Here is a 72,089-nt window from a genome sequence, read left to right on the forward strand (position 1 = left end):
AGTGGATCTAACATAATAGTGTGAGAGTCCAGTCCATAGTGGATCTCATAACCTCCCTGCTTGGCACTCAGCAACAAAGGGTTGGAGTTGGGGGTTAAATCACCAAAATGATTCCCGGGCGCGGCGCCGCTGCTGCCCACTGCTCCCCAAGGGGATGGGACAAATGCAGAGGACAAATTTCACCACATCTAGTGTGTGTGTGACAATCATTGGTACTTTAATCTTTAATCTTCTTAATCTAACATAATAGTGTGAGAGTCCAGTCCATAGTGGATCTAGTTAATAGTGTGAGAGTCCAGTCCATAGTGGATCTAACATAATAGTGTGAGAGTCCAGTCCATAGTGGATCTAGTTAATAGTGTGAGAGTCCAGTCCATAGTGGATCTAACATAATAGTGTGAGAGTCCAGTCCATAGTGGATCTAACATAATAGTGAGAGTCCAGTACATAGTGGATCTAACATAATAGTGTGAGAGTCCAGTCCATGGTGGATCTAACATAATAGTGTGAGAGTCCAGTCCATAGTGGATCTAGTTAATAGTGTGAGAGTCCAGTACATAGTGGATCTAACATAATAGTGTGAGAGTCCAGTCCATAGTGGATCTAACATAATAGTGTGAGAGTCCAGTCCATGGTGGATCTAACATAATAGTGTGAGAGTCCAGTCCATAGTGAATCTAACATAATAGTGTGAGAGTCCAGTCCATGGTGGATCTAACATAATAGTGTGAGAGTCCAGTCCATAGTGGATCTAGTTAATAGTGTGAGAGTCCAGTACATAGTGGATCTAACATAATAGTGTGAGAGTCCAGTCCATAGTGGGGCCAGCAGAAGATCATCTAGAGAGGAGACAGGTCAGCAGCGCAGAGACGTCCCGAACTGATGCACAGATGAGTGGTCCACCCTGGGTCCCGACTTTGGACAGCTAGTGCCTCATCTCTGCCCCTAGGGGGGCAGAGCAGAAAAGAAACGGCAGATCAACTGGTCTAAAAGGGGGGTCTATTTAAAAGCTAGAGTATACAAATGAGTTTTAAGATGGGACTTAAATGCTTCTACTGAGGTAGCATCTCTAACTGTTACCGGGAGGGCATTCCAGAGTACTGGAGCTCGAATATAAAACGTTCTATAGCCCGCAGACTTTATTTTGGGCTCTGGGAATCACTAACAAACACATGTTGAACATAATACGAGTTAATTTATTCACTTCACCATGAAGCAATTCAGTCCATCAAAGGTGATGATCGGCTACTGAGGCAACCGGTCGCCATAATCACGGGGCCCCCTTTAGCCGTCGTGGCCCTAAACAACTGCAGAGACTGTTTATGCCAGAGTAGACTGAAATCACGGTCTTGTCCTCCCACTCATTCCTGTTTTGCATGCGGTGATTTAATATTTAGGCCATTTGTACGGAGCGCATTTAAACCTGGATGCTTTTTTCTCACAACCACTTACTGCCACAATTAACCCAGCGCTGTAAATAATGCATAATCCCTTATCTTAATAGTGTGGGTGTGTATGTTTTACATTCTAAATTGAGTCACTGCGGCCGGGAACAGGGTGCGTAATGAAACCCACAGGGTCTAGTTTACAAGGAATAAATGCTATTTCTAAACAGAATTATCTATGCAGCTGAGGAGCATCTAAATACAGAGCCTCTGAGACACCAACTTGAGATTTTTTTATTTTTGGACAGACCTTGTTGGTATCGGTGAAGCCATGGAGTTATTTGCAGCTACACAGATCTGCCTCTGCAGCCCTGCAAGGGATAAGACACCACTGACATCACTTTGTGTGGTTCTGCAGCTTCTACTGTTTATCAACTGGCACACTTGTTTGTTCCGCTTTTAGACCAGTGGGTTGCTTGAAGCGTAACTTCAAGATGTATCCACGCTATCTGTCCGTATCGCCGCCATGCTTGTGTCTGCTTCTATTTTTAAGCCCCATCCCTGTCTTAAGTTGTTCTTGCTAACGCTTTGTCTCAACTCCTATTAGGGTTGTACGGTATACCAGTATTAGTATAGTACCGTGATATTAATGAATCATACTGCCTCTGGAAAGTACTGCGCCCCCGTCGTCTTCACGTCGTTTAATTGCTGGTTTACGAGCATAGGAGCATCTTCGGCAGCGCACAATCACAGACTACTTACGAGCAGACACAGTGTGTAGACAGAAAAGGGAGAACAGATGCATTTTGGCTTAAAAAGTAAAGATAAAGGTGACGTTATAACACAGAAATGCCCTCAGGAAGAGGTGCTTTTGTTACATACTGGGAGGGAGTTGACGGCACAGACACAAGGGGGCAGTAAAGCTCTATGATTTATTATATATATTACAATATATATATATATATATATATATATATATATATATATATATATATATATATATATATATATATATATATATAATAATCAAACAACAATATACTTAACTAGAGAATGAAGTGTGACAAAAATCCAAGGTGTGTGTGTGTGAGACTATGTGTGCCTTAACTGTTGTGTGGTACCGTAATATTGAACGAGAGGAGGGACAAGGCAAGAAGGCAGTCCGTGGGCAGGCAGATAGTCAGGGGCTAAGCGGGGCGTAGAAGGTCCGTGTCCAAGCGGGATGTCGAGAATCCAAAAGGGCAGTCCGGGAAGCAACAAGAAATGAAGAGACGCACAACTCGCCAACACCGGAACAAAGGTAGACCGCTGGAAGGACAAGGAAGACACGGGACCAAATCAAACACGACGGGAGAGAAAGACAGAGAGAGAGAGCAAGATTGCATAAAGCACGATGGTAGCTTACTGTACGACAACAGAAGTTTACGTTCCGGCGCGGCATTGCAGGTTGAGCAGGCTTATAAAGGAAGATCGCTCATCACGGGCAGTCGGCAGTGTTTTAGCTACTTCTAAATCACTAATCCTCGTCTCCATGGCGACAAATAAAGTACGTTTCTTACAAGTATCATGCCTGCAGGACGAGGAATACACTACACACCGTAGCTCACCGGCGTCACAATGTAAACAAATGCCATGGGTGGATCTACACCTAAAATCCACAGTCATGATACCAAGTACAGTAGCGTATCTAGTCGATACTACAATGATTATGTTGATATTTTTTGGCATCACAACATCTTCCTTTGTTTTTAAAACATGTATATTATGTTTATAAACTCAGGAAATACAACATCTTCCTTTGTTTTTAAAACATTTATATTATGTTTATAAACTCAGGAAATATGTCCCTGGACACATGAGGACTTTGAATATGACAAATGTATGATCCTGTAACTACCTGGTATCGGATCGATACTGTTACAGGGGAAGAAGACGGCACAGACAACAGGGACATAGTCAACTCTATGTTTATTATATATATATATATATATATATATATATATATATATATATATATATATATATATATATATATATATATATATATATATATATATATGTATATGTATATATATATATATATATATATATATATATATATATATATATATATATATATATATATATATATATATATATATATATATATATATATACATATATATATATATATATATATATATATATATATATATATATATATATATATATATATATATATATATATATATATATATAAGAACATACTAAAATACACAAGGGAATGGAGTGTGACGAATCCAAAAGTGTATGGTGTGCGACTATGCGTGTGAATTAACTGTTGTGTGTTACCGGGAGTGTTGAGCGGGAGGCGGAAGTCCCGAAGGGGAAAGGCAGGCTCGAAGGTCCGTGAGACAGGCAGGCAGTCGGGGGCAATAGCGAGGCGTCAGAGTCCGTGTCCAGGCGGGAGGTCAAGATCCAAGAAGCAGCCAGAGAACCAGAGGGAATACGGGGGAGACGAGACGCACAGCTTGTGACGCGGGAAGGGAGGAATTGCCGCTGGATGACGACAAGGAAAACACGAGACAAGTGAAACACGGCGGGGGAGAAAAGACAGAGAGAGCGTAGAGCTAGATAGGTTTGGCTTACTGTACATGACAGGTCGCTATGTTCTGGCACAGGATAGCAGGTTGTGCTCGCTTAAGAAGGCGGGTCTTCTCATCAGTGACAGGTACGTTGATTGCTGGCGATTGATGCACAGAAACCTGAATTTGTGGTATCATCCAAAACTAATGTAAAGTATCAACAAAAGAAGAATAAGTGATTATTACATTTTAACAGAAGTGTGAATAGAACATGTCTCTGTCTTGCCTCTGGTGAGGGCGGTCGCATTTTTCTCCGCTCCCTCCTTCCCTGCTTGCTCTCTTTGTTTTTGTCTTGTCTGAACTATTTTGAAGCCTCTTTTCTTGAGCTGTCCTCAAATCTAAACATCAAAATGAATTTGATCAACTGGACTCTCGACGCAATTGACACAGTCTTTTCGACAAGGAAAAGAGGTTCGGGGGAGCCTGGCTGCCCTGATGGAACCATTGCTGCGGGGTACGTGAGAGATTCCTGGAATACTTGGAGAATCATGTGCCTCTCAGTCCTTTCCATCGAGGACGTGGAAGACATCTACCTATTTGGAGCTGTGATCGCAGGGCATTTGCTGATTGGGCTGGGCATTGCTCTGGTGTATCGTCAAATTCGGAAGACGATGGCAGCCACTCAAGGGGCCAACAGGCTGTTCAACGCAATGGAAGGATTGGGTCGTGCTGTGGGATCACAGACTGGAGCGATTGCTGATTTGAATCGCAAGGTAGATTCCATCTTGATGAAGTTAGAGAAAGAATAAATTGGAATTGTCAGAGCCAGCATATAGAGCAGGAATGTCATTGTTTTGACTGCTCGAAGAAAAAACAACATCTTAATCTACGATTTGACTCCCTCGAATGGCCTTGAGGAACAGGCTGTTTGAAAACACTCCCCTGAGGACTCCTCAAAGATGGACGCTTTTGACCTTTCCCTTTTTTTCAAAAGCACCTGGGTCGGACTCTTGAACTCTTGAACTCTTGGGGCCGGCCTCGGCCCATAAAGACAATTCCAACATCTCACCCAAGTTAATTGGGCATACATGCACGCACACACCCCTCCCCAAATCAACGCCTTCACCACTGCTTAATTCCTCCGGGGTTGTGGGGGCTGAGCAGCGCTCAACAGCAGCTGCCGGCCTCCAAAGTCCTGTTGGATGACTCTGTTGCGAGTTGTTGTGTTACATGTACCATGTTTATGTGTGCCATGCTATGTGAGGTTTTTTTCCTCGGACTCAGTCTGGACCACTCCTGAGGGTCCAGCCTCAGACTGATATATTTTTTTTTTACTTCCCCCCCTTCCCCAATGTCACCTTTTTCCCACCTTTTTAAGGAGCGCCTAAGTGAGGCTGATCCGTTGGCGGTCCCGTCTTGTCTCCCTGTAACGTATGTCTGCTCTTAGCGGGATTGTGCCGAAAATGTAATTTCAGTTCTTATGTGTCTTGTACATGTAAGAATGGACAAATAAAGCTGATTGATTGATTGATTGATTGATGTTAAAAGAGAAAGTAAGCAGATATTAACAGTAAATGAAAAAGAAGATTAATAATTCATTTTCTACCACTCGTCCCTAATAATGTTGACAAAATAATAGAATGATAAATGACACAATATGTTACTGCATATGTCGGCAGACTAATTATGAGCCTTTGTTTGTTTACTTACTACTAAAAGACAAGTTGTCCTGTATGTTCACTATTTTATTTAAGGACAAACTTGCAATAAGAAACATATGATTAATGTACCCCAAGATTTTTTTGTTAAAATAAAGCCAATAATGCAATTTTTTGTGGTCCCCTTTATTTAGAAAAGTACCGAAAAGTAACGAAATAATCAAAATATTTTGTACCAAAATATTGGTATTACACAGGCTGCATGTTGTTGTCATGATGTGACATCATCTTATAAGACTGTGCACCTTTTGTTCAAAAAGGGTCAGCAGAGACCCGAAAGCGAGAAGGCGACCACGTCTGGTCATTGTCCCTAGGATAGGCATCATTTGGCGGCCCCTAACCATCCCCCCCCGACGTCCCCAGATGTTACCGGACCTCATGGGGCCGGAGGAAGAATACGACAGGCCCGTCATAGCGTGATTAATCATCACACATGCTGTCGCTGGCCTCCTGCCGATTAAATGTCTCTGCGAAACATGCCATTGAGCAAAGAAAAATGCATTATAGAGTATACAGTATACTGTTACATGAAGATTGATGATGCTAGCATGAAGAATGTGGGATTAAAATATTTAAAGAAGTAAAAACATGATGCGTTTTGGTTACATTTTTTATCTCAGTACCTTGACATATAGAATGTCTATGAAACAAAATGTTGAAAGAGCCATATTGGACCAAAAATACAACAACAAAAAATCTGTCTGGAGCTGCAAAATAATTAAAAGCCCTATATAAGTGTTATAATGAAGGCAACACATGATGTAAGTGTCTATATTAGCTATAATAGCCTACTATCAAAATGACTTTAAAAGTCTTATATAAGTGTTATAATGAAGGCAACACATGATGCAAGTGTCTATATTAGCTATAATAGCCTACTATCAAAATGACATTAAAAGTCTTATAAAATTGTTATAATGAAGGCAACACATGATGTAAGTGTCTATATTAGCTATAATAGCTTACTATAAAATTACTTTAAAAGCCCTATATAAGTGTTATAATGAAGGCAACACATGATGTAAGTGTCTATATTAGCTACATTAGCCTACTATCAAAATGACTTTAAAAGTCTTATATAAGTGTTATAATGAAGGCAACACATGATGCAAGTGTCTATATTAGCTATAATAGCCTACTATCAAAATGACATTAAAAGTCTTATAAAATTGTTATAATGAAGGCAAGGCATGATGTAAGTTTCTATATTAGCTATAATAGCCTACTATCAAAATTACTTTAAAAGTCTTATATAAGTGTTATAATGAAGGCAAGGCATGATGTAAGTTTCTATATTAGCTATAATAGCCTACTATCAAAATTACTTTAAAAGTCTTATATAAGTGTTATAATGAAGGCAAGGCATGATGTAAGTTTCTATATTAGCTATGTTAGCCTACTATCAAAATTACTTTAAAAGTGTTATATAAGTGTTATAATGAAGGCAACACATGATGTAAGTGTCTTTATTAGCTATGTTAGCCTACTATCAAAATGACTTTAAAAGTCTTATATAAATGTTATAATGAAGGCAACACATGATGCAAGTGTCTATATTAGCTATAATAGCCTACTATCAAAATGACATTAAAAGTCTTATATAAGTGTTATAATGAAGGCAAGGCATGATGCAAGTGTCTATATTAGCTATAATAGCCTACTATCAAAATGACTTTAAAAGTCTTATATAAATGTTATAATGAAGGCAACGCATGATGTAAGTGTCTATATTAGCTATAATAGCCTACCATCAAAATGACTTTAAAAGTCTTATATAAGTGTTATAATGAAGGAAACACATGATTTAAGTGTCTATATTAGCTGTATTAGCCTACTATCAAAATGACTTTAAAAGTCTTATATAAGTGTTATAATAAAGACAACACATGATGTAAGTGTCTATATTAGCTATAATAGCCTACTATCAAAATTACTTTAAAAGTCTTATATAAGTGTTATAATGAAGGCAACACATGATGTAAGTGTCTATATTAGCTATGTTAGCCTACTATCAAAATGACTTTAAAAGTCTTATATAAGTGTTATAATGAAGGCAAGGCATGATGTAAGTTTCTATATTAGCTATAATAGCCTACTATCAACATTACTTTAAAAGTCTTGTATAAGTGTTATAATGAAGGCAACACATGATGTAAGTGTATATATTAGCTATATTAGCCTACTATCAAAATGACTTTAAAAGTCTTATATAAGTGTTACAATGAAGGCAACACATGATGTAAGTGTCTATATTAGCTATAATAGACTACTATTAAAATGACTTTAAAAGTCTTATATAAATGTTATAATGAAGGCAACGCATGATGTAAGTGTCTATATTAGCTATAATAGCCTACCATCAAAATGTCTTTAAAAGTCTTATATAAGTGTTATAATGAAGGCAACACATGATGTAAGTGTCTATATTAGCTGTATTAGCCTACTATCAAAATGACTTTAAAAGTCTTATATAAGTGTTATAATGAAGGCAAGGCATGATGTAAGTTTCTATATTAGCTATAATAGCCTACTATCAACATTACTTTAAAAGTCTTGTATAAGTGTTATAATGAAGGCAACACATGATGTAAGTGTATATATTAGCTATATTAGCCTACTATCAAAATGACTTTAAAAGTCTTATATAAGTGTTACAATGAAGGCAACACATGATGTAAGTGTCTATATTAGCTATAATAGACTACTATTAAAATGACTTTAAAAGTCTTATATAAATGTTATAATGAAGGCAACGCATGATGTAAGTGTCTATATTAGCTATAATAGCCTACCATCAAAATGTCTTTAAAAGTCTTATATAAGTGTTATAATGAAGGAAACACATGATGTAAGTGTCTATATTAGCTGTATTAGCCTACTATCAACATGACTTTAAAAGTCTTATATAAGTGTTATAATGAAGGCAACACATGATGCAAGTGTCTATATTAGCTATAATAGCCTACTATCAAAATGACTTTAAAAGTCTCATATAAGTGTTATAATGAAGGCAACACATGATGCAAGTGTCTATATTAGCCATAATAGCCTACTATCAAAATGACTTTAAAAGTCTTATATAAGTGTTATAATGAAGGCAACACATGATGTAAGTGTCTATATTAGCTATATTAGCCTACTATCAAAATGACTTTAAAAGTCTTATATAAGTGTTATAATGAAGGCAACGCATGATGTAAATGTCTATATTAGCTGTAACAGCCTACTATCAAAATGACTTTAAGTCTTATATAAGTGTTATAATGAAGGCAACACATGATGCAAGTGTATATATTAGCTATAATAGCCTACTATCAAAATGACTTTAAAAGTCTTATATAAATGTTATAATGAAGGCAACGCATGATGTAAGTGTCTATATTAGCTATAATAGCCTACTAAAAAATGACTTTAAAAGTCTTATATAAGTGTTATAATGACGGCAATGCATGATGTAAGTGTCTATATTAGCTATAACAGCCTACTATCAAAATGACTTTAAGTCTTATATAAGTGTTATAATGAAGGCAACACATGATGCAAGTGTATATATTAGCTATAATAGCCTACTATCAAAATTACTTTAAAAGTCTTATATAAATGTTATAATGAAGGCAACGCATGATGTAAGTGTCTATATTAGCTATAATAGCCTACTAAAAAATGACTTTAAAAGTCTTATGTAAGTGTTATGATGAAGGAAACACATGATGTAAGTGTCTATATTAGCTATAATAGCCTACTATCAAAATGACTTTAAAAGTCTTATATAAGTGTTATAATGAAGGCAACACATGATGTAAGTGTCTATATTAGCTATAAGAGCCTACTATCAAAATGACTTTAAAAGTCTTATATAAGTGTTATAATGAAGGCAACACATGATGTAAGTGTCTATATTAGCTATAATAGCCTACTATCAAAATTACTTTAAAAGTCTTATATAAGTGTTATAATGAAGCCAACGCATGATGTACGTGTCTATATTAGCTATAATAGCCAACTATAAAATTACTTTAAAAGTCTTATATACGTGTTATAATGAAGGCAACACATGATGTAAGTGTCTATATTAGCTATAATAGCCTACTATCAAAATGACTTCAAAAGTCTTGCATAAGTGTTATAATGAAGGCAACACATGATGCAAGTGTCTATATTAGCTATATTAGCCTACTATCAAAATGACTTTAAAAGTCTTATATAAGTGTTACAATGAAGGCAACACATGATGTAAGTGTCTATATTAGCTATAATAGACTACTATTAAAATGACTTTAAAAGTCTTATATAAATGTTATAATGAAGGCAACGCATGATGTAAGTGTCTATATTAGCTATAATAGCCTACCATCAAAATGTCTTTAAAAGTCTTATATAAGTGTTATAATGAAGGCAACACATGATGTAAGTGTCTATATTAGCTGTATTAGCCTACTATCAAAATGACTTTAAAAGTCTTATATAAGTGTTATAATGAAGGCAAGGCATGATGTAAGTTTCTATATTAGCTATAATAGCCTACTATCAACATTACTTTAAAAGTCTTGTATAAGTGTTATAATGAAGGCAACACATGATGTAAGTGTATATATTAGCTATATTAGCCTACTATCAAAATGACTTTAAAAGTCTTATATAAGTGTTACAATGAAGGCAACACATGATGTAAGTGTCTATATTAGCTATAATAGACTACTATTAAAATGACTTTAAAAGTCTTATATAAATGTTATAATGAAGGCAACACATGATGTAAGTGTCTATATTAGCTATAATAGCCTACCATCAAAATGTCTTTAAAAGTCTTATATAAGTGTTATAATGAAGGAAACACATGATGTAAGTGTCTATATTAGCTGTATTAGCCTACTATCAACATGACTTTAAAAGTCTTATATAAGTGTTATAATGAAGGCAACACATGATGCAAGTGTCTATATTAGCTATAATAGCCTACTATCAAAATGACTTTAAAAGTCTCATATAAGTGTTATAATGAAGGCAACACATGATGCAAGTGTCTATATTAGCCATAATAGCCTACTATCAAAATGACTTTAAAAGTCTTATATAAGTGTTATAATGAAGGCAACACATGATGTAAGTGTCTATATTAGCTATATTAGCCTACTATCAAAATGACTTTAAAAGTCTTATATAAGTGTTATAATGAAGGCAACGCATGATGTAAATGTCTATATTAGCTGTAACAGCCTACCATCAAAATGACTTTAAGTCTTATATAAGTGTTATAATGAAGGCAACACATGATGCAAGTGTATATATTAGCTATAATAGCCTACTATCAAAATGACTTTAAAAGTCTTATATAAATGTTATAATGAAGGCAACGCATGATGTAAGTGTCTATATTAGCTATAATAGCCTACTAAAAAATGACTTTAAAAGTCTTATATAAGTGTTATAATGACGGCAATGCATGATGTAAGTGTCTATATTAGCTATAACAGCCTACTATCAAAATGACTTTAAGTCTTATATAAGTGTTATAATGAAGGCAACACATGATGCAAGTGTATATATTAGCTATAATAGCCTACTATCAAAATTACTTTAAAAGTCTTATATAAATGTTATAATGAAGGCAACGCATGATGTAAGTGTCTATATTAGCTATAATAGCCTACTAAAAAATGACTTTAAAAGTCTTATGTAAGTGTTATGATGAAGGAAACACATGATGTAAGTGTCTATATTAGCTATAATAGCCTACTATCAAAATGACTTTAAAAGTCTTATATAAGTGTTATAATGAAGGCAACACATGATGTAAGTGTCTATATTAGCTATAAGAGCCTACTATCAAAATGACTTTAAAAGTCTTATATAAGTGTTATAATGAAGGCAACACATGATGTAAGTGTCTATATTAGCTATAATAGCCTACTATCAAAATTACTTTAAAAGTCTTATATAAGTGTTATAATGAAGCCAACGCATGATGTACGTGTCTATATTAGCTATAATAGCCAACTATAAAATTACTTTAAAAGTCTTATATACGTGTTATAATGAAGGCAACACATGATGTAAGTGTCTATATTAGCTATAATAGCCTACTATCAAAATGACTTCAAAAGTCTTGCATAAGTGTTATAATGAAGGCAACACATGATGCAAGTGTCTATATTAGCTATAATAGCCTACTATCAAAATGACTTTAAAAGTCTTATATAAGTGTTATAATGAAGGCAACGCATGATGTAAGTGTCTATATTAGCTATAATAGCCTACTATCAAAATGACTTTAAAAGTCTTGTATAAGTGTTATAATGAAGGCAACACATGATGTAAGTGTCTATATTAGCTATAATAGCCTACTATCAAAATGACTTTAAAAGTCTTATATAAGTGTTATAATGAAGGCAACACATGATGTAAGTGTCTATATTAGCTGTATTAGCCTACTATCAAAATGACTTTAAAAGTCGTATATAAGTGTTATAATGAAGGCAACGCATGATGTAAGTGTCTATATTAACTATGTTAGCCTACTATCAAAATGACTTTAAAAGTCTTGTATAAGTGTTATAATGAAGGCAACGCATGATGTAAATGTCTATATTAGCTATATTAACCTACTATCAAAATGACTTTAAAAGTCTTATATACGTGTTATAATGAAGGCAACACATGATGCAAGTGTCTATATTAGCTATAATAGCCTACTATCAAAATTACTTTAAAAGTCTTATATAAGTGTTATAATGAAGGCAACACATGATGTAAGTGTCTATATTAGCTATATTAACCTACTATCAAAATGACTTTCAAAGTCTTATATAAGTGTTATAATGAAGGCAACACATGATGTAAGTGTCTATATTAGCTATATTAGCCTACGATCAAAATTACTTTAAGTCTTATATAAGTGTTATAATGAAGGCAACACATGATGTAAGTGTCTATATTAGCTATAATAGCCTACTATCAACATTACTTTAAAAGTCTTATATAAGTGTTATAATGAAGGCAACACATGATGTAAGTTTCTATCTTAGCTATGTTAGCCTACTATCAAAATGACTTTAAAAGTCTTATATAAGTGTTATAATGAAGGCAACACATGATGTAAGTGTCTATATTAGCTATAAGAGCCTACTATCACAGGCTGATGCACATCTTCGTTGACAAAAATGTTGTATCTAAATTTTTATTCTACACATTTTTGCAACATTAGTAACATGGAGGCTTCTCACAGGATGAGATAACTCCTAGAAATGACTGGCTCAGAATGGCCAAAGGTATAAATGTGTGGGTCCAAGTTAAAGGAAATGGCGGGCTGTCTTCTTTTAATAGATTTATATTCATATTGTATCACCTTACAATGTTATTTTACCGAAATAGTGAATTAAGTGAAGTGATTTATATTTATATAGCGCTTTTTCTCTAGTGACACAAAGCGCTTTTACATAGTGAAACCCAATATCTAAGTTACATTTAAACCAGTGTGGGTGGCACTGGGAGCTGGTGGGTAAAGCGTCTTGCCCAAGGACACAACGGCAGTGACCAGGATGGCGGAAGCGGGGATCGAACCTGGAACCTGGAGCTACAGCTGTATTTATAATTCTGTTACATCCCTAAAAAAATGTGTTTTTAGATCATGACCTGCATGCTTAGTCATTTCCAAAGACCTATACTTCCTACTTTAAATGTAGGCAAAGTCCATACATCATTCAAAAGTTCAGATCCAGTGGAAAAAAAAACGTGTGTGGTTTTGCAAAGATGGACGCCATCAGTGCAGAAAGTGATGAAGATGGCAGGGTCAGAGCGAGGGTAAGCACTTTTGCCCCAATGTCCCAGGAGAGCACCTGTCACAGGTCTTCTGGACATACTTGAGTAGTGTTTGTTCGGTAAAGGAGGCAAAATGCCTGTTTGAAAATACATATTTACTTCAGGAACAACGATTACAAACTAAGGGCCTGATCTACAAAACCCAAAACCAGTGAAGTTGGCACATAATTTAAATGGTAAATAAAAACAGAATGCAATGATTTGCAAATCCTGTTTAACTTATTTTCAATTGAATAGACTGCAAAGACAAGATATTTCATGTTGGAACTCAGAAACTTACTTTTTTGTTTGCTAATAATCATTAACTTAGAATTTAATGGCAGCAACACATTCTTAAAAAGTTGGCGCAGGGGCATTTTTACCACTGTATTACATGGCCTTTCCTTTTTTAACAACACTCAGTAAACATTTGGGAACTGAGGAGGCCACATTTTGGAATTCTTTCCCATTGTTGCTTGATGTACAGCTTAAGTCGTACATCAGCTGTAAAATTAGTAGCTGTAATATTAGTGCAGTCCGAACCGCCCATGTAGCGTACATTAATGCAAATGAATTAATTTTGTGAGCGTTTAATTGACCCCACAAATGTGATGCTCCAGAAACTCAATCTGCTCAAAGGAAGGTTTAGTTTTGTAGCTTCTGTAACGAGCTAAACTGTTTTCAGATGTGTGAACATGATTGCACAAGGGTTTTCTAATCATCAATTAGCCTTCTGAGCCAATGAGCAAACACATTGTACCATTAGAACACTGGAGTGATAGTTGCTGGAAATGGGCCTCTATACACCTATGTAGATATTGCACCAAAAACCAGACATTTGCAGCTAGAATAGTCATTTACCACATTAGCAATGTATAGAGTGTATTTCTTTAAAGTTAAGACTAGTTTGAAGTTTTCTTCATTGAAAAGTACAGTGCTTTTCCTTCAAAAATAAGGACATTTCAATGTGACCCCAAACTTTTGAACGGTAGTGTATGTATACACTACCGTTCAAAAGTGTATATATACAGTGAAAAGTTTCATTTCAATCAATCAATCAATCAATCAATGTTTATTTATATAGCCCTAAATCACAAGTGTCTCAAAGGGCTGCAATGTGACCCCAAACTTTTGAACGGTAGTGTATATATACACTACCGTTCAAAAGTTTGGGGTCACATTGAAATGTCCTTATTTTTGAAGGAAAAGCACTGTACTTTTCAATGAAGATAACTTTAAACTAGTCTTAACTTTAAAGAAATACACTCTATACATTGCTAATGTGGTAAATGACTATTCTAGCTGCAAATGTCTGTTTTTTGGTGCAATATCTACACATAGGTGTATAGAGGCCCATTTCCAGCAACTATCACTCCAGTGTTCTAATGGTACAATGTGTTTGCTCATTGGCTCAGAAGGCTAATTGATGATTACAAAACCCTTGTGCAATCATGTTCACACATCTGAAAACAGTTTAGCTCCTTACAGAAGCTACAAAACTGACCTTCCTTTGAGCAGATTGAGTTTCTGGAGCATCACATTTGTGGGGTCAATTAAACGCTCAAAATGGCCTGAAAAAGAGAACTTTCATCTGAAACTCGACAGTCTATTCTTGTTCTTCGAAATGAAGGCTATTCCACAAAATTGTTTGGGTGACCCCAAACTTTTGAACGGTAGTGTATATATCATGCTCGTCCTTCGTTTTCGAAGATGACCAGGTAACTTCACGTTGATTTGTGTGTGCGAAGATGGCTGATGAGGCCAATCCTTGCGCGGAATGACCGGCTGCAGTGAGGGCAGGTTATGGCTGGGGGGCGGCTGGCAGAGAGGGAGGAAGTGTCTCTGGTCTTGCGGAGCTGTCGCTTCTGTTCGGCTTCATGGATGCGTTTTTCCTCGAAGTCTGCTACACCATGCCAGACTGCAGAGCGCCAGTTTGAACGGGGTTAGGCATCGGCTTCCCATGTCTCTGGGTCCAGACCACAGCCCTTGAGACTGGCCTTTTAGGTGTCCTTAAAGCGTTTCCGCTGTCCGCCGCGTGAGCGCTTTCCATGGTGCAGTTCACCGTACAGGAGCAATTTTGGTAGGCGTTCATCTGACATACGGCAGACATGGCCAGCCCATCTCAGCTGGGAACGCTTGAGGATGGCATACCGTAATTTCCGGACTATAAGCCGCTACTTTTTCCCCTCGTTCTGGTCCCTGCGGCTTATACAAGGGTGCGGCTTATTTACGGCCTGTTCTTCTCCGACACCGACGAAGAGGATTTCGGTGGTTTTAGTACGCAGGAGGAAGACGATGACACAATGATTAAAGACTGACTTTTCATATACCGGTAGGCTGGTTATTTTGATAACGTACAGGCGAGCACTTTGTATTACTTTTCACCGTTGTATTATTTGTACTCTGCACGAATGCTGTTCGCCATGTCAAAGATGTGAAAGTTTGATTGAATGATTGAAAGATTTATTGTTAATAAATAGGACGCTTTGCGTTCCCAAACAGTCATCTCTGTCCCGACAATCCCCTCCGTGGTAGCAGGAACCCCTGTATACTACGCTAATTACACATCAAGACCCTGCGGCTTATAGTCGGGTGCGGCTTATATATGGAGCAATCTGTATTTTCCCCTAAATTTAGCTAGTGCGGCTTATAGTCAGGTGCGGCTTATAGTCCGAAAATTACGGTAGATGCTATCCATCTCAGCCCTGTGGAGGACCTCAGTGTCTGGGATCTTGTTCTGCCACCTGATGTTGACCAGCCTCCTGTAGTGTTGTGTCGTTCGCGAATGATTCGTTCGAAAGAACAAATCTTTTGAGTGAACGTACTGAACCGAATCACTTCATGAACTGATTCGTTCCTTTCTCAGTTCAGTTGAGCTCCGTCGCGACCATGCCGGTATGAGTGGAACTGGCGCATTCAGTGGCTCTCTGCTCTGCTTGCCCCAAAATAAAAATAATAACCAATGTATGTACACATACATAGGCTATTATTTACACAGTTATTGTAACAAAAATAAATTTCTCCTTGGGGATCAATTCTGATTCATATTATTATTATTATTATTATTATTATTATTATTATTATTATTATTATTATTATTATTATTATTATTATTATTATTATTATTATCCCTTCTACTGCAACTGTTGTTGTTGTTAGATTAACGTGAGTCCCTACGCAGTGCGTGGGGACTCGCGTTCACCCTATTTGCTGCTTCTCCCGCGAATGTCTGCACTGTACTGTACTACGTACTGTACTAAGGGGCGCCCCCTTAGTGTTGTGTCGTTTGCGAACGTGATTCAGGGAAGGGCGGTAGTGTTGTCGTTCGCGAACGTGATACAGGTAGGGGCGGTAGTGTTGTGTCGTTCGCGAACGTGATTCAGGTAGGGGTGGTAGTGTTGTGTCGTTCGCGAACGTGATTCAGGGAAGGGCGGTAGTGTTGTCGTTCGCGAACGTGATTCAGGTAGGGGCGGTTGTGTTGTCGTTCGCGAACGTGATTCAGGGAGGGGCGGTAGTGTTGTCGTTCGCGAACGTGATTCAAGTAAGGGCGGTAGTGTTGTCGTTCGCGAACATGATTCAGGTAGGGGTGGTAGTGTTGTCGTTCGCGAACGTGATTCAGGGAGGGCCGGTAGTGTTGTGTCGTTCGCGAACGTGATTCAGGTAGGGGCGGTAGTGTTTTCGTTCGCGAACGTGATTCAGGGAGGGGCGGTAGTGTTGTCGTTCGCGAACGTGATTCAGGGAGGGGCGGTAGTGTTGTGTCGTTCGCGAACGTGATTCAGGGAGGGGCGGTTGTGTTGTCGTTCGCGAACGTGATTCAGGTAGGGGCGGTAGTGTTGTCGTTCGCAAACGTGATTCAGGGAGGGGCGGTAGTGTTGTGTCATTCGCGAACGTGATTCAGGTAGGGGCGGTAGTGTTGTCGTTCGCGAACGTGATTCAGGTAGGGGCGGTAGTGTTGTGTCGTTCGCGAACGTGATTCAGGTAGGGGCGGCAGTGTTGTCGTTCGCGAACGTGATTCAGGGAGGGGCGGTTTTGTTGTCGTTCGCGAACGTGATTCAGGTAGGGGCGGTAGTGTTGTGTTGTTTGCGATGGTGATTCAGGGAGGGGCGGTAGTGTTGTCGTTCGCGAACGTGATTCAGGGAGGGGCGGTAGTGTTGTGTCGTTCGCGAACGTGATTCAGGTAGGGGCGGTAGTGTTGTGTTGTTCGCGAACGTGATTCAGGGAGGGGCGGTAGTGTTGTCGTTCGCGAACGTGATTCAGGGAGGGGCGGTAGTGTTGTCGTTCGCGAACGTGATTCAGGGAGGGGCGGTAGTGTTGTGTCGTTCGCGAACGTGATTCAGGTAGGGGCGGTAGTGTTGTGTTGTTCGCGAACGTGATTCAGGGAGGGGCGGTAGTGTTGTCGTTCGCGAACGTGATTCAGGGAGGGGCGGTAGTGTTGTCGTTCGCGAACGTGATTCAGGGAAGGGCGGTAGTGTTGTCGTTCGCGAACGTGATTCAGGGAGGGGCGGTAGTGTTGTGTCGTTCGCGAACGTGATTCAGGGAAGGGCGGTAGTGTTGTCGTTCGCGAACGTGATTCAGGGAGGGGCGGTAGTGTTGTGTGGGCGCCTATTTGCTGCTTCTCCCGCGAATGTCTGCACTGTACTGTACTACGCACACCCCCCCCCACCTTCTATTTTTTTATTTATTTTTTTGGTGGGGGGGGTGGTTCTGTGAGCAAATTTAAAAAAAAATAATTTTAAGGAACTGATTCTAGTGATTCAGTACAGTCAAAAGAACTGCCGATCCCATCACTAGCCTCCTGAGGGATCTCATGTAGAAGGCGTTAATCTGTTTAGCATGCCGGCTGTATACAGTCCAGGTCTCACAGGTATACAACAGGGCAGGTAGGACCACAGCACGGTAGATCTTAAGTTTGGTCCGTAGGCTAAGCACTCTGCGCTCCCAGACAGAACTACGGAGTCGGCCAAATGCAGTTTATATGTATATATATATATATATACTGTATATATATATATATATATATATATATATATATATATATATATATATATATATATATATATATATATATATATATATATATATATAGCTAGAATTAACTGAAAGTCAAGTATTTATTTTATTTATATATATATATATATATATATATATATATATATATATATATATATATATATATATATATATATATATATATATATATATATATATATATATATAAGAAATCTCCTGAATTTGGAGGTCTCAAGGTTGGCAAGTATGATGGTAAATAAAAACAGAATACAATGATTTGCAAATCCTTTTCAACCTATATTCAATTTAATATACTGCAAAGACAAGATAACCCATGGCGTTTGTTCACATTGTGACGCCGGTGAGCTATTGTATCCTCCTACGGTGTGTAGTGAAGCCTGTTTAGCTATTCCTCGTCCTGCAGGGATGATACAAATGTTTGATCACAATTTGAATTTTATTTTATTTTTTCCCAAAATTGATCGTTAAAGTTTGAAAACAAACAAGACAGTGCCTCACCAACAATTAGTCTCACCTCAATTCTTGCTGCTCCTCTGAAAGTGAAACATAGCAAATGTCCATATTTCTCAAGGTTTAAGCAAAGTCCATTAAGCCAGTATACATTTATTAGCTTAATGAAATCTAACAATTGTCCAGCAGGGTAGAAGAGAAGTGTCCAACCATGCAAGTGCACACACACATTGAGAGGCTTCCAGAATGCTCCACTCATAATTATTTGAACTCAAACTGCCAGACGAAATGCAATTACCCCTTAAATGGCTCACACATGTTTAATGACGATTGGGGAACGCTTCATGAAGTTGAAATGGTTCTTACTTTGGAGGTGTTGTCGGGTCACAATAAATATTGCGGCACATGTTTTCCTCTGTGCAGTTCTGTTATTGTTGAATATTTAAATACTTGGACAAAGAAGAAAATATGACTCACACTGAAACATATCAAAGAAAGCCATTCATAAACCTTAACATGCTGATCTACTAAGATCCAAAAAAGTGTTCCTGAGCCCATGTGGTGATATCCTTTACACACGGATGTCGGTTTTTGATGCGGTACCGCCTGAGGGATCGAAGATGTTGGTTTTCAGCCTTACCGCTTATGTGCAGTGATTTCTACAGATTCTCTGAACCTTTTGATGATACGCAGTTTATTTTCTCGCTTCCACGCAGATCAGGACCACAACAACACTTTGAAACGTCCTCACGAGCCTACGGAAGGCGTCTTCTAACATTTCGCCCGCTTCTGTTGAGTTTGTTCCGATCATTTTGTTCTGCTGCAGCGATGATGTTCAACTCTTTCAACTGGACAGATGCGTAGCTGGTGAAATCCCTAAATTCCTTGCAATAGTTCGTTGAGAAATGTTGTTCTTAAACTCCTCGACATTTTGCTCACGCATTTGTTCACAAAGTGGTGACCCTCGCCCCGTCCTTGTTTGTGAATGACTGAGCATTTCATGGACGCTGCTTTTATACCCAATCATGGCACCCACCTGTTCCCAATTAGCCTGTTCACCGGTGGGATGTTCCAAATAAGTGTTTGATGAGCATTCCTCAACTTTATCAGTCTTTGTTGCCACTTGTGCCAGCTTTTTTGAAACACCTGGGCAATTATTTTGACTCGGGGGCCACATTTAGAGAAAAAAAATGTGTCTGGGGGCCGGTATACACTACCGTTCAAAAGTTTGGGGTCACCCAAACAATTTTGTGGAATAGCCTTCATTTCTAAGAACAAGAATAGACTGTCGCGTTTCAGATGAAAGTTCTCTTTTTCTGGCCATTTTGAGCGTTTAATTGACCCCACAAATGTGATGCTCCAGAAACTCAATCAGCTCAAAGGAAGGTCAGTTTTGTAGCTTCTGTAACGAGCTAAACTGTTTTCAGATGTGTGAACATGATTGCACAAGGGTTTTCTAATCATCAATTAGCCTTCTGAGCCAATGAGCAAACACATTGTACCATTAGAACACTGGAGTGATAGTTGCTGGAAATGGACTTCTATACACCTATGTAGTTATTGCACCAAAAAACAGACATTTGCAGCTAGAATAGTCATTTACCACATTAGCAATGTATAGAGTGTACTTCTTTAAAGTTAAGACTAGTTTAAAGTTATCTTCATTGAAAAATAAGGACATTTTAATGTGACCCCAAACTTTTGAACGGTAGTGTATCTCTTTTTAGGAACACTAATATAAAACCTCCCAATAATGTCTGATTGAATGCTAAAAACGTTATGACAGACCGCCTTAAAAAACTTAATGGAATTTTACATTTTTCTATGAACGATAAAACACTGAATATTGACAATATATGAATGTCACACCCCCTTTGGATCGACATATTTTACAATCAATTGAAACGCAACAAAAATGCAAAAAAAAGTTAAATATGAACGCGAAGGGTACAAAATAAACCCACCTACAGTCTGATATATCGGATATTTGCTGAATTTCCCCCAGGGATCATTAAAGTACTTTATATTCTATTCTATATATCACTTTGTTGTGAAAGTCTCCTTCCGCGTCTGTGGAAACACTTCCCACCCACACTGCTTGTGACGCAGATTACCATAGTAACTAACTAGATGACCATAGTAACTAATTAGATTACCATAGTAACTGGTATATCATCCATAAGCGCAGATTCCAACCATTGAAATACTTTGTATCGTTCAAGACTTACGGTCATTAGAAAACATGAGTGCACATCATAATGGCAGCTACACTTTCCATCTTAAAGATATAAAAACATTATTTGGGAATGCCCGGCGGGCCAGATTGAAAAGCTTAACGGGCCGCATGTGGCCCCAGAGCCTTAATTTGCCCAGGTCTCATACTTGCCAACCCTCCCGTTTTTAGCGGGAGAATCCCGTTATTCAGCGCCTCTCCCGACAACCTCCCGGTATTCAGCCGGAGCTGGAGGCCACGCCCCCTCCAGCTCAATGCGGACCTGAGTGGGGCCAGCCGTTCTCACGTCCGCTTTCCCAGCAGCTTGCCTGCCCAATGACGTCATAACATCTGCGGCTTTTAGAGAGTAGAGTGCACAACAAGGAGAGAGAGTTCTTGGTTTCTTATGTGGGTTTATTGTTAGGCAGTTTCATTAACGTCCTCCCAGCGCGGTAACAACACACAACAACAGCAGTCACGTTTAGTCTACCGTAAAGCAGTTCGTCTGCCGTAAACAGCAATGTTGTGACACTCTTAAACAGGACAATACTGCCACCTACTGGATAGCCTGCAGAACACTGAAAGTCAAGTATGTCTTTTATTTATATGTATAATAAAATAAAATAAAAATATATATATAGCTAGAATTCACTGAAAGTCAAGTATTTCATACATATATATATATATATATATATATATATATATATATATATATATATATATATATATATATATATATATTATATATGAAATACTTGATTTGGTGAATTCTAGCTGTAAATATACTCTCCTCTTAACCACGCCCTTAGCCACGCCCCCGCCCCAAACACGCCCCCCTCCCGATATTGGAGGTCTCAAGGTTGGCAAGTATGCCAGGTCTGCGTTGCAGGCATCAACATCCAAATGAGCTAATATTTGCAAAAATTAACAACGTTTTCCAGTTCGAACGTTAAGTATCTTGTCTTTGCAGTCTATTCAATTGAATATAAGTTGAAAAGGATTAGCAAATCATTGTATTCTGTTTTTATTTACCATTTACACAACGTGCCGACTTCACTGGTTTTGGGAGTGCAAGGCAATGATCTTATCAGACATACCGAAATGCGTTCTTTGAAGGCTTTTTTTTCCAAACGACGCTGCGGAATTCAATTTGCCAAAACAAGTAAGTTCCCGCGAAGTTGGGACGACGGCTCGGTGGCGAACTGCGTGAGAGTTCGAGTTTATAGTTCTATAATTTCTTTCTCCATTTGGCCTGTTGGCTCAGTAGGTTTTACTCCTATGTCTTCCCAGACTCATTTCACAGTGCTGCCTTTAAAAGCAAGAACCCCGGTGATCCAAATTAGACGGAGAAATAAAAAGTAACAAAGGCTTTTGCTTTTTATAACGAGCGCAAAAGTGTGTGTTTTGCCTATTCGCACACATACAAAGACAATGGGGTTGTCAGCTCTCACGATGTTCATTTTATTTAAACCCAGAATGTTCTCTGTGTTGTTTCGGTCGACGTACTTATTACCCTTCGAGTATTTTGTTTTTGTTTTTATTGCATGGCTCAGCATCAAAGCAAGAGCTGCAAATAAAAGGATGATAGCAGTCACAATCTAAAGATAAATTGCTTTCCGTATGACTCCATTGACGTGCTGCGGATAAAAAAACGCAAGTAGCCTGTGCGATGAAAGGAAAGTGCCGGGGATGCACAAAATGCATTTCTGTCCCGTCAGGTCACTTCATTTGTGTAAAGAAGAGGTCAACGTGACCCAGTTCGTGCTTAGTATGAGTGACTGGAGGAAGCACAGGCCACTCGGCGTGGATAAAAGTGTCACGTGAAATAAAGGCGAGGACATAAAGGAAGTTGTGGCGGTCAAAATACATTAAAGACGCGCAAACTTGGGTTTATTTTTAGACGGATGTTTTTTTTTCCAGTCTTTGCAAGTTCCTGAAAGCTCGAGTTGAATCAGAGTGGATGAATGCTGAGTGGTGTTTTAACCTATACCAATATTTAGGTACCGGTACCAAATTTATTTTGGTAATTTTTGGTACTTTTTTAAATAAAGGTGGACCACAACAAAATGGCATTATTGGCTTTATTTTAACAAAAAATCTTAGGGTATATTAAACAAATGTTTCTTATTGCAGTTAAGTCCTTAAATAAACTAGTGAACATACAAGACAACTTGTCTTTTAGTAGTAAGTACGCAAAAAAAGGCTCCTAATTAGTCTGCTGACACATACAGTATCATATTGTGTCATTTATCACTCTATTATTTTGTCAACATTATTAAGGACAAACTGTAAACATGTATTATTAATCTACTTGTTCATTTACTGTTAATATCTGCTGACTTTCTCTTTCAAAGGCCTACTGAAACCCACTACTACCGACCACGCAGTCTGATCATTTATATATCAATGATGAAATCTTAACATTGCAACACATGCCAATACGGCCGGGTTTGATTAGTAAAGTGCAATTTTAAATTTCCCGCGAAATATCCTGCTGAGAACGTCTCGGTATGATGACGTTTGCGTGTGTCGTCACGGATTGTAGCGGACATTTTGGGACAGCATTGTGGCCAGCTATTAAGTCGTCTGTTTTCATCGCAACATTCCACAGTATTCTGGACATCTGTGTTGGTGAATCTTTTGCAATTTGTTTAATGAACAATGGAGACAGCAAAGAAGAAAGCTGTAGGTGGGAAGCGGTGTATTAGCGGCCGGCTGCAGCAACACAAACACGTAGCCGGTGTTTCATTGTTTACATTCCCTAACGATGACAGTCAAGCTTTACCATTGGCCTGGGACAACATAGACTCTTACCAGGAGGACTTTGAGTTGGATACGCATGCTTGTGGAGATGGGACAACAGAGACTCTTACCAGGAGGAATTTGAGTTGGATACGCGGTACCGTGAGTATGCAGCTGCGGCTTCCAAACATTTGATCGCTTGCCCGTACGTGCGTGCCGCTATGTGCATGTCACATACGTAACTTTGGGGACTTTGGGGAAATATATGTGCTCTATGAACTTTGCGGAGGTGAACGGTACTTTGGGCTGTGGGATTGAGTGTGTTGTGCGGGTGTTTGATTTGTATTGGCGGGTTATATGGACGGGAGGGGGGAGGTGTTTGTTATGCGGGATTAATTTGTGGCATATTAAATATAAGCCTGGTTGTGTTGTGGCTAATAGAGTATATATATGTCTTGTGTTTATTTACTGTTTTAGTCATTCCCAGCTGAATATCAGGTCCCACCCGCCTCTCACAGCATCTTCTCTATCTGAATCGCTTCCACTGCCCTCTAGTCCTTCACTCTCACTTTCCTCATCCACAAATCTTTCATCCTCACTCAAATTAATGGGGAAATCGTCGCTTTCTCGGTCCAAATTGCTCTCGCTGCTGGTAAACAATGTGCAGATGTGAGGAGCTCCACAACCTGTGACGTCACGCTACTTCCGGTACAGGCAAGGCTTGTTTATCAGTGACCAAAAGTTGCGAACTTTATCGTCGATGTTCTCTACTAAATCCTTTCAGCAAAAATATGGCAATATCGCGAAATGATCAAGTATGACACATAGAATGGACCTGCTATCCCCGTTTAAATAAGAAAATCTCATTTCAGTAGGCTTTCAACATGTTCTATCTACACTTATGTTAAAATGTAATAATCACTTATTTTTCTGTTGTTTGATACTTTACATTCGTTTTGGATGATACCACAAATTTGGGTATCAATCCGATACCAAGTAGTTACAGGATCATACATTGGTCATATTCAATGTCCTCATGTGTCCAGGGACATATTTACTGAGTTTATAAACATCATATACATTTTTTTAAACAAAAGAAGATGTTGTTATGCCAAAAAATATCTATGTAATCATAGGAGTATCGACGAGATACGTGCCTGTACTTGGTATCATTACACTGGATGTTAGGTGTAGATCCACCCATGGCGTTTGTTTACATTGTGACGCCGGTTAGCTACGGTGTGTAGTGAAGCATGTTTAGCTATTCCTCGTCCTGCAGGGATGATACTTATAAGAAACTTACTTTATTCGTCGCCACGGAGACCAGGATTAGTGATTTAGAAGTAGCTAAAACACTGCAGACGGCGGATGGACGTTAGCCGCTAGCCAGCTAGCCATGTCTTAAAGCAGTGGTCCCCAACCTTTTTGTAGCTGCGGACCGGTCAACGCTTGAATATTTGTCCCTGCACAAGAAATTAAAAAAAAAAAATATATATATATATATATTTTTCTTTTTCATAAAGAAATACAATCATGTGTGCTTACGGACTGTATCCCTGCAGACTGTATTGATATACATTGATATATAATGTATATATTTTGTTTTTTATGTTGATATAATAAAAATAAAAATAAAGTTTTTTTATTTTTTATTTTTTTAAATTTCTTGTGCGGCCCGGTACCAATCAGGCAGGGGTCCCCAACCACCGGGCCGCGGACCGGTACCGGGCTACGAAACCCTGTGTCGGTGCGCGTACCGCTTTTAGAAAGTCACGTGACCGATCATGAGCTGCTTTGGTCACGTGACCGATACGCGAACTGTATCGCACTGACGCCTCCTCTGTGCCCTGTGAGCAACGTTCCCTCTAAGGTGCGCGCCTGCGCAATTGCGCAGTGCTCAAGCGTCCTCCGCGCACACCGTGCGCCGCACAGCCAATATATGCCGCGCACCAAATCAAACCCATCTGAATTCTAAACAAAATAAACACATATTATTCTGTGTAATTTTGAAATGCAACTTTGAGTGACAGTGACAACAAGCGGCCCTAACGGTGTTCGTCAACAACACGCATTGCGCCGCTTCATAATAAACACAGTTTGGCGCGCAGGCGTCAGTGCGATACAGTTCATGAGCGGTCACGTGACCAGAACAGCTCGTGTTCGGTCACGTGACTTTCTAAAAGCGATACGCGCACCGACACAGGGTATCGCTCTATGAGCTCGACGCATGCGCCGATGCATCGGTGTTGCCGGACCCATCACTACATTCACGCCTTGCCCGCGCCAACTTTCCTTTGCATTCCGGGAAAACAAACCCCAAGGTCCACGTATTGACAAATTCCACGACTGTATATATCGTATCGGTTGATATCGGAATCGGTAGTTAAGAGTTGGACAATATCGAAAAATCGGCCAAAAAAAGCCATTATCGGACATCTCTAGTGTTCATTCATAGTTTTGATGCCTTCGGTGACAATCTACAATGTAAATAGTCATGAAAATAAAGAAAACACATTGAATGGGAAGGTCAATCAATCAAGCAATGTTTATTTATCTAAATCACAAGTGTCTCAAAGGTCTGTACAAGCCACAACGACATCCTCGGTACAGAGCCCACATACGGGCAAGGAAAACTCACCCCAGTGGGACGTCAATGTGAATGACTATGAGAAACCTTGGAAAGGACCGCATATGTGGGTAACCCCCAAACCCTCTAGGGGAGTCCGAAAGCAATGGATGTCGAGTGGGTCTGACATAATATTGTGAAAGTCCAACACATCAGCGAAAGTCCAGTCCATGGTGGGGCCGAGCGGTGTCCAAACTTTTGGCCTGTACTGTATGCTATGTTTATTTGTGCTATTCTTTACTCTCATAGTTCAGAACAGAGCAATGACTTGCTTGAAGAAACCCTTTTTTTATTCTTAGTTTCATCTGTGGAATTTGGGGTCTTCATTTTGTCTGCCACAATAACGGCTATTTTTGCTCAGAAATTTGAAACATGTTAAAGTTAAAGTACCTATGATTGTCACACACACACGAGGTGTGGTGAAATTTGTCCTCTGCATTTGACCCAACCCCTAGTTCACCCCCTGGGAGGTGAGGGGAGCAGTGAGCAGCAGCGGTAGCCGCGCCCAGGAATAATTTTTGGTGATTTCCCCCCCAATTCCAACCCTTAATGCTGAGTGCCAAGCAGGGAGGTAATAGGTCCCATTTTTATAGTCTTTGGTATGACTCGGCCGGGGTTTGAACTCACAACCTACCGACCTCGGGGCGGACACTCTAACCCAGGGGTCACCAACGCGGTGCCCGCGGGCACCAGGTAGCCCGTAAGGACCAGATGAGTAGCCCGCTGGCCTGTTCTAAAAAAAGCTCAAATAGCAGCACTTACCAGTGAGTGAGTGATTTATTTACTAGCAAGCTGGTCTCACTTTGCCCGACATTTTTAATTCTAAGAGAGACAAAACTCAAATAGAATTTGAAAATCCAAGAAAATATTTTAAAGACTTGGTCCTCACTTGTTTAAATAAATTCATTATTTTTTTTACTTTGCTTCTGATAACTTTCAGAAAGAGAATTTTAGAGAAAAAATCCAAACTTAAAAATGATTTTAGGATTTTTAAACACATATACCTATTTACCTTTTAATTTCCTTCCTCTTCTTTCCTGACAATTTAAATCAATGTTCAAGTCAATTTATTTTTTTTATTGCAAAGAATAATAAATACATTTTAATTTAATTCTTCATTTTAGCTTCTGTTTTTTCGACGAAGAATATTTGTGAAATATTTCTTCAAACTTATAATGATTAAAATTCAAAAAAAATATTCTGGCAAATCTAAAAAATCTGTAGAATCAAATGTAAATCTTATTTCAAAGTCTTTTGAATTCATTTTAAAATTTTTGTTCTGGAAAATCTATAAGAAATAATGATTTGTCTTTGTTAGAAATATAGCTTGGTCCAAATTGTTATATATTCTAACAAAGTGCAGATTGGATTTTAACCTATTTAAAACATGTCATCAAAATTCTAAAATTAATCTTAATCAGGAAAAATTTGTAATGATGTGCCATAAATAATTTTTTTAATTTTTTCAAAAAGATTCGAGTTAGCTAGTTTTTCTCTTCTTTTTTTCGGTTGAATTTTGAATTTTAGAGAGTCGAAATTGAAGATAAACTATGTTTCAAAATTGAATTGTCATTTTTTTTCGTGTTTTCTCCTCTTTTAAACCGTTCAATTAAGTGTAAATATCATTAATTATTAATAATAACGTAGAGTTAAAGGTAAATTGAGCAAATTGGCTATTTCTGGCAATTTATTTAAGTGTGTATCAAACTGGTAGCCCTTCGCATTAATCAGTACCCAAAAAGTAGCTCTTGGTTTCAAAAAGGTTGGTGACCCCTGCTCTAACCACTAGTTGCATAGAAGGTGTGTTTTTGGCGACATGTAAAACGTGCAAAATTGGACAGCGATGAGTTTTAAAAGGGTATTCCGATGAATGCGTCGCAATCAGTTCCACTTAGCCGCACTAATCGACAAAGCGTGCTTGCAAAGTTTCACAGCTCACAACCTCCGATCCCCAAATTTGTCCGGCTTGGCAATGCAGATTAACTGCTATTATGAATCAGGCGCAAGTGTATAAACATGTAAACATTTCCAGTGCTTGGTTTGCTTGATCCGTTTTTTAACACCACTCATCCGTGTACGCCATCCGGTCGCCGTGTTTGTTTCCTCATTATTTCCTTCTTGCTTACAGTATCCAACGTGACACCTGTCTCTTTGCGCCATGCAACACTTGGCAGTGCCAGACACTTTTCATGTCGCCCTGCAGAAATTGTTAAGCGAAGGACATTGCGGCTATTAAAAGTTTTGCGAGTGGAACTTTGCAGAAGACGTGAAGATGAACGCCTCATTTGCATGAATCTCAAATAAATATTAGGAATGACACGCTAATGTGAATTACCATAATTACTGACCAACTAGCAGAAGATGCCGACTGCATAACCTCTTGAAAATTGTACTTTAGGTCTTACTTAGGCAACACATGAAGAGGACTCTTGGAGGCCTTTGGTTATTTGTATTCCAGACTTACTGGAATATGCAGGACTTTAGAGACTTAGACTTCCTTTTTATCGTCATTCAAATTTGAACTTTCCAGTACAGATAAGAACAAAATTTTGTTGCATTAGCTCATGGGTGTCCAAAGTGCGGCCCGGGGGCCATTTGCGGCCCGCAGCTAATTGTTTACCGGCCCGCCACACATTCTGGAAATGCTATTGCAAAAAATAAAAATGAACATTAAAAAAAGTGGAATGAGGTGACATCTAACTAGAAAAAGTTGCAATGTTGACACAAAAGCTGCCATGCAGGCTGTTTTTTTTTTCCTTTTGTCTTTCTTTCTTTTTCTTTTTTTTGCCACTGCTCAAAAAAAAAAAAAAAAGACAAAAAATCCATGTTATAATTAATTATTTTCAAAGCTCCAATTAGTTCAAATTTTTCACTTTAAAATGTTTTATGTGGTAAATATTTTGTGTCAACATTGCAACTTTTTCTGGTTAGATGTCACCTCATTCCACTTTTTTTAATGTTCATTTTTATTTTTTGCAATAGCATTTCCAGAATGTGTGGCGGGCCGGTAAACAATTAGCTGCGGGCCGCAAATGGCCCCCGGGCCGCACTTTGGACACCCATGAGCTAATGCAACAAAATTTATGTGGTAAATATTGCATATATTGTGTAGTTGCCATATAAAAACAAAGTTTTCTTTGACAAAAGAGCATAAAACAAACAAAATAATAGTTCAAACGTAAAATCAACAGATATATCTGAAGTTGATCTCGTAACTTAAGTGATGAAAGTAAAAAAAACAACTAAAACTAATAAAAATGTATAACTTTATGAGTGGGGCACCTTTTGGATCCCAAATATACAGGTAATTAGTGATATTTTATTTATCTTTTCACTGTGATGACTCAAACATATTAAATAATTAAAATCAATGGTGTCCTGCATTATTTATATTTTAGGGCTCTAATTACTAAATACTGCATATTTCAGTTTTACTATAAAAACAAAGTTGTTTTTGACAGAAAAGCCATAAAACCTTTTTTTTTTTTATGTTGATATAGAGATTTACTGTAAGCGTTAAATAAAAAATAATAATACAAATTAGACTTATTTTTAACATTTTAATAACTGAGACCCTTTATGGTCCCCGGGACCCCTAAAGGTAAAATAAATACAAAAAATTCATATATTTTGTTATGGTTTGAAATGAAAAATATCAAAATGGCCCCCACATGCTTTAATTTTTCCGTTTGCGGCCCTCAGTTGAAAAAGTTTGGACACCCCTGCATTAGCTGTTTGGAGTGCAGGATAAAAGAGCAATACGGTGCAGATATAAATAAATAGATTACTGTACAGATAAATATATTGCACTTTTGCGTATGCATCCACGTTTATGGATGTATGTTATATTGTCTTTATATTCCAGCCAGTTAATCCCTTTTTGGGGGGAATTGAGGGGATTACCGTATTTTTTGGACTATAAATCGCTCCGGAGTATAAATTGCACCGGCCGAAAATGCATAATAAAGAAGGGAAAAAACATATATAAGTCGCACTGGAGTATAAGTCGCATTTTTTGGGGAAATGTATTTGATAAAACCCAACACCAAGAATAGACATTTGAAAGGCAATTTAAAATAAATAAATAGTGAACAACAGGCTGAATAAGTGTACGTTATATGAGGCATAAATAACCAACTGAGAACGTGCCTGGTATGTTAACGTAACATATTATGGTAAGAGTCATTCAAATAACTATAACATATAGAACATGCTATACGTTTACCAAACAATCTGTCACTCATAATCGCTAAATCCCATGAAATCTTATACGTCTAGTCTCTTACGTGAATGAGCTAAATAATATTATTTGATATTTTACGGTATTGTGTTATTAATTTCACACATAAGTCGCTCCTGAGCATAAGTCGCACCCCCGGCCAAACTATGTAACTTGTTCTGTTGTGTTTATGTTGTGTTACGGTGCGGATGTTCTCCCGAAATGTGTTTGTCATTCTTGTTTGGTGTGGGTTCACAGTGTGACGCATATTTGTAACAGTGTTAAAGTTGTTTATACAGTCACCATCAGTGTGACGTGTATGGCTGTTGACCAAGTATGCAGGGCATTCACTTGTGTGTGTGTGTGCATGAAATTAACGTTGTCATTAAACCAGTTAAAAGATCATACAACGTGACAGCATTTCTTGACATCTTCGAGTGAAGACCAATGTTAAAACCGTCCAATGCTACATTATTTTGTGACTGGGCCGGCACGCTGTTTATATGGAGGAAAAGCGGACGGTTGGACGGCATGCGGCTGTTAAGAGGTGAAGGTTTCAGGTGAGAGAGGGCGCTAAAGGCAGTGCCTTTAAGGCACGCCCCCCATATTGTTGTCCGGGTGGAAATCGGGAGAAATTCGGGAGAATGGTTGCCCCGGGAGATTTTCGAGAGGGGCACTGAAATTCGAGAGTCTCCCGGGAAAATCGAGAGGGTTGGCAAGTATGCGGATAGGAGGAAGAGGAGTCCTGATGATCTTTACCGCCGTCCTCACCACTCTCTACAGAGACTTCCAGTCTGAGGCACTGCAGGCTCCAGTCCAGACAGAGATGCAGTTGGTCAGTAGGCTCTCTATAGTGCCTCTGTAGAATGTGGTGAGAATGGGGGGAGGGAGCTGTGCTCTTTTCATCCGACGCAATAAGTGCATGCGCTGCTGAGCTCTTTTTACAAGAGCTCCGGTGTGTATATTGTCAATTATCTGCACCCCCAGGAACTTGGTGCTGCTTACGATCTCCACTGCTGTGCCGTTGATGAACCTAAAACTGTTGAGGGTCAGATGAGACAACAATAAATACATTAATTCATATTTAATTGCCTAAATGTGTCATGAAATAATTATAACTGGAATTAAATAGATACATTAAATGTGTCATTTAGATAGGCTCCAGCGACCCCCTGCGACCCCTAAAGGGACAAGCGGTAGGAAATGGATGGATGGATGGATGGATACTTCAAGATTTAATTATTTTTTGTCTAATTTAATTATTGCATTATGTATTTATTGATTACATTAAATGAATCACACATTTAAGAGATTGTTTAAATCATTACAATTTAATTTTGTCTTATGTAGCCCTCTGTCGGCGGACCCTAACACCCGATTAGGTTGGATTCATGTTAGCCCCTCTCTAACTGACATTGATGGATAACATAATTCATGAAGCACTGACAAAAAAAGGCCAAAAGGGACAACATTAAATACATCTGTAAATAACTACTTGAATGTGTCGTTGATTACATACATTTTTCATTTCATTTACCGTATTTTTCAGACTACAAGGCACACTTAAAATCCTTTCATTTTCCCAAAAATCGACAGTGCGCCTTATAACCCGGTGCACCTAACGTGCGGAATACTTTTGGTTGTGCTTACCGACCTCGGAGCTATTTTTATTTGGTACATGGCGAAATGATAAGTGTGACCAGTAGATGGCAGTCACACATAAGAGATACGTGTAGGCTGCAATATGATGGCAGTCACACATAAGGGATACGTGTAGACTGCAATATGACTCAAGTAAACAACACGAAAAGTTTATATGTTCCATTGAAAATACAGAACATTACACACGGCGCTCAAAAATGTATCAAAATGTTTTAGTACGACTTTGGTAAGCTATGAAGCCGCACCGCTTGATGGATTGTACTGTGCTTCAACATATAAGTATTATTATGGTGTGTGTATAAGGTAAGACATATTATCTGGCGTTTTGTTTTGCAATATTATGCAAAAGCAACATTTTTTACTTTCTGGTACCTGCTGCTCTGTATTTGGGATCTGCATAAGTCCTGAAAATTTGCAAGTGTTGCCTTTGTAGTCCGAGCCGATACCGTAGTCGATAAGCTTCTTCTTTTTCTCAATTTTCTTGTTATGGGACATTCATCCTTGGCTGTTGCCATTTCTAATAAAAAGTAGTGTAAAGTTCTTACTTATATCTGTCAGTAATCTCGCCATGAAAGCACTAAAACATACCGGTGTAGTGAGTTTACATTATTCACCCAAGGAACTTTAGTTATTTGAGCGTTACGGTCGGACGGTTTTTCACGGGACACATTTCCGGCGGATGAGGAGATGCTGCTCCGTTATTGATTGAAGTAAAGTCTGAATGTCATTAAAAAAGTTAGCTCCATTTTTTGACACTTCTTCCACTCCCGTCCTTGCATGCTACACCGCTACAACAAAGATGACGGGGAGAAGACCCTGTCGAAGGTGAGCCACGTAAATAAGACCGCCCACAAAATGGCGCATCCTGAAGCGACTGTCAGAAAGCGGCTTGAAGATGATCTGTAAAACATCATCTATGCAACATTTTGACCAAAGACCACCATCACATGTTATGTAGACCACAAGTGTTTTACATTTAGACAAATATATATACGACCCCTTTAATGCGCCCTATAATCCGGTGCGCCTTATATATGAAAAACGTTAAAAAATAGACCATTCATCGGCAGTGCGCCTTATAATCCGGTGCGCCCTATGGTCCGAAAAATACGGTACTTCTAAGGTTTTTGACACTCTGGTCTGAAAGGAACGTTGGCTTACACCTTGCTTGCCTTCTCTGCATCCCGGGATCATGCCATTAACCTCAAACACGCAAAACCTTAACAGCGTTTTTGAAAATAAGTGTGGACAGACATTTTTTTTTTTGTTAAAGCTGTTTATCTAAACACATAATGATAACAAATGCCAGCTGGTGGTGGTGTTAAATGTCTTTTTTTAAACCTCGTCCAAAACAATTAACCGGTAAAATACAGCAGCTTTTAGGTTTTCACTTTCGATATGTCCGAAAAAAGGAGTTGAAAGAAGCAAAATAAAAAACGTTCCCTTCCTTTGAGAAAGGAAAGGAAAACATATAGCAACAAAACTCCCATCAAAATATAGGTTACAGCTTGTGCGGTGTTAAGGAATAGAAATAGAAATAAAATATAGGGTAAGAATAGATGGAAACATCAAATAAAGACAAGTTAATCCCCCAAAATTTGAATAATTATAGAAATACTGGAATAGCAATTTGACTGAATCGCCCAATTAATACAAATTAAAAAAATGTATTTTTAGGCTATAAATTATGCTGTAACTTGTTGATCATCATCAATACATTAAATGTGTTGCTTAGCATTGTTGAATTCGGCATACTATTATGGTAATGCTGTTATTGCTAAAATAATGTTAAAAAAAGCATTAAAGATGATTTTTTTTTTTTTTGGTTTTCAAATTGATTGATGATTGTTATTAACAGCGACAAAATGTTGAAGTACAAGAAAGCACATTGTTATTTCAGAACTCTTTATGGACTGTCACCTTCAAAGAAAGCGTCTGCAGTCCTTATTCAGCAAAAAAATAAATAAAACGTGGGGTGGTAATTAATCACGATAAAATCTGGAATGACTAAAGTGATGGTCTGTCAGGCTTTGGGCTTGTTTTGCTTGATTAGCTGTCATAAACACATGAACGGGAATATTTATCCCGGTTGTCTGCAACCTGAACGGGAGTGCAATATAAACAAGTATTAAATAACATACAGTAACTCTGAAGTAAAATCTTTAAAAGCATTCTGCTAATTAAATTCTAAAGAGAGTAACCACCTGAGGCACCGAAGTTTGATTTACTATGACCTTAATATTGTATGATTAAGGGGGTTCATAAAACTATCTGATATATTTCATTGACAGTCCATGTCAGGGGTAAGCAATCCAAAACGTTGAAAGAAAAAACAAAAGCCTTCTATTAGTGTTATAATGATGTAAGTGTCTATATTAGCTATATTAGCCTACTATCAAAGGCTGACGCAAATTTTCATTGACAGAAATGTCGCGTTTTAATTTTTATTCTACACATTTTTGCAACATTGGAAATCATTAATAAAATGGGGGCTTCTCACAGGATGAGATACGTGCTGGAAATTACTGGCTTAACCCTTGTGTGGTGTTTGGGTCCGTGGGACCCGTTTTAATTTTTTATTAAAAGAAAAATGATGCAATTAATTAATTTTTCAAACTGAGACTCACTGACTTTGGCTCATTTTCTGTGAAGAACATATATCAGAATACATATTTAATGACCACACACCATACACCCCCCTACACATTTCTATTACATATAAGATGTCCGGGATCCACTGGACCCGGGGCTAATAGAAGTGTGGAAATTGATGTTCTGTGTACCGCACGCACACACACACACACACACACACACACACACACACACACACACACACACACACACACACACACACACACACACACACACACACACACACACACACACACACACACACACACACACACACACAGCAGACCTAGACAGGAGGAGGACAGAGTGTAGGTAAACAGAACATCAGAGGGTCAAATGTGCGAGAAAAGGAGAGCAGACAGTTTTGACAAACAATGTCGCAACCTTGTGTGCAGAAACACAAAAGAAGAATCCCTGTGGGATGCAGAAACTGGCAGATACATTTTCCGTGCAACGTTCATATTGTTGTTACTCAGCCAGCGTTTGTGGGTCTGATGGACCCGTTGCATTTTGTGGCTTTTAATGCCTCACAATCAAACACTTTTATGTTGAAATACTGAACAGATGTTTACCTTTTCCCAATAAACCTAAATAGCATGTTAGCATCGATTAGCTTGCGGTCATTGATTGACCAAATATGCCTGATATGCACTCCGGCAAATCAATAACATCAACAATGCTCACCATTGTGGGTTCACGTACAGCATACAACGTTTGGTGGACAAAATGAGACAAAGAAGGAGTGGCAGCGTCGGAGAAAGTTGAACATGTAAACCAGGGGTGTCCAAACTTTTTCCACTGAGGGCCGCACACAGACAAATTTAAGCATGCGGGGGCCATTTTGATATTTTTCATTTTCAAACCATAACAAAACATATGGATTTCTTTTTTTAACCTCTAGGGACCATAAAGGGTCTCAGTCATTAAAACGTTAAAAATAAGTCAAATTATTATTATTTTTATTTATTTAACGCTTACAGTAAATCTCTATATCAACTTCAGGTTGATTTTCTGTCAAAGACAACTTTGTTTTTTAAAGCAAAACTGGAAATATGCAGTATTTAGTAATTAGAGCTCTAAAAGATAAATAATGCAGGACACCATTGATTTTAATTCTTTAATATTTTTGAGAAATCAGTGAAAATATTAATAAAATCCCACTAAATATGTTTGGGATCCAAAAGGTCCCCCACTCATAAAGTGATACATTTTTATTAGCTTTTTTTTTACTTTTAACACTTAAGTTACGAGATCAACTTCAGATATATCTGTCGATTTTACATTTGAACTATTATTTTGTTTGTTTTTATGCTCTTTTGTCAAAGAAATCTTTGATGTTTTTATATGGCAACCACACAATATATGCAATATTGTTTCCACATAAAACATTTTAAAGTTACATTTTTGAAGTAATTGGAGCCTTGAATAGGTCAATAATTTCATTATAACATAGATTTTTTGTCTTTTTGTTTTTTTTGAGCAATGTCAAAAAAAAAAGAAAAATAAAGCAAGACAAAAGAAAAAAAACAGCCTGCATGGCAGCTTTGTGTCAACTTTGCAACTTTTTTAAATGTTTTTTTTTAATTTTTGCAATACTATCAATTTTGCAATTTTTTGCAGAATGTGTGGCGGGCCGGTAAACAATTAGCAAATGGCCCCTGGGCCGCACTTTGGACACCCCTGATGTAAACAAACTACGATGAGTTCAAGGATCGCTGAAATTAGTAGGACAAAACGGTGATTGCCAAATACTCTCATCAGTGAAGCATGTTTATGTCACGATTGGGGGGTCGCAGCTTACTGCGGGGTAAGTTCCCCCGGGATGCAGACGGACAACTCCGGACAAGGCGTGCAGGTAGGAACATGATTTATTCCTCAAAAATCAAAGAAGTACAAAAACAGAAAACAAGCCAAAGGGGTCGCACTTGGACGTTAAAGTTAAGACTTGCGATAAGAAACACTCACGTAACTGTGGCATGAAGCAAACAATGAAGCCAGGCCGACTGACCGGCAAAGGCAGGCTTAAATAATTCCTCTGATTAGTGCTCGGGGAACAGGTGAGCGTCCCGAACACCAATCAGAGGCAGGTGAAAAAAATAAGCAACCATGGTAACTAAAACAAACTCAAGGGTGCACAAAACAGGAACTGAGGGAGTCCAAAACTAACCGAAAATACCAAAAACATGATCCGGGCCACGGATCATGACAGTTTAATATAAACAGTGGGATTTTTAACAATCAGGAAGGTTTGTGTCTTGTTTGTTCTCCTACAGAAAATATATTAAAACAAAAAATAGCTCTCATCCATTTTCACACATCTCTGAAAGAGGTCCAGGGAGCCACTAGGGCGGCGCTAAGGAGCCGCAAGTTTCTGACCCCCGGTTTATGTCAACATTTGATTTATATAGCGCAGGGGTCACCAACCTTTTTGAAACCAAGAGCTACTTCTTGGGTACTGATTAATGCGAAGGGCTACCAGTTTGATACACACTTAAATAAATTGTCAGAAATAGCCAATTTGCTCAATTTACCTTTAACTCTATGTTATTATTAATAATTAATGATATTTATCTTTGTGGAAACACTGATCATCTTAATGATTTCTCACAATAGATATATATAGAAACAGATAAATATCAATATGCAACACTTTATTTTTATATTTACTCTAAGTGCACATTTTTCAAATTGAACATTTTCAAATGATGACTTCTAAGACAGTCTTGTGAAATAACAATATCCCATTTTAACTAGCTAGCCACTAACATTTTGGAACAAATCATGAATTACTTGGCACCATGTTTGTACAAATAATAACTCATGTAAAATACAAAAGTCAACTCTCAATTTTTTAGATAAATCATGTCACACTTTGAACTGGACACCAAATCTGTTATCTGTTTCTCTGTCAGTTAGTGAAGACCAAGTCTTTAAAATATTTTCTTGGATTTTCAAATCCTATTTGAGTTTTGTCTCTCTTAGAATTAAAAATGTCGAGCAAAGCGAGACCAGCTTGCTAGTAAATAAATACAATTTAAAAAATAGAGGCAATTCACTGGTAAATGCTGCTATTTAAAGGCTTACTGAAAGCCACTACTACCGACCACGCAGTCTGATAGTTTATATATCAATGATGAAATCTTAACATTGAAACACATGCCAATACGGCCGGGTTAACTTATAAAGTGCAATTTTAAAATTCCCGCCACACTTCCGGTTGAAAAACTCCTTTGGATATGATTTATGCGCGTGACGTCACAAAATCCACGGAAGTGGTTGGACCCCATCGGACCCGATACAAAAACCTCTTGTTTTCTTCGACAAAATTACACAGTATTTTGGACATCTGTGTAGGTGAATCTTTTGCAATTTGTTTAATGAACAATGGAGGCTGCAAAGAAGAACGTTGTAGGTGGGATTGATCGGTGTATTAGCGGCTAAGTACAATACTTACAGCAACACAACAAGGACTACTTACTTAGCAGACGCCTAGCCGATGCTAGCCACCAAACCCACGGATGAATTCCTTCGTCGCGCCGTTGATGGGAAGATGAGGGCTGGCTGGCGTAGGTGGAGCGCTAATGTTTTTATCATAGTTCTGTGAGGTCCGGTTGCTAAGTTGCTAAATTAGCCTTAGCGTCGTTAGCAACAGCATTGTTAAGCCTTACCAGGCTGAGAATTTTTAACCGTGTAGTTACATGTACATGGTTTAATAGTATTGTTGATCTTCTGTCTATCCTTCCAGTCAGGGATTTATTTATTTTGTTTCTATCTGCATTTGAGAACGATGCTATCACGTTAGCTCAGTAGCTAAGTGTGTCACCGATGTATTGTCGTGGAGATAAAAGTCACTTTAAATGTCCATTTCGCGTGCTCGACTCTCATTTTCAAGAGGATATAGTATCCGAGGTGGTTTAAAATACAAATCCGTGATCCACAATAGAAAAAGGAGAGAGTGTGGAATCCAATGAGCCAGCTTGTACCTAAGTTACGGTCAGAGCGAAAAAAGATACGTCCATCACTGCCTCTCTAGTCCTTCACTGTAACGTTCCTCATCTACGAATCTTTCATCCTCGCTCAAATTAATGGGGTAATCGTCGCTTTGTCGCTCCGAATCTGTCTCGCTCCATTGTAAACAAAGGAAAATTGTGAGGAATACTAGCTCCTGTGACGTCACGCTACTTCCGGTACAGGCAAGGCTTTTTTTATCAGCGAGCAAAAGTTGCAAACTTTATTGTCGATTTTCTCTACTAAATCCTTTCAGCAAAAATATGGCAATATCGCGAAATGATCAAGTATGACACATAGAATGGATCTGCTATTCCCGTTTAAATAAAAAAAAATCATTTCAGTAGGCCTTTAAGCTATTTTTAGAACAGGCCAACGGGCTACTCATCTGGGGCCGTACTTATCAAGCTTCTTAGAATTACTCCTAAGAAGTCTGTTAAGAGTTGACTTAAGAGTAAATAAATTCTTCGCTGAAAGCTGCACTTAAAAGTTAGTTATCAAGCGTCTTACTCACACTTTCAGCGAAGTGTAGGACTGAATCTTAAGTGTCACACTCAGAGCTGAATTACGACATTACTATGTGCCGTAAACGGAATTTTAGGTGACGTCATTTCTGTGTCCATAGAAATGACCAATCACGGAAGGGAATCCGTTGTCTAAGAATAAAGAAATATCTTGGAAATATTTAAGTGGACAATGGGAGTGTATATTTTGACAATAAACTACAAAATAATACAAAACAAACTAGTCCCCGCCGGCACTCACGCTACCGCTCCCTCTCTTCTCTCGCCCACACACTCACTGACGTCACTCACCTCACGGCCACACACATACGCTACTGTCATAACATTTTCTTTCCAATTCATTAATTAGGCAACTAATTTGAAACTGGTGTGGGTGGCTCTATATATACTAGCCCACTGCAGACACATGCAGAAATCAACAAGGAATCGAAAAGTATTAAATCTGTGACAAAAATAATATCCGCTTTGTCTAAACGATACCGTTTGATCAGCTGCTCGTCATCAAAAAAAAAAAACATTGTTCCGTTCCCTGAACGTTCGCGCACGTCCCTCTCGCCTCAGTGCCATCCCCTGCTGGCAACTCCTAACCACTTAAGACACCTCTGAAGGTCTCTTAAATATCGTGGAGAGTAGGAGTGATTCTTAGACTTAAGAACGTTGATAAAAAGCTTTTATTCTTAAGTTTGAGAGTAGGACTAAATTTCGCAAATTCTCAGGACTTAAGTGTAAAATGGCACTCTAAGAAGCTTGATAAGTACGGCCCCTGGTCCTTACGGGCTACCTGGTGCCCGCGGGCACCGCGTTGGTGACCCCTGATATAGCGTGTATGCTTTATTCAACAAAAAGTGGAATAAAGTCAGAGAATTAAATTCTTCTTTTTTCCAGTAATAACGTGGCAAAGTCTTCAAATAAGATATGTCAGTAATTGCTTTGTGATCCGTTTCCTTTGAGAAGCTCCTTCTAAAAGACTCATCTCTGTTTTCAGCTTCTTCCGGACTTTGCCCTTTCAGACATACTGGTGACAATCTCATGTGCGGAAAAATAAACCCTCGGGGGAAACGTTTGAAGTGAACCACTCCAAAAAAAAAAAAAAAAACGGTGTTATTTGCCTTGAGCTTGTTGAAGAGGGTTCGCTCGGGAAGTGTTTGCTCGACGACATGTGAGACACTCTTTGAAATGCCGTAACTTAAGTGTGGAGCCACGTGGAGAAAAAAGACACAGGGGGGGGGGGGGGACATTTCATTTGTCGGAAAAAAAGAACAAAGCGGCGTATCCTGAGCTGGGAATCAACAGGATAAGAGGTTGTTAGCCGAGAAATGTCACTGGAAACATTGATCATCATCTACATCGACCGCAGGAAATATGTCAGCAATCAGGCTGAGAATACTTGGTGTGGGGATTGATTAAAAAAGATGAGATGCTTTCAGTCCTTTCATGCGCCTTATAACCAGGTGCGCCTAATGTACAATTCATTCCTGCTGTGCTTACCGACCCAGAGGCAATTTTATTTGGTAAACGGTGTAATGGTAAACGTGACCAGTAGATGGCAGTCACACACTATGTAAGAGATATGCGTGGACTGCAGCTTGTTGTTCAATGTTGTTGTTCAATAAATGACGCAAGCAACTACCGACAAGCAAACTTGTTGTTCAATATTCCCCCCGTTGTAATTGTATTGCATGTTCGAAATAAACTGAAACTAACTAACCAACCCTCGTAGTTACTAGAGGAGCAACTTGAGCCCCGCTCCTCTCTGTGGATGGAGGAGGACAAAGCTCTGCAGTGCATTAGTGCACGAGCTATGTTGCACATTGACATTTTCGCGTCAGTCACTTTCACAATCACAGTCCATTTGGTTATGGTTTATTTCAAACATGCTATATAGATAGGTGAAACATTTTACTTAATTTATTTTTGGCACAAAATGCAATGAAAGGGTTAAAATCTGTATTTTTTTTAGCCACAAATGCGACTAGAATGCTCGCACTGTACAGTGCTGTTCGGATACCTTTGTTGACTGTGATGTTAAATCAAGTTGTAGACTATGCATCAGCTCTAACACTTGTTAGGGAAACAAATTTGCCAACCTGCATCTAGGTAATGTTACAATTTTTCATGGCTACAAAGCTGATAGAAGACGCTCAAATGTAAACTAAACCTTCTCTTTTCCAAAACGTACCGGTATCAATTCTCAGGTAACGGGAATTGTCACCGAATCCGGTTTAAATGCAAAAGGTACCCATCCCTAATTGTGCAAGGTGGTGTAATGTGGTTGGTGCGGGAAAGCCTTCTATGTAAACAACATCACTATTTTAACCTTAGATTGTGTTTGTATTTAATGAGGTGCTAATGTCAATATACTGCATTTTAATCCTGCTGCGTTAATGCATTACACTGATACAGTGTAAATTTGCTAACAGTTTCCACACTTAAATAACAGTTCAGTTCAGTTTCAGTTTATTTCGAACATGTCGCTATAAATAAAAAAAGATGCCTCTGCAATATCATGTCTAGGAGACAAAAAAATGTTGCAGTAATTCTTTAAGGCATAGATGTATTGAGGTCAGAGTAGTTGTGGGAGACAAATCTATTTTTCTCTTAAATATACGGGAGGAACAAACTAGTGTCTCTGGTGTATTGGAATGGATTGTGATTAATGGCATTCTAATTTTAAGTCACAAAATATGTCAGATGAAATGTAAAGTATGGGGGAGAAGATCTAGGATGGGTCAACAAAAACTACCACTTTTTGCAACACAATAACTGCAGTATCTGTACAGCGTCAGAATTGTTCTGGTTGGGGTTCTGGTTGCGTATCAATGCAATTAAATAGTTCATGCAATTATTTTGACCAATTATTAATTTCTGCTTTTAAAACAACTTATTTGCAGCAAAGTCAACTACCGTATTTTCCGGACCATAAGGCGCACTGCCGATGAGCGGGTGTAGTCAGGTTTATTTTCATACAAAAGGATTGTAGGGCGCATTACCGTCTGACCGGAACTCTCTAATAACCCAAGCTCCTTGGGTGAATAATGTACACTCACTACACCGGTATGTTTTAGCACTTTCATGGCGAGTTTACTGACCGATATAAGTAAGAACTTTACACTACTTTATATTAGAAATGGCAACATCGGAGGATGAATCTCCCATAACAAGAAGATAGAGAAAAATAAGTTTATCGACTATGGTGTCGGCACGGACTACAAAGGCGGATATGTGCAATTTTTCAGGATTTATGCAGATCCCAAATACAGATCAGCAGGTACCAGAAGGTAAGAAAAGTTGGTTTTGCATAAAATTGCGAAACCAAACACCAGATAATATGTCTTACTTATACACACACCATAATAATACTCGTATGTTGAAGCACATCACGCGGTGTGGCTTCATAGCTTACCAAAGTCGTGCTAAAACATTTTGATAGATTTTTGAGCGCCGTGTGTAATGTTCTATATTTCCAATGGAACATATAATATGTTGGTGTTGTTTACCTGAGTCATATTGCAGTCTACGCGTATCTCTTGTGTGTGACTGCCATTATATTGCAGCCTACACATATCTCTGATGTTTGACTGTCATCTACTGGTCACACTTATCATTACAATTGCTTCGGCGTCGATAAGCAAAACCAGAATTATTCCGTACATTTGGCGCACCGGGTTATAAGGCGCACTTTTTGAGAAAATTAAAGGATTTTAAGTAAGCCTTATAGTCGGAAAAATACGGTAAGTAATTATTTGTCAATGGCTGTGTCTCTCCTTGTCCACAAACGGGGTGTAGGAATATTATTATTGATGATTGTCACTTCATTTATTGTTCATTATTCTTCCATAGTAGTAGTAGCGCGTGTGTGTGTGGTGGCTGCTGCTTGCCCTCATAAAGGGATACTTCCTGAAGTGAACTTGCTGGGATTCTAAAGCCGTCTTGTCTGCATCAAACGTAGCATTTGACATTACATCAAACGTATCGGTAACAGCATTGTTGTCACGTTCTGGTTGCGTCGTCGTGATAGGTGGTGTGATCCCAGGAGGCAGCGTGGAGGTAGGAAAGATGTTATAATCCTTTGGACTCATCAAAAACATAAAAGATAGCTTTGATCGCGCACGAGGAGGAAAAACTCGAGCGTCTCAGTGTAGAACAGAACCAAAAATAACCTTTTTACGTGACACTGTCAAGAACGGAAACTGTCACGTAAGGCGAACATTAGACCAGGGAGGAAGGCAGGGTGACACTTGCATTTAAAGCTCTCTGATTAGTGATCAGGAGCAGGTGAGTCTCCCAAGCAGCAGTCAGAGGCAGGTGAAAATAATTGGCGCTCCATCGTAGCCAAAGGAAAACGATCAATGAACAAAAAGTAGAACCTTAAACACATGAAAACCACAACAAAGGCAAACAGGACATGACAGTTGTAAAGTACATAAAAGTATTCAATTACATTATTCGTTACTAGAAAAACTAATGGCGTTAGTGAAGTGAATTAATGAACTCAAATTATGTTTTGCACATGGTGAATGTTTATATTCATGGAGAAAGCAAACCTAACTAGTATATTAGCGTCCCTTCACTGGCTCCCTGTGCGTTACAGAATCAATTTTAAACTCCTTTTATTTGTTTTTAAATGTCTAAACAACCTCGCGCCAACATATCTCTCCGACCTCCTTCAGCCTTACTGCCCCACCCGATCCCTAAGATCAGCCGATCAGCTGCTACTGACGGTCCCGGACACAAGGCTGAAGCTTAGAGGTGACAGAGCTTTCGCTGCTGCTGCTCCCAAGCTCTGGAACGACCTACCTCTGAGTGTTAGACAAGCCTCCTCTCTTCCTGTTTTTAAATCTCTCTTAAAAACATACTTTTATTCCATGGCTTTTAACACTGAGTGATATCCATCCTGCAATGGCGCCCCATAATACACCTGCTGTGAACCTGTTTTTATGTTTTTATATTTTATTTTTTTATTTTTTTATCGTGTTCTGTTTGTGTTGTGTTGTGTTTGCTCGGTTCTCGTATTATCTTTTAACCTGCCCATTGTACAGCATTTTGGCTACCCCTGTGGTAAATTTTAAATGTGCTTTATAAATAAAGTTGATTTGATTTGATTTGATTTAGTATGTATTTCAGTTAACATAGGGCCCTTTAGTATTGACATTTGTGTGTGGATTGGATTAGTTCTCGCGGAAGAAAAGGCAATTAACTTGGACCTCAAGTACCGACAAGCAAAACCAAAACTTTGATGTTTCATTGAAAATATAGAACATTACATAAAGCACTCAAAAATCTGTCGAAATGTTTTAGAACGACTTTGGTAAGCTTGATGGATTGTCGGTGCATTACGGCTCCATAGTCAGACGTGCTGTGCTTCAACATATGGGTGTACCGTATTTTTCGGACTATAAGGCGCACTTAAAATCCTTTAATTTTCTCAAACTCTTACCGACCTCGAAGCTATTTTATTTGGTACACGGTGAAATGATAAGTAGTCACACATAAGAGATATGTGTAGACTGCAATATAACTCAAGTAAACAACACCAACATTGTATATGCTCCATTGAAAATACAGAACATTACACACGGCACTCAAAAATGTATTAAAAAGTTTTAGTACGACTTTGGTAAGCTATGAAGCCGCACCGCTTGATGGATTGTACTGTGCTTCAACATACAAGTATTATTATGGTGTGTGTATAAGGTAAGATATACTATCTGGCGTTTTGTTTCGCAATATTATGCAAAAGCAACGTTTCTTACCTTCTGGTACCAGCTGATCTGTATTTGGGATCTGCATAAATCCTGAAAAATTGCATGCATCTGCCTTTGTAGTCCGTGAGCACTCCGTAGTCGATAAGCTTCTTCTTTTTATCTATCTTCTTGTTATGGGACATTCATCCTCCGCTGTTGCCATTTCTAATTTAAAGTTTCGTAAAGTTCTTACTTATATCTCTCAGTAAACTCGCCATGAAAGCGCTAAAACATACCGGTGTAGTGAGTTTACATTATTCACTCAAGAAGCTTGGGTTATTAGAGAGTTCCAGTCTGACTTTTTAGTTTCCGGATGAGGAGATGCTGCTCCGTTATTGATTGAAGTAAAGTCTGAATGTCATTAAAACAGTTAGCTCCATCTTTTGACACTTCTTCCACACCCGTCCTTGCACGCTACACCGCTACAACAAAGATAACGAAGAAAAGACGCTCCCGAAGGTGAGCCACATAAATAAAACCGCCCACAAAACGGCGCATCCGGAAGCGACTGTCAGAAAGTGGCTTGAAGATAGTCTGTAAAACATCATCTATGCAACATTTTGACCAAAGAACCACCATTACATGTTATGTAGACCACAAGGAAGTATTTTACATTTAGAAAAAAAAAATAATAATATGACTCCTTTAATGCACCTTATAATCCGGTGCGCCTTATATATGAAACAGATCAAAAATAGACCATTCATTGGCAGTGCGCCCTATGGTCCGGAAAATACAGTACTTTACCGTTCCCATCTAAGAACGATTTCTGTGTGGGCAAGGCCTAATACTAATACTGAAATACCTCCCATCTCTATCGGAGAAGTACTGACATCACCCATTATTTCCCCTCAGGTATTATATAACATTTGCTGACATATTTTGTTTTATCACAATTCCAAAAAGCTTTTCCGTCCACAACTTAACATTTTCTCCAACAAGGCATATGTTTGCGCGTTTGCTTTACTGTTGATGGTGCGTGTGCGTTGTATTTTTTGACTGTCTTAGATGAGAGTATAAAGTGGGGGAGGAAAAAGAAATCACTCATCATATCTCACAAACAGAGACTGTACATCTTTCAACAAAAGACGGCCTGTCAGAAACACCGAGCTATGTCAGACTTTTTAATAAATCACCTCACTCCGTCTGCCTCTCGCTGCTACTGCTACTCTCTGTCGGCAAACAAACCAAAAGGAGCAATACAAATATGATACAATGTACATCCATGAGGGACAATAAACTTTGGACTGTACGCTTTTGGGCCATGCACACCTGTACTCATAATCTTTGGACCATGCAATATACAGTGGAACTGTTATGATCCGCTGCCCGGATCATAGTCTGTTTAAAGTTTATCGAGTCACTTGTGTTTTCTGTTAGTTTTGGACTCCTTGAGTTCCTGTTTATGCACCTCTGAGTTTGTTACCATGGCTACGTATTAGTTTAACCTGCCTCTTGTGTTCGGGACGCGCACCTGTTTGTAATCAGAGACATTATTTAAGCCTGCCTATGCGGTCTGGCTTCTTTGTTTGCGTCAGGCTACTGTTACATACGTTTTGCTTGTCTCCTAGCCCCTGCTAGTGATCTCTAGTCTGTGCTAAGTAGTAGCCTTAGCTTCAGGTGCGATCGGCACCGTGTTCCGTCGGTTTGTTTTCTGTTTTGTACCTCTTTGGGTGTTAATTTACGATTAAATCATGTTTCTACCTGCAAGTCCTGTCCGGAGTCGTCCGTTTGCATCCTGGGAGAACAAACCTCGCAGTAAGCTGCAAACCCGCCGTATCAGGAACCTCCATGTACGAACCTCTCCTTATACAAACCGTTCATTTTATGAACCACAGACCGATTAGAAATATGCTTTAGTGTTCTAACCTTGTCTCTGTGTACAAACTATTCATCTACCAATTGTGTGCCTGCAACACAGCCATTTTGTGCCCGGCAGCACAGCAATTGTGAGCAGGCTGATTGATCTCTGTGCTCATTCAGTCAGCAGAGCACAATGCTACTGATAGCTTATGTGCTTGCCTTTAAATTATTATTTTTTTAGCCTTTTTATCACATTTTTCCAGTCTCGCTAGCTCAATGCGAGTAAAAAAACAAACAATCGACAAGTGTGGTTTGAAACATTCAAGAAGTAAGGTTTTACTACTTATGTATAAAATACTAAAGTGTCTAGCTCCATCCTATCTTGCTGATTGTATTGCACCATATGTCCTGGCAAGAAATCTGCGTTCTAAGAACTCCGGCTTATTAGTGATTCCCAGAGCCCCAAAAAAAGTTTGCGGGCCTTAGACATTTTCTATTCGGGCTCCAGAACTCTGGACAGTTAGAGATGTTACCTCGGTAGAAGCATTTAGCCCGGGAATCATTTTTGGTGATTTAAACCCCAATTCCAACCCTTGATGCTGACTGCCAAGCAGGGAAGTAGCGGGTCCCATTTTTATAGTCTTTGGTATGACTCGGCCGGGGTTTGAACTCACAACCTACCGATCTCAGGGCGGACACTCTAACCACTAGGCCACTGAGTAGGTTTATCACATTGTTTACTTTCACTTGTCCGTTAAAGATTTGGTAACACTTTAGTATGGGGAACATATTACAAGTAACAAAGACTTATTTTAGAGTTATTTGGTTAGGGTTGGGGTTAGAGGGTTAGGGTTAGGGTTAGGAGCATGCAGAATAAGGCATTAATAAGTGCTTAATAATGATTAATTAAGAGCTAATATGTTACTAATTTGCATGTTAATAAGCAACTAATTAATGGTGAATATGTTCCCCATACTAAAGTGTTACCAACTATGTTATTAATTTGTGATGGCTCAGGTGTGATTCACTACAATAGGGTCCCACAGCACACTGGATTCCAGTTAATTGAAATACCACAACACTGGATATTGTTCAGATAAGTTAAAGGCCTACTGAAACCCACTACTACCAAACACGCAGTCTGATAGTTTATATATCAATGATGAAATCTTAACATTGCAACACATGCCAATACGGCCGGGTTAGATTACTAAAGTGCAATTTTAAATTTTGTGCGAAATATCCTGCTGAAAACGTCTCGGTATGATGACGCCTGCGCGTGACATCACGGATTGTAGAGGACATTTTGGGACAGCATTGTGGCCAGCTATTAAGTCGTCTGTTTTCATCGCAAAATTCCACAGTATTCTGGACATCTGTGTTGGTGAATCTTTTGCAATTTGTTCAATGAACAATGGAGACAGCAAAGAAGAAAGCTGTAGGTGGGAAGCGGTGTATTTCGGCCGGCTGCAGCAACACAAACACGTAGCCGCTGTTTCATTGTTTACATTCCCGAAAGATGACAGTCAAGTTTTACCATTGACCTGTGGAGAACTGGGACAACAGAGACTCTTACAAGGAGGACTTTGAGTTGGATACGCAGACGCGGTACCGTGAGTATGCAACCAGAATGTTGCCATAAGCATTTTGTGTAATTTGTATGTGTAACGCAGTACGCAGCTGCGGCTTCCAAACATTTGATCGCTTACCCGTACGTGCGTGCCGCTATGTGCATGTCACGTACGTAACTTTGGGGAAATATATGTGCTGTATGAACTTTGGGGAGGTGAACGGTACTTTGGGCTGTGGGATTGAGTGTGTTGTGCGGGTTTTTGATTTGTATTGGCGGGTTATATGGACGGGAGGGGGGAGTTGTTTGTTATGTGGGATTAATTTGTGGCATGTTAAATATAAGCCTGGTTGTGTTGTGGCTAATAGAGTATATATATGTCTTGTGTTTATTTACTGTTTTAGTCATTCCCAGCTGAATATCAGGTCCCACCCGCCTCTCACAGCATCTTCCCTATCTGAATCGCTTCCACTGCCCTCTAGTCCTTCACTCTCACTTTCCTCATCCACAAATCTTTTATCCTCGCTCAAATTAATAGGGAAATCGTCGCTTTCTCGGTCCGAATCGCTCTCGCTGCTGGTGGCCATGATTGTAAACAATGAGCAGATGTGAGGAGCTCCACAACCTGTGACGTCACGCTACTTCCGGTACAGGCAAGGCTTTTTTATCAGCGACCAAAAGTTGCAAACTTTATCGTCGATGTTCTGTACTAAATCCTTTCAGCAAAAATATGGCAATATCGCGAAATGATCAAGTATGACACATAGAATGGACCTGCTATCCCCGTTTGAATAAGAAAATGGCATTTCAGATGGCCTTTAAATTGAAGAGCTTGCACACAGAGCAACACTGGAGGTGACTACGACGTGCGGGGGAGAGTGGGTCTTAAACGACGGCATTGTGTGTGTGTGGACAAGGATAAGGTTAGGTGTGATTTACCCTGGATGCCTTAGTGTAGAAGGGGCCTAAATCCGTGCACTCTTTGACTCCACTTGTGAAATACACCCAGGACAGAGATCCACAACTCGCCAGACATCTGTTTGGCCAACAAAATACATGCATTTGATTATATTTCATTTTCCAATCCAACACCCTTTCTAGTGCTGTGTGTCTCCACTTGTTTGTCCATTGTTAGCCAGGATACCAAAATCAATACCTCAACAGAAAAGCAGCAAGTGGCAGCCTCTAATGAACTCTAAACCTCAGGTACATCGTTGGCAGTTTTCTCACATTCCTCCCTCTGCATTCGGCGCCGGAAAATCCATAACTCATCCCGTAAATGGAACTGGCGTGTACAATACAGTTTAGTGTAGGAGTTTAGCACCGTCCTGCGGGTGTTCGGCTCATCCATTCAATCACAAGTCGGGAACAGAGCAAAAACAAGGAGGCGGAGAGATAAGGATGAGAATGTTGCTGGCATATTCCATTTATCAGTTACGTGTAAATGGAAAGAGTATGGGAGATAAGAGGAATACAAGAGGGATCATTAGGAGAGAAGAAATTGTGCAAGGATTCATTAGCATGAAGCAAGTCGGGAGTGTTGATAAATGGCGACCAGGAGAACAACCTGTTTGACAAATGATGGAGGATGATACGGAAAAACAAAACTTGCATTCAGCAGACAATTAAAAGTTTGGGGCATTCGCTCACACGGCGGGAAAGTCACAGTAGACTGCGAGGAGTCATTTTCCGAGGCCCAGTCAATCCATCAGAGGGAAAAGTGTGCCATGGGACCCGCGCAGTGCCAGTCACCTTGGACACCGGGTGGAGGTTGGTTTCACGGCACACTGGACATTAACGCTCCTCCCCGGCTATAGGTCAATAACTCAAAACACTCCATCACACCCACGGACATGCAGTGCACATGGACGTGAAGACATTGTGCATCACGGCCGCCGTCGCGTTCACCTTTCCGAAAGGAGAGATCTGGTTGGTTAGAGGGCGGAAATCACTTTTTAATAGGCGGGAGAGTGCTCCGGTATACCATCACCATTTTAATCACAGTGTGGAACTCCATTCCAAGACCAGCGTTGTTTCCATAGGCGCCGAACAACAACAGTCCCGTGAAAAAACGTCCGACCGGAACTCTCTAATAACCCAAGCTCCTTGAGTGAATAATGTAAACTCACTACACCGGTATGTTTTAGAGCTTTCATGGCGAGTTTACTGACAGATATAAGTAAGAATTTTACGCTACTTTATATTAAAAATGGCAACAGCGGAGGATGAATGTCCCATAACAAGAAGATAGAGAAAAAGAAGGAGCTTATCGACTACGGAGTTGCCACGGTAAGATAAAGAGAAGTGACACCTCAATCAATCAATCAATCAATGTTTATTTATATAGCCCTAAATCACAAGTGTCTCAAAGGGCTGCACAAGCCACAACGACATCCTCGGTACAGAGCCCACATACGGGCAAGGAAAAACTCACCCCAGTGGGACGTCGGTGAATGACTATGAGAAACCTTGGAGAGGACCGCATATGTGGGTAACCCCCCCCCCCCTCTAGGGGAGACCGAAAGCAATGGATGTCGAGTGGGTCTGACATAATATTGTGAAAGTCCAGTCCACAGTGGATCCAACACATCAGCGAGAGTCCAGTCCAAAGTGGGGCCAGCAGGAAACCATCCCGAGCGGAGACGGGTCAGCAGAGATGTCCCCAACCGATGCACAGGCTAGTGGTCCACCCGGGGTCCCGACTCTGGACAGCCAGCACTTCATCCATGGCCACCGGACCTATGCAACTCCCCCTCGCAAGGGACAGGGGAGAAGAGGAGAGAAGAAAAGAAACGGCAGATCAACTGGTCTAAAAAAGGGGGGTCTATTTAAAGGCTAGATTATACAAATGAGTTTTAAGATGGGACTTAAATGCTTCTACTGAGGTAGCATCTCTAACTGTTACCGGGAGGGCATTCCAGAGTACTGGAGCCCGAATAGAAAACGCTCTATAGCCCGCAGACTTTTTTTTGGCTCTGGGAATCACTAATAAGCCGGAGTTCTTTGAACGCAGATTTCTTGTCGGGACATATGGTACAATACAATCGGCGAGATAGGCTGGAGCTAAACCGTGTAGTACCTATATTATATATATATTGTAGTACCTCCCACATCGAATACACTATCTTCACAGCCTTCGTTCAGTTCGATTAGATGACAAAACATTTTAGCTAGTATTGATGTTACAAACCCCGTTTCCATATGAGTTGGGAAATTGTGTTAGATGTAAATATAAACGGAATACAATGATTCGCAAATCATTTTCAACCCATATTCAGTTGAATATGCTACAAAGACGACATATTTGATGTTTAAACTGCTAAACATTTTTTTTTTTGTGCAAATAATCATTAACTTTAAAATGTGATGCCAGCAACACGTGACAAAGAAGTTGGGAAAGGTGGCAATAAATACTGATAAAGTTGAGGAATGCTCATCAAACACTTATTTGGAACATCCCACAGGTGAACAGGCAAATTGGGAACAGGTGGGTGCCATGATTGGGTATAAAAGTAGATTCCATGAAATGCTCAGTCATTCACAAACAAGGATGGGGCGAGGGTCACCACTTTGTCAACAAATGCGTGAGCAAATTGTTGAACAGTTTAAGAAAAACCTGTCTCAACCAGCTATTGCAAGGAATTTAGGGATTTCACCATCTACGGTCCGTAATATCATCAAAGGGTTTAGAGAATCTGGAGAAATCACTGCACATAAGCAGCTAAGCCCGTGACCTTCGATCCCTCAGGCTGTACTGCATCGACAAGCGACATCTGTGTGTAAAGGATATCACCACATGGGCTCAGGAACACTTCAGAAACCCACTGTCAGTAACTACAGTTTGTCGCTACATCTGTAAGTGCAAGTTAAAACGCTCCTATGCAAGGCGAAAACCGTTTATCAACAACACCCAGAAACGCCGTCGGCTTCGCTGGGCATGAGCTCATCTAAGATGGACTGATACAAAGTGGAAAAGTGTTCTTTGGTCTGACGAGTCCACATTTCTAATTGTTTTTGGAAACTGTGGACGTCGTGTCCTCCGGACCAAAGAGGAAAAGAACCATCCCGATTGTTATAGGCGCAAAGTTGAAAAGCCAGCATATGTGATGGTATGGGGGTGTATTAGTGCCCAAGGCATGGGTAACTTACACATCTGTGAAGGCGCCATTAATGCTGAAAGGTACATACAGGTTTTGGAGCAACATATGTTGCCATCCAAGCAACGTTATCATGGACGCCCCTGCTTATTTCAGCAGGACAATGCCAAGTCACGTGTTACATCAACGTGGTTTCATAGTAAAAGAGTGCAGGTACTAGACTGGCCTGCCTGTAGTCCAGACCTGTCTACCATTGAAAATGTGTGGCACATTATGAAGCCTAAAATAGCACAACGGAGACCCCCGGACTGTTGAACAACTTAAGCTGTACATCAAGCAAGAATGGGAAATAATTCCACCTGAGAAGCTTAAAAAATGTGTCTCCTCAGTTCCCAAACGTTTACTGAGTGTTGTTAAAAGGAAAGGCAATGTAACACAGTGGTGAACATGCCCTTTCCCAACTACTTTGGCACGTGTTGCAGCCATGAAATTCTACATTAATTATTATTTGCAAAAAAATAAATAAAGTTTATGAGTTTGAACATCAAATATCTTGTCTTTGTAGTGCATTCAACTGAATATGGGTTGAAAAGGATTTGCAAATCATTGTATTCCGTTTATATTTACATCTAACACAATTTCTCAACTCATATGGAAACGGGGTTTGTAGAAATGGCAACAGCGGAGGATGAATGTCCCATAACAAGAAGATAGAGAAAAAAAAGGTGCTTATCGATTACGGAGTCGCCACGGTAAGATAAAGAGGAGTGACACCTCTCACATCGAATACACTATCTTCACAGCCTTCATTCAGTTTGATTAGATGACAAAACATTTGAGCTAGTATTGATGTTATTTGAACACTGATACAGTTTGCAGATAATAGAGGAGTGAAGACCCCAGTCAACAAACTAAAGACTATATATGAACAAGTCGTGACACATTCATGTTTCCTCACCTCATTAACTCTCAGTAACAGCTGCTGATGGACGCTGTATTGAGAAAATCAAAGCAACATGAAATATGTTTTCTCCTACGCTGTATACTTTTAGTGTGGGGACAAGTGCTTCTGTCTCCAATATTGTCCACACCTGTCTCCATCTAAACACAGCAGTGCGCTCTTAAACGCACGGCCGGAAGCGAGGGGAAAATGACATTAAACCAAGCGCTTGGCCCCATTTTCTCCATTTAGGTAAGAAAAGTTGCTTTTGCATAATATTGCGAAACAAAACGCCAGACAGTATATCATACCTTATACACACACCTTAATAATACTGGTATGTTGAAGCACAGTACATTCCATAAAGCGGTGCGGCTTCATCGCTTACCAAAGTCGTACTAAAAATTTTTAATAGATTTTCGATTGCCTTATGTAATGTTCTGTATTTTCAACGGAACATATAAAATGTTGGTGTTCTTTACTTGAGTCATACTGCCATCATATTGCAGTCTACACATATCTCTTATGTTTGACTGCCATCTACTGGTCACACTTACCATTACACCATGTACCAAATAAAATTGCTTTGAGGGCGGTAAGCAAAACCAGAATTATTCCGTACGTTAGGTGCAACGGGTTATAAGGCGCACCGTCGAGTTTTGAGAAAATACGGTATACTGTATGTTTCAGTCTTTCATCCACACAGGAATGGCTTTCTGGGTGGCCCTAAACAGTCGTTTTTGAGAACGAGGGCCAGAGTGGGAAAGCCTGATAACACCGCCTTGTTGTCATGTGGACAAGGAAACTACTACTTTCTGATGATTCGAGGCCCGGGCACCCACGGACAATGCCGAGCACCGATGTGGGTTTGATGGCAACTTTCAATCTTTAAAATAATTTTAAAAAAATCAATCTTGTTGCTGTTAATTTTACGGCGAGCTTGGTTCGATTCTCATAATAAATAAATCACAAATCACATAATCTATAATTGACAAATCCTGACCAAGGTTTCATTATGCCCGATAATTAATTAATGACAAACATCTTGACTTTGAACGCACTACACACTAAGGGTGGCCGTATGAACAACGCCAACACTGTCATAAACACATACTTGCCAACCCTCCCGTTTTTAGCGGGAGACTCCCGGTATTCAGCGCCTCTCCCGATAACCTCCCGGCAGAAATTTTCTCCCGACAAACTCCCGGTATTCAGCCGAAGCTGGAGGCCACGCCCCCTCCAGCTCAATGCGGACCTGAGCGGGGACAGCCTGTTCTCACGTCCGCTTTCCCACAATATAAACAGCTTGCCTGCCCAATGACGTCATAACATCTACGGCTTTTAGAGAGTAGAGTGCACAATTGCGCACACAACAAGGAGACGAAGCAGAAGAACGAGTAAGTTACAGACATGGCGACGCCGTCGACGAGCAAGATGAAGAAATACGCTTGCAAGTTCCAAAACGAATGGAAACAAGAATTTCAGTTCATCCAGGACAGTTTGAAGTGGAAGGGGTATGTATGTTGCCTGTACATTTTCTGGAACAGACTTCTCCATTGAACACGGTGGCCGAAATGATATACTCATTCATGAACAGAGAAGTTAAACAGGACAATGCTGCCATCTACTGGATAGCCTCCGGAACACTGAAATTCAAGTATTTATTTTATTTATATGTATAATAAAATAAATATATATATATTTATGTATATATAGAATTCACCAACTCAAGTATTTCATATATATATATATATATATATGTATGAAATACTTGACTTTCAGTGAATTCTAGCTATATATATATATATATATATATATATATATTCTAGCTGTAAATATACTCTCCTCTTAACCACGCCCTTAACCACGCCCCCAACCACGTCCCCCGCCCCAACCACGCCCCCACACCACGACACCCCCCCCCCACCTCCCGATATCGGAGGTCTCAAGGTTGGCAAGTATAGTGAAACCACACTAAACAACAACAACAAACACATTTTGGAAGAATATTTGCACCGCAACACAACACAAACACTGCAGAACAAATTCCCGGAATTCCCTGCAGCACCGACTCTTCCGGGACGCTACAATATAAACAAACGCCACTAGTGGATCTACACCTAACATTCACTGTAATGATACCACGTACAATAGCGTATCTAGTCGATACTACTATGATTACATTGATATTTTTTAACATCACAAAATCTTTCGTTTTTAAAAAAAAATATATTATGTTTATAAACTCAGGAAATATGTCCCTGGACACATGAGGACTTTAAATATGACCAAGGTATGATCCTGTAACTACTTGGTATTGGATTGATACCCAAATCTGTGGTATCATCCAAAACTAATGTAAAGTATCAAACAACAGAAGAATAAGTGATTATTACATTTTAACAGAAGTGTAGATAGAACATGTTAAAACAGAAAATAACCAGTAAATGAACAAGTAGATTAATAATTCTTTTTCTACCACTTGTCCTTAATAATGTTGACAAAATAATAGAATGATAAATGACACAATATGTTACTGCATACGTCAGCAGCTAAATTAAGAGCCTTTGTTGGCTTACTTACTAATAAAAGACAAGCTGTCTAGTATGTTTACTAGTTTATTTAAGGACAAATTTGCAATAAGAAACATATGTTTAATGTACCCTAAGATTTTTTTGTTAAAATAAAGCCAATAATGACATTTTTTGTGGTCCCCTTTATTTAGAAAAGTACCAAAAAGTACCAAAATATTGGTATCGGGACAACCCACTGGCAGAAATGCAGGTCGGCGCCTATGGTTGTTTCCCTACGCCTTCAATGTTGCAAAGTGTTGTGACCCACATTACTGCAATGTAATCCATTCTTAAGATTATGATGTGCGAAGCCAGCCGAGCGGGCAGTTTTAATCAAAACAAGTGATCCATTTAATGCATCATCTATCAGACACACAAGCAAATCGGGCTTCATCAATTTTGCCTGCTAAAAACACACCAAGTATGTTCAATGCGAAGATAAAAAAAAAAAAAAGGAAGTAAACCATGAATTCAGATAAGACTCATTGTTAAATTGTGGCTGCTGCGAAAGATTGCAAAGTAAATTGATTGCAGTCCGCGGGGTAGAAATTGTAAATTCCTGCCAACATAACTTTGGCAGCGATTCAAGAGCAGTCTAATTGGTTAATGCATCACCGCATATCATAGCAAATATGCTTTGGCATTATCTGGACATTCGGAGCATTCTAAGTGTTGTGTTCACACTGCAAAGCAATGCCGATTTCTTTGGCCATGTGTGACATGTATACAATGTGTTTATGTCAGCGACATTACAATTATTCAAAATTCTACCCAGGCCTCTTTTGTATGTTGTCATGAATCCAATATGTGGTGATGTTGATAGGTTTCCAATGTATTAAGTCCTCAGCACTCATTGGTGTGATCTGAGTAAAACCTTTGGAAAATTTAATACATTTAGTACCCTATTATATATATATATATATATATATATATATATATATATATATATATATATATATATATATATATATATATATATATATATATATATATATATATATACACGTATATATATATATATACACATACCCTATTATATATATATATATATATATATATATATATATATATATATATATATATATATATATATATATATATATATATATATATATACATATATATATATATATATATATATATATATATATATATATATATATATATATATATATATATATATATATATAATAGGGTATGTGTATATATATATATATATATATATATATATATATATATATATATATATATATATATATATATATATATATATAGGGTATGTGTATATATATATATATATATATATATATATATATATATATATATATATATATATATACATATATATATATATATATATATATATATATATATATATATATATATATATATATATATATATATATATATATATATATATATATATATATATATATATATATATATATATGTATTTCTTATAGTCTTTTTCTCAAATTGTAGTGTGATAAATTATACCGTATACAATTTTCTTATATGATTGTGAGCTAGCATGTGTTTGGTCACAGAATCCTTCAGAGGATTATTCTACCAAGGTCAAAAGTGCACATGTCCATCACAAACTCTCCAGAGAGTGGTGCCCCCAGGAAATTGGATGCCTACAGGAATGCAGGTCTGGGTTTTAGGAGGAAGTGTAAAGACATTAGCAACATCTGGTAGGAAGCCCTCACAAGTAGGAGTAGAGGATAGGGGTGGTAGGTCACCCAACTCAACCCAATCACAGGAAATAGGCTGACTGGCCAAGCAACGAACAGGGTGTTGTCCAGAATGACCGGCCCCAAGGCTAGAACAACAAAGGGTATCTGTCTTTGTGTAAAAGGTATTTAAAGGCTTACTGAAATGACATTTTTTTATTGAAACGGGGATAGCAGATCCATTCTATGTGTCATACTTGATCATTTCGCGATATTGCCATATTTTTGCTGAAAGGATTTAATAGAGAACAACGACGATAAAGTTTGCAGCTTTTGGTCGCTGATTAAAAAAAGGCTTTGCCCCTACCGGAAGTAGCGTGACGTCACAAGCTGGAGTGCTGCTCACATTTCCCTATCGTTTACACCAGCAGCGAGAGAGATTTGGACCGAGAAAGCGACGGTTACCCCATTCATTTGAGCGAGGATGAAAGATTCGTGGATGAGGAAAGTGAGAGTGAAGGACTATAGTGCAGTGCAGGACGTATCTTTTTTCGCTCTGACCGTAACTTAGGTACAAGGGTTCATTGGATTCCACACTTTCTCCTTTTTCTATTGTGGATCACGGATTTGTTTTTTAAACCACCTCGGATACTATATCCTCTTGAAAATGAGAGTCGAGAACGCGAAATGGACATTCACAGTGACTTTTATCTCCACGACAATACATCGGCGAAACACTTAAGCTACGGAGCTAACGTGATAGCATCGGGCTCATATGCAGATATAAACAAAATAAATAAGCCCCTGACTGGAAGGATAAACAGAAAATTAACAATACTATTAAACCATGTACATGTAACTACACGGTTAATGCTTTCCAGCTTGGCGAAGATTAACAAGGCTGTTGCTAACGACGCCATTGAAGCTAATTTAGCAACGGGACCTCACAGAGCTATGATAAAAACATTAGCGCTCCACCTACGCCAGCCAGCCCTCATCTGCTCATCAACACCCGTGCTCACCTGCATTCCAGCGATCGACGGAAGGACAAAGGACTTCACCCGATCATCCGTGCGGTCGGCGGCTAGCGTCGGCTAGCGCGTCTGCTATCCAAGTCAAAGTCCTCCTAGTTGTGTTGCTACAGCCAGCCGCTAATACATCGATCCCACCTACAACTTTCTTCTTTGCAGTCTCCATTGTTCATTAAACAAATTGCAAAAGATTCACCAACACAGATGTCTAGAATACTGTGGAATTTTGGGATGAAAACAGAGCTTTTTTTGTATTGGATTCAAAGATGTACCAATACTTCCGTTTAATTATTGACGTCACTCGCATACGTCATCATACATAGACGTTTTCAACCGGAAGTTTAGCGGGGAATTTAAAATTGCACTTTATAAGTTAACCCGGCCGTATTGGCATGTGTTGCAATGTTAAGATTTCATCATTGATATATAAACATCAGACTGCGTGGTCGGTAGTAGTGGCTTTCAGTAGGCCTTTAAGGACAGTTGTCCAAGAAGACAGCAGAAATTAGATCCGGTCCATACTCTTTCTCCTGGAGCTGCAGTTCCAGTCTGAGGCTCGCTGAAACAAATAAAGCTTTTTGTTAGACGATTCCTCGTTGGCGTTTTCTTGGCTCATCACGCATCACACAGTCACACTGTCCTGGGAGAGTGACACGACCATCAAATATACAAAAGTAGCCTTAAACTAGTTTGATGGTATAGTATGATATGGTTATAGACAAATATAGTTATATATGTTCAAAATGTATTTGAAATTAAACAAATACAATTTCAAATCTGAAAAATGTATTGCAAAACAACAGTCACAGTGGCAATTCAAATAAAATAGCATTTTTGTAGCAAGATAAATAGCAAAAAAAATGTCAGTCTATCTATATTACCAATAAAAGTGCTGATTGTAACATCTAAACAAAACATTATTTTCTGCAATAGATGTATAGCTCAATAGATGTGTTTTGTTGCAGTACATGAACATGTCATCTGAAAACTGCAGTCATTTGCATGTGGTGATGAGTCACTGCTTGAGAAAAGTTTGCTTTTTGGGGGGAGGAATACGCAGAAAATATAGGAATTTATTTTTCATCAGAGGAGACAGAAGTGCAGGAAGGTGATGTTGATGATGTATTATCAGTAGGCCGATGGTTAGTTGCGAAAACGGAAAATATAACTGCATTATTTTATTCTTCAGTGGCATTTTTGCATTTTCCTTTCCCTGTATAATAGAGATGGAATTTATGGCTTTTTCCTTTGAAAGAGCCGTTCTAAAAACTAGCTCGTTGCTATAGTTCTTATTTATTTTTTTAAACTTTTTTTTTATTATCAAGGAAACATTGATCGCAGTTATAAGACACAATGTGGAACATAATCATTTCAATTACCATAACTAAATACTTAAATAAATACATAAATAAACTGAACTTTATTGGGAAGAATTATTTTGAAATATTGGCTGTAATTAATTTTTTGTTTTGTCTTCATTGTAAACATTTGCTAAGGTAGTGCCATGGTGTGCAGGAGCCAAAGTACTTAAACTACTTTGAATATCAGAAAAATGAGCTAGAAAAATGTATATAAATAAATAAATAAAATAAAAGTAAAAATAACTAAAAAGTGAATGATGGTGGTGGTGGGTTTCTGTTCTGTGTAATATCTAATTCCTTTTTTAATGGCCAAGTCGATTGTCTTCAGCTTTGGGGCTTCTTGTGCAATTTTTCGTTCCTTATCCATAATAAGATTGAGTCCATAACACGCTAAATGGCTGACTGATGTATTGTGTGAGTGCATTGGATTTAATGTGAACAATTTAATTGGTCAACTGTGACCCTTTTGGCAATTCCATTGATCTAATTTGACAAGGCAACATGTATTGGAAAGCCTGTGAACCCGGGACTATCCAGATTATATGGTAGTTATTTTAATTCACTATGATTTTATTGTCAAAAATATTTTACATATTTTGTTTTTAAAGTGATGTATTTTATCAATCATCCTCTTAGACTTCTTTGATCGTTTTATACGCAGATTTTCAAATGTTGTGCTTTAGTGGTGGATAAGCAGTCAATTGATATAAATGGATGTGGCTTGCAAAGAGTATCAGGCCTCGAATTTTAACTTTTTAAGGTCAAGGCAAGTGTTGCCTCGATTTTCTTTCAAGGCAGGGACTCCGAAGCATGCATGCATACATATATACTATATATATTAACTATTTTTTTTTATTCATTATTAATATAAACTTGTCAGTTTTTTGTCATTTCATGATGCCTTTATCTGTATTTTTAAATTTTGATAGAGGGAGGTATTTTTTATTATTATTTATTTATTTATTTAAGTTATGTACATTTATATGTACATGTAGATGCTGTATCGGGACAGAGTTTGAGCAGAAAAATGTCGTATAGGAATTAACTATACACAATAAAACATTAACAAAATGCTGTGTCACATGCATGATTTTTGAAGTAATACCTTTGTGACATGAAAAAATCACAAGTAATGTAAAAAAAACATCGTGTTTACTTTTTGATATTAAAATAAAACACAAAGCAGTTTGGCTAATGAAGATGAAGTCTACTAAACAAGCTTTGTTCTTCTCTTGGTTCAGTACAACAGTTTGGCCAACAAAAATAAAGAGTTATACCTCTCACATCGAATACACAATCTTCACAGCCTTCGTTCAGCAACATCAAATATGTTTTCTCCTTCGCTGTATACTTTTAGTGTGGGGACAAGTGCTTCTGTCTCCAATATTGTCCACACCTGTCTCCATCTAAACACACACGTGCGCTCTTAAACGCACAGCGGGGAAGCGAGACAAAAATGACGTTAAACCAAGCGTTTGGCTCCGTTTACTCCGAGGGGAAATCTCCACAGCAAAGTCCGTGTAGCTTGTCCGCCATGATTATCAAGCCAAACGACGCTAGTGCGCATGCGCCTGACTTCGTGTTGCCTAAAATGCATTAATAAATGACGGGGTTTCGGTAATAAAAAAATAGACGTATTACTAGCCGTGGGGAATTTTATTGCGAATTATCATTATACCGTTTACTGTTACATCCCTAGTCCATTAACAAGTAAAAAGTCAAGGGCGGTCACGGCATGTTCTTGCCGCAGTTACCGTGGTTAAATTCGAGCCCTGCAGTATGTATATGAAACATTGTTTTGATTTAATACCAGCAACCCCTATCAATAATAGGCATACCCTTGAAACCTCTGACTTGACCATTCCATTTATCAAAGCCGACATACTACTGTACATGTCCCTTATAGTTATTCAATAATACCTTAAGGCCTTGCATCATCTGCTGTTGTCTTCAATAACCAGCTGTAATCCATTAGCCCAGTAGGCTGGATCTCAGAAAGATGCCATCCAGAGGCGGATTATTTGGGGCTAACCAAATCAGCCTCGGTGGATGAGAACCAGAAGGATAACAATAATGAAAAAGGCCTCACTATTGATTGTACTTCTTTCAGACAGGCAGTGTTTTTTTAATTATTATTTTGCCTCTCTTTTTCTTGTTGGAAAATGAATAGTTGAATCCTTTTGAAACAAGCAACATGACTGCAAAATATTTGTTATTTAATGCCATACATCACAAATGGCTATTCAGATAAAGGAAGTTAGCTAATTGAATAAAATTTGTTTGTACTCTTTATGTTTTTTGCATATTTTTTTTGTGTGTCAAAAGTTGCCTCTGATTATGTGAAGGATTTAGACCGGGGGTGTCAAACTAATTTTAGATCGGGGGCCACGTGGAGAAAAATATACTCCCAAGGGGGCGGACTGGTACAATCACGGCACGATAACTTAAAAATAAAGACAACTTCAGATTGTTTTCTTTGTTTAGAAATAGAACAAGCACATTCTGAAAATGTACAAATCATAATGTTGTTGTTTTGTTTTCTTTACACTTACATGTTGCGGTTAATATTATTATATCTTTATTTGTCGTTATTTATACTTTCTGAATACATGATGTGATAATCAGTCAACTCGTTGGTGTTAATTTTCAATTTATCAAGATAAAAAAATAATAACAAAATCAAATTACAGGATGTTATTTACCGTATTTTTCGGAGTATAAGTCGCACTGGCCGAAAATGCATAATAAAGAAGGAAAAAAAACATATATAAGTCGCACCGGAGTATAAGTCGCATTTTTTGGAGACATTTATTTGATAAAAGCCAACACCAAGAATATACATTTGAAAGGCAATTTAAAATAAATAAAGAATAGTGAACAACAGGCTGAATAAGTGTACGTTATATGAGGCATAAATAACCAACTGAGAACGTGCCTGGTATGTTAACGTAACAAATTATGGTAAGAGTCATTCAAATAACTATAACATATAGAACATGCTATACGTTTACCAAACAATCTGTCACTCCTAATCGCTAAATCCCATGAAATCTTGTACCTCTAGTCTCTTACGTGAATGAGCTAAATAATATTATTTGATATTTTACGGTAATGTGTTAATAATTTCACACATAAGTCGCTCCTGAGTATAAGTCACACCCCCGGCCAAACTATGAAAAAAACTGCGACTTATAGTCCGAAAAATACGGTATGTAGTTTGCTCATTTTATTTGACTGATGTGGTTTATTTTATTTTTTTTTACCTATGGAGCATAATCTAAAAAGATACAAAGAATTGCTATTGTGACATCTAGTGGACACATTTAGAACAGCAGTTTCTTTCATTCAAAAATTTCGGCTCATTTTTAGACTCAGCAGACTCAGTAGAAGCATTTAAGTCCCGTCTTAAAACTCATTTGTATACTCTAGCCTTTAAATAGACCCCCTTTTTAGACCAGTTGATCTGCCGTTTCTTTTCTTTTCTCCTCTGCCCCCCTCTCCCTTGTGGAGGGCTGGGGGGTCACTATGGACTGGACTCTCACTATTATGTTAGATCCACTATGGACTGGACGTTCACAATATTATGCTAGACCCACTCGACGTCCATTGCATCCGGTCTCCCCTAGGGGGGGGGGGGGGGGGGGGGTCACCCACATCTGCGGTCCTCTCAAAGGTTTCTCATAGTCATTGGGTTGTGAGTTTTTCCTTGCCCTTATGTGGGCTCTGAACCGAGGATGTCGTTGTGGCTTGTGCAACCCTTTGAGACACTTGTGATGTAGGGCTATATAAATAAACATTGATTGATTGATTGATGATCCCGCGGGCCGGATAAAACCTGTTCGCGGGCCTGATCCGGCCCGCTGGCCGTGCGTTTGACACCCCTGTTTTAGACACAATCTAACCTGTCTGAATGCTGATATTCATTTCGGGTCTGAACCCCCCCCCCACCAGGACTTTGTGGGGCCCCTGGACCCTGGCTACTAGGCTTTTTGAGTTTCAAACGTTGGCAGAATTGCATCTCTGTGTTTCTCTCAGACCACAACCGTGCTCAAAGAAAAAGTCAGTTGTGTTGTTAAATAATTCCCCACCCAGACAGCGATGGCTCCGAGCGTGACGGCTCCATCTAACGAGCGTGCCGACGAGGTCCTTTTTCCAGCCACGTCACGTGTGCTTCCAAATTGACTGTTTTTTTTTCCCTTGCACCAATTGAAGGTTCAGATGTGGTACGGATCCACCTACAGGTTCAACATGCTTTAAGTTTAACTTCTAAGTCTAGCCTGCAGGTAAGTGGGGTTCTTGCCAGGATCAAAAGCCTACCTGAGGTGTCGATGGAAGTGTAATCCAAAAAAATGTTTCACCCACCATCCATTACAGAATTTGGAGCTCACACCGGTGAGATTTTGTACCATTTTAACAACTATTCATCTTTTAAGAAAATGCATCTGTACTGCAGGTTAAGTGAATCCTTTGGTAGGATATCATTGTAAATTAGGTGGCATCAAATAAACTGAAATTTAATGCATTGGATTATTGTGGCCTTATACCGGGGCTCTTTAGGAGATCGCAAAAAGCCGCTGCCTGACCAGGGCTCAGAAAATCTGCAAAGACTCCTCCCACCCCCACCAAGGACTGTTTTCACTGCTGGACTCTAGAAAGAGGTTCCGCAGCCTCCGAAGCAGAACCTCCAGGTTCTGTAACAGCTTCTTCCCTCAAGCCGTAAGACTCTTGAACGCATCATTATTAAATTACCCCTTCAACTCCCCCCAAAATGGATTAACTCGCTGGAATAAAAAAGACAATATAACACATAAACGTGGACGCATGTGGAAAAGTGCAATATATTTATCTGTACAGTAATCTATTTATTTATTTATATATATTTATATATATTTATTTAGTTTATATATATATTTATATATTATTTATATATATTTTTTAATTTATTTATATATGCACTTTATTGTTTTTTTATCCTGCACTACCATGAGTTTATGTAACGGAATTTCGTTCTTATCTGTGCTGTAAAGTTCAAATTTGAATGACAATAAAAAGGAAGTCTAAGTCTAAGTTTAGTCTAGTCTAAGTCTTTAGTTCCTGGAGCATTTTTAAAAAAGGATTGAAAATGAAAAAAAGATGGGTTTAGTATGTTTTTTTGTTTGAGGACAAACGTGACACAAAGCTTCCCAATTGTTAGAAAGCCCACAGTTTGATATGTTTGTGTGTACGCTTCACTGATGAGAGTATTTGGTGAACATCGTTTTGTCCTACTAATTTCGGCGGTTCTCGAACTCACCATAGTGTGGACTGCGACGCAACAGTTTGTTTGCATGTAAAATGTTCCACTCCTTCTTTGTCTCATTTTGTCCACCAAACGTTTTATGCTGTGCGTGAATGCACAAAGGTGCACTTTGTTGATGTTGTTGACTTGTTGGAGTGCTAATCAGGCATGTTTGGTCAGTGCATGACTGCAAGCTAATCAATGCTAACATGCTATTTATTATCTGTATGTACATATTGCATCATTATGCCTCATTTGTAGGTATATTTTAGTTCATTTAATATAATTTACTTGTATCCTCTTTGTATATAACTTAGTTTTGCATGTCTCATGACACATTATCTGTATGTAATATTGGCTGCATTTCAGATAGTTGTTTGTGTGTCATGTTGTTCCAGACCACAGCAAATGTTACCTTGCTTGCCAAACATTGTAATAAATCCATTAAAAGAAGACAGCCTGCCGTTTCCTTTAACTTGGACACACACATCTATACCTTTGACCATTAAAAGCCAGTAATTTCCAGGAGTTATCTCACCTTCTGAGTAGCCTCTGATTTACTAATGGTTTCTAATGTTGTAAAAATGTGTAGAATAAATATTACATTTCAACATTTCTGTCAACAAAGATTTACTTCAGCCTGCGACACTTAGTAATTTTGATAGTAGGCTTTTATAGCTAATATAGACACTTATGTCATGTGTTGCCTTCATTATAACACTTTTAATTTTTTGCGGCTCCAGACAGATTTGTTTTTTGTATTTTTGGTCCAATATGGCTCTTTCAACGTTTACGGGTGCCGACCCCTGGCTTAGATTATTCCAGTGATTCTCAAACTTTTTTGACCTAACACCACCTCAGAAAACACTTGACTCTCCAAGTACCACCAACTTGACCAACATTAAAAATTCAGTAGTGTGGTACGCCAAAGTATTCATTAAAAATAAGGCAGAAGTTTTATTTAACAAGTACATTTAATATTTAGGCCACTGTAACATTCCACACAGTGTGAACACTAACACTATATTTCAATGTAGGAACATAAAACACTGTACTTAAAGGCCTACTGAAATGAATTTTTTTTATTTAAACGGGAATAGCAGATCCATTCTATGTGTCATACTTGATCATTTCGCGATATTGCCATATTTTTGCTGAAAGGATTTAGTAGAGAAAATCGACGATAAAGTTTGCAACTTTTGCTCGCTGATAAAAAAAAAACCTTGCCCCTACCGGAAGTAGCGTGACGTCACAAGCGGTAGTGCTGCTCACAATTCCCCGTTGTTTACAATGGAGCGAGAGATATTAGGAGCGAGAAAGTGACGATTACCCCATTAATTTGAGCGAAGATGAAAGATTCGTGGATGAGGAACGTTAGAGTGACAGACTAGGATGCAGTTCAAGAGATATCTTTTTTCGCTCTGACCGTAACTTAGGTACAAGCTGGCTCATTGGAATCCACACTCTCTCCTTTTTCTATTGTGGATCACGGATTTGTATTTTAAACCACCCCGGATACTATATCCTCTTGAAAATGAGAGTCGAGAAGGCGAAATGGACATTAACAGTGACTTTTATCTCCACGACAATACATCGACGAAGCTCTTAGCATGAGCTAGCGTGATAGCATCTGTCTCAAATGCAGATAGAAACAAAATAAATAAATCCCTGACTGGAAGGATAGACAGAAGATCAACAATACTACTATCAGGAGACACCGAACCAAACACTGGACATGTAAATACACGATTAATGTGTATTCGACGCCTGTCGAAGCCTAGCAATGCTGTTGCTAACGACGCTAACTTAACAACGGGACCTCGTCAGAGCTATGATAAAAACATTAGCGCTCCACCTACGCCAGCCAGCCCTCCTCCGCTCATCAACACCCGTGCTCACCTGCGTTCCAGCGATCGACGATGCGGTCGGCGGCCCGGAGACGTAGGAAGTCAAGGTGAGTTCGCCGCTAGCGCGTCTTCTATCCAACAAAGTCCTCCTTGTTGTGTTGCTACAGCCAGCCGCATACACCGATCCCACCTACAACGTTCTTCTTTGCAGCCTCCATTGTTCATTAAACAAATTGCAAAAGATTCACCAACACAGATGTCCAGAATACTGTGGAATTTTGTCGAAGAAAACAGAGCTGTTTGTATTGTGTCCAAAAAGGGTCCAAACACTTCCGTGGACCTCGCGACGTCACGCGCATACGTCATCCTCCAAAGGCGTTTTGAACCGGAAGTTCCTCGGGAAATTTAAAATTGCACTTTATAAGTTAACCCGGCCGTATTGGCATGTGTTGCAATGTTAAGATTTCATCATTGATATATAAACTATCAGACTGCGTGGTCGGTAGTAGTGGCTTTCAGTAGGCCTTTAAATAATCAACCCGTTTTTCTCTGGCAGCTGGGTCTGCCGGCACCTCTGTTGGCAGCGCTGGCCGCATCACGCCCACAGCCTTGCCGGCATGTGGGCGATCAGCAATCAGCACACCTGGGACTGATGAGGACTAGCGGTATAAAGACCAGTGGAGCCCAGGATCCTCACCGGAACTTAACCTTCTGTTGATGCTTTATGCAATCTTGCTCTCTCTCTCTCTCTCTGTGTTTTTTTTCCCCGTCATTTTTGATTGTCTCGTGTCCTCTCTGTCGATTCTACTGCAGACCTCTGTTCCCGCGTTGACGTTGCTGTGTGTCTCATCATTCCTTGTCCCCCCCTGTTTCCCTGACTACCTCTTGGATCTCGACCCCCTCTCGCATGGAAACGGACCTCCTACGCCTCGCCATTCGCCCTGACCATCTGCCTGCCCCACGGACTGCCTTCATGCCTTGTTCCTACTCTCGAGTCAACACTTCTGGTAAACACTCAGCAATTAATTCCTACACATAGTCTTACACCATACACACTCTTGGATTTTGTCACACGCCATTCTCTAGTTAACGTATTAGTATTGTTTCATTATTATATATATATTATATTGTGTGTATATATATATATATATATATTAAAACAGAGAAATATTGCCCCCTTGTGGAACTGTGCCGTCACAACTCCCTTCATCCATAACACAATCCAATAATTGGTGTATCACTAGTCCAGGGTTCGGCAACCCAACATGTTGAAAGAGCCATATTGGACCAAAAATACAAAAAAACAATCTGTCTGGAGCCACAAAAAGTTAAAAGCCTTACGTAAGTGTTATAATGAAGGCAGCACTTTAAGTGTCTCAAATGGTGAGATAACTCCCGGAAAATACTGGCTTAAAACTGCCTAAGGTATAGATGTGTGTGCCCAAGTTAAAGGAAAGGACAGGCTGTCTTCTTCTAATGGATTTGTTACAATCTTTGCAAGCTGGGTAACGTTTGCTGTCGTCTGGGACAACATGCCACACAATCAGAAATGCAGCCAATGCTACATACAGATAATGTGTCATGAGACATACAAAAATTAATTAAATACACAGAGGACATAAGTAAAGGAAATTAAATGAACTCAAATATGCCTATAAACGAGGCATAATGATGCAATATGCTAACCTAAATAGCATTTTGCATGGATTTTTAGCACTTCACGCATGTCAATAACATCAAAAAAGCTCACCTTTGTGCATTCACGCACAGCATTAAACGTTTGGTGGACAAAACGAGACAAAGAAGGAGTGGCATAAAACACGTCTTTCTGTGGCAGCGACGGAGAAAGTTGTACACGTAAACCAACTACGGTGAGTTCAAGGACCGGCAAAATTAGTAGGACAAAACGGCGCTCTCCAAATGCTGCATAAACACAAACCTATTAAACAGAGGGCTTTCTAACTATGGAGAAGGTTTGTGTTATGTTTGTCCTCCTACAGAAACCATATTAAAACAGATATATTTCCCCCCCATCTTTTCCTATTTTTGAAAGAGCCCCGCCCTAGACCCCCGCACTAGACGGAGCCCACACATACCACCGTTTGAGAATCTCTGGTTTATTCAACATAAAATGAAAATCATATGCTTTACACATTATGCAAATCCTTATTTAACTGGCATGACGACGTCATCTAGTTAATTTTATAAACTATCATCTTAGCCTTAGTCATTTGGCCACAGGAAAAGCCATTTTGTCTATTTCCCTTTGCTTCTGGCAAACATCCCCGCCTAATCGACACAAAGCACAAACAAGTTGTCACTCAGGCCGGCAGTCCCAGCTAATTAGATTACCGTGTAGGGTTCTTTGTAGATTTACATTTAAATTCCCACTATATTCCACCGAGGTGTAGAACCCAGACGGAAAAAACTAAAGACCAATTCAATTACTCGTGTTTTTCAAAGGACTAAACACTTTGGATGATTACCATATTATCAATGGAGGAGTTTAAAGAAGACGGTTGAAAAAGTTTCTAACCACAACCGGACGTGGTCACCACTTTTATTTTGTAGAGCAGATATGGAAGTCAGAAGCAAACTTCTGGGGCCGTACTTATCAAGCTTCTTAGAATTACTCCTAAGAAGTCTGCTAAGAGTTGACTTAAGAGTAAATAAATTCTTCGCTGAAAGCTGCACTTAAAAGTTAGTTATCAAGCGTCTTACTCACACTTTCAGCGAAGTGTAGGACTGAATCTTAAGTGTCACACTCAGAGCTGAATTACGACATTACTATGTGCCGTAAACGGAATTTTAGGTGACGTCATTTCTGTGTCCATAGAAATGACCAATCACGGAAGGGAATCCGTTGTCTAAGAATAAATAAATATCTTGGAAATATTTAAGTGGACAATGGGAGTGTATATTTTGACAATAAACTACAAAATAATACAAAACAAACTAGTCCCCGCCGGCACTCACACTACCGCTCCCTCTCTTCTCTCGCCCACACACTCACTGATGTCACTCACCTCACGGCCACACACATACGCTACTGTCATAACATTTTCTTTCCAATTCATTAATTAGGCAACTAATTTGAAACTGGTGTGGGTGGCTCTATATATACTAGCCCACTGCAGACACATGCAGAAATCAACAAGGAATCGAAAAGTATTAAATCTGTGACAAAAATAATATCCGCTCTGTCTAAACGATACCGTTTGATCAGCTGCTCGTCATAAAAAAAAAACAAACACATTGTTCCGTTCCCTGAACGTTCGCGCACGTCTCTCTCGCCTCAGTGCCATCCCCTGCTGGCAACTCCTAACCACTTAAGACACCTCTGAAGGTCTCTTAAATATCGTGGAGAGTAGGAGTGATTCTTAGACTTAAGAACGTTGATAAAAAGCTTTTATTCTTAAGTTTGAGAGTAGGACTAAATTTCGCAAATTCTCAGGACTTAAGTGTAAAATGGCACTCTAAGACGCTTGATAAGTACAGCCCCTGATCTTGTTACCCTGGTGGAGACACAGCCTGCTAATTCGAAGGATTTCTTCACCTTCACCAATTTTAGTGAAAGACATCAATATGTAAGTATCAAGAACGTTAATACAAATTTCTAAATAGGTATTTTTTCCCACATAAATCATGTCTCATTCATAGGAAGTTAGTAATAATCTGTAGATACGGGATAGGAAGGCAGAACATGGACAGCCTAATTCTGTCATACAGCATACCTGTAAAAAATAGTTGATATACAGTTGTGATCAAAAGTTTGCATACACTTGTAAAGAACATAATGTCATGGCTGTCTTGAGTTTCCAATCATTTCTACAACCCTTATTTTCGGGGATAGAGGGATTGGAGCACATATTTGTTGGTCACAAAAAACATTCGTAAAGTTTGGTTCTTTTATGAATTTATTATGGGTTTACTGAAAATGTGAGCAAACCTGCTGGGTCAAAAGTATACATACAGCAATGTTAATATTTGCTTACATGTCCCTTGGCAAGTTTCACTGCAATAAGGCACTTGTGGTAGCCATCCACAAGCTTCTGCTTGAATTTTTGACCACTCCTCTTGACAAAATTAGTGCGGTTGGTTTTCTGACATGGACATGTTTCTTCAGCATTGTCCACACGTTTAACCATTGTGTAATGTTCATATTGATTGTTACTCGGCCAGCGTTTGTGGGTCTGACGGACCCGTTGCATTTTGTGGCTTTTAATGCCTCACAATCAAACACTTTTATGTTAAAATACTGAACAGATGTTTATTGGGATAAGGTTCCCACACGTGGTTGCAACATTGTTTGTCAACACTGTCTGCTCTCATTTTCTCGCACATTTGACCCTCTGATGTTCTGTGTACCTACACTCTGTCCTCCTCCTGTCTAGGCCTGCTGTGTGTGTGTGTGTGTGTGTGTGTGTGTGTGTGTGTGTGTGTGTGTGTGTGTGTGTGTGTGTGTGTGTGTGTGTGTGTGTGTGTGTGGACCCGGACATCTTATATGTAATAGAAATGTGTAGGTGGAGTGTATGGAGTGTGGTCATTAAATATGTACCGTATTTTCCGCACCATAAGCTGCACCTAAAAACCACAATTTTTC

The sequence above is a fragment of the Entelurus aequoreus genome, linkage group LG21 (assembly GCF_033978785.1).
Source record: "Entelurus aequoreus isolate RoL-2023_Sb linkage group LG21, RoL_Eaeq_v1.1, whole genome shotgun sequence".
NCBI classification, from domain to species: domain Eukaryota; kingdom Metazoa; phylum Chordata; class Actinopteri; order Syngnathiformes; family Syngnathidae; genus Entelurus; species Entelurus aequoreus.